Source organism: Lacerta agilis, chromosome 4 (assembly GCF_009819535.1).
Source record: "Lacerta agilis isolate rLacAgi1 chromosome 4, rLacAgi1.pri, whole genome shotgun sequence".
Lineage (NCBI taxonomy): Eukaryota > Metazoa > Chordata > Lepidosauria > Squamata > Lacertidae > Lacerta > Lacerta agilis.
Window position 1 is genome coordinate 27,226,824 of NC_046315.1, and position 70,479 is coordinate 27,297,302.

Here is a 70,479-nt window from a genome sequence, read left to right on the forward strand (position 1 = left end):
ACTACAGCTTCCAGAATCCTTTGGGGGAAGCCACAACTGTTTAAAGCACTATGGTGTGAATGTGGCCTCTAGTAACCTAAAATGTAATTCATCTGATACTGAAGACTTGGACTCATTTAAAATAGCTAGATATTTCCTTATCTACTGCCTCCAAGCAGCCTTCCTCTTTCCTACAAACCCCCAGATTGGCACTGCTGCTAAAATCATTTGAACTAAGATACTGTTCTTAACCAGGTTGGTCAAGGTCTCTCTTCTGTTGCTGAGGATATCCTGAAGATCATGTTGCCCAAAAGTCGAACTGTTTAAATGAGATTGGCTTACTCCATTAGAACACTGCTATTTGTCCTCTAAAGTCAGAGTGGGGAACTTGTGACCCATCTGACTCCCATCAGCTCCAGCCAACATGGCCAATGATCAACAACGGTGGGTATTGTAGTCCTGCAAAAATGTGTGAGGGGGGTGGCAACTGTTCTTCACTTTGCTCTAGATCATGGTGCAATTGGCTGGTGTTAGAGACCAGGGAAACTGTTGTTCTGACAGCCTCAGCATCCCCACCAGCAGTACGAAAGTCCAAATTTGGGTTTTTGCGTTCTTTCACATCTTTCTTATACCCTGTCATAATAAGTAAACATCAGGTTGGCGAAATTTGCTACTTCTGTTGACTTGTTATGAACTGAAAATACTTTTCTAACAACAACAAAAGATTAAGGATTATTTCAGATAAAAAAGATACTGGAAAGGCAACGGGCAGTGCCTGGAGATATGGATCAAACTATCTTGTCCTTGCTGTGAGAGAGAATCATGAGTAGCAGCTGCAATTAAAAGATTGAAAAATATGAGACAATGGGCGGAAAGCTACAATCATCTTTGTGTGCGATGGTGGCTTCGGGAAACACCATCATTCCATATACATGTTACATAGCACTAGGGAGAGGACAGTATCCAGTGGAACCCTGTAGCACAAATGCCAAGGGGCTGAGGAGCACTCATCCTGTGTTACTCTAAACATGGCCCTGCAGGTAAGAATGGAACCAGCCTAATACATTGCCTCCAGTACTCATCCCATGGAGCCAGTCTAGGATGATACCATGGTATCAAAAGCCACAGCAATCGAGCAGAAGTAGCAGGTTACACTTCTCCTGTGTCTCTCACAATAAAGGTCACCCATCAGGGTGAACAAGGCCGATTCAATTCCAAAACTGAATTCTAAATTCAGATTGTAGTTTATCCATGGCATCCAGGAATACCTTCCATTGTACATATTCTCAAAAGTGCCATTGATGGCAACATCACTGTGTCCTAAGAATTTGCGCCAGCTCAGAGTACACCCAAAATCATTGCACCATTCACAAAACCACTACATATGAATAAACAGTAATGTTTCCCTGCCACCGTTTCAGCTGTGTGGGCTGAGGCTGATACCCACCCAAGATAACTTCACAGAAGGGAGATACCAATGATGTGTAAGCTTTAGTGAGGTTTCAAGGATTCGGCTTTCTGTGTATATGCATGTGTCAGTAAACACTGCTGTTCATAGAACACTTACCTTCAATGGTGACTAGGGTCTTGGAAGCAGTAGGGTGGAAAGCACAAAAGTCAACAGCAGATGGAGATGGAGCCAGGGACAGGAAGAGCCAACCTATGCCCCCATTCTCCTTCCTGTTGAGTTCTACAAGGACAACATGGAGGGCTCATCCACATTTAACCTCTGCTTCACATTGCTAGGGACAGGTCAGGGCTTTCCAGGTCAGTGACTGAGTGGTGTTTTCTGCTGAATTGGAGCAAATGGCAATCAGGTTTTGTGCAGAGTACCATTTGCTCTGATTCACTGGTAAAATGCAGGTTTTCCTGGGGAAAGTCCTGGACAAGAAGGGGGGGGAGCTTGGGACAGGAAAAATAAGCCTGCTCAGACAGACCTGGAAAGTCCAGACTTGTGCCTGTAAAGCATAGAGCAAGGCTAAGTGTGGATAAGCCCTGAGACTAAAGAGTAGGAAGCCAACAGGCAGTGCCACCCCCACCCCCACCCCGGACTTCTTGTGTGTAAGTAAAAAGACAGGCTGGTAGGGGCTGGCTGAGAGCAGAATTAAGGTGCTGGCCCTATTTGTCCCAGTGGATCAGCTGCCACTGCTTACTTTCCGATGCAACGAAAGTGAAATCCTAAGCGTAGCCGCAGATAGACATGAGCACGTCTCACACAGACTTGATTTCATTGCTTGCAGCCTTTTCAACACTTCTCACTCAAGCACCAGATGGTTATATAACTAGGTCCCTAGACACATGCCCCTTCCTGTTGGTTCTGGGACACTTGGCAAAGGTGACCCTCTTTCTGGCAGGTGTTTGCGGTGGCCTGACTGTCACCTTCTGACTGCACACTGCTGCTTGCTGCTTTGTCATCATGCTCCACATGTGCTATTCTTGTGTTTAACAATTACGTTCTTGCTTGTTTCAAAATCCCGTGGTTGTGCATGAAAGCACCCAGAGCAAATGTATTCAGGGTAGGCCACATGGTGAATATTCTACCAGGACCTCCAGACTTTGAGTAGAAGGTAAACAGAATGCGAACATTTTCATTTCTGTTACAAACACCATGATTTCCCACATGCATCGCTTCTCATTGATATTCAGCAGAACTGAGATATAACTCAGCTGTACAAAGCCAAACGAGGCTGCGTCAAGAAACTAAATACCTCTGTTACTGAAATATGGCAGTGCTCCCTGCTGTGAAAAGCTGCTGAGAGGTTGGGGTTGCAGAACAGGCTGCAACACCCTACCGACAGGGACTTGGCCTTCCAGAAAGTGGCTTCCTTGGGGAAAGGAAGCATCAGAGGGCCCAACCCACTGTGCTGCCATTTCCAACCATCAAAGGAAATGAAAGCCGTGTGTGTGCGTGTGCGCAACTGTGATATTTCATTTTGGGGAGCCAGGAGCATTTTGGGGAGCATGAACAGGACGAAGCATAAGCACAGCAGGTCTGGCTTACCACATTGGGAAGTAGTTGAAATAATCCACAATCTGATTTTTTTTTTTAAAGTAAAATCCTTTGGTCCAGAGTCTAAAGTTACCTAAATGCAAACATACCTCTGTTTGTGAAAGGAAAATGAGGAGGTGCCCTGAGACTGAGTGCTACAGTCGAACTGATTCATAAAATTCAGTCCACGGTAATATCTGGCACATTAATACTTAAGCAATCTACAACCATGAGGCACCGCACCAGTTTCCCTGCCATCTGCTGAGAACAGAGCTAACAAAAAACATGTCAATGGTTTCTGTAAAAATATCTACTTCTGTAATCTGATGGTAAAGTTCTGCATAATTCCAATCTTGAGGCTAAACTCCTGGAAGAACTGCTAAGCAATCACTTCAGATGCAATTTTTGCTTAGTTGAAGCTAAAGCCCATGAATTTTAATAGAGAGCATACAAAAAAGGATAAATATAAAGATGTGGGGGGCAGGGCCCCCCTGGCATTGTCATTACCCTGTCCTAGAATGAAGTCATCTTGGTGTGAACAACTGCAAAGTGATCTGAAATAAGCTTTGTAGTTTTAAGTGAATGCTTAGAGGTGGTGTGGCATTATCTTGCATAAATAGTATAGTAATGACATATATGCTCCTTTTATTAAACCTGCTTTTTTATCCAGTAGTGACGTAGGGACCACAATGAGTGCACTGAGGTTTTATTATTTGTTTTTAGATCTAGGCTTTGCCCTATTCTAGCAGTGCGATCAGCTAATGTTTAGATCATGGAATGAATAGTCTTACAGGGAATATGCAATATGCATTACTTCACTTTCTCTGAAATGTGGCAAGTCAGTCCTGATGTATGCATGAGTGTTTTTAAAATGCCGCACATCCCTGACTCACTCAGGTCCATGCTGTAGCAGCGTTTGTACTGCAGACTTCAGAAAGCACAACCGTCTGTCTGTCTGTCTGTGGTGAGAGGAGGAATTGGGGATCAGAAAAGTGCTTGAGAAGGGGGAGCTGTGAAGGCGTAACATGACCTGACTGACAGCCGCCAGATCTGCATCTACAACAGCTCTGACCATGACCTCTCAGACACGGGAGATTTTCCTGCTCTGAGTTGCCTCTGTATCTTCAACTGCTCCTAGCTTTCCTTTCTCCGGCAGGGGAGTCAATTTCTAAGAAGAGTCTGCTGGATCAGGCCAATGGCCCATGTAGTCCAGCAACTTGTTCTCCCAGTGCCCAAGCAGATACCTGTGGGAAAACAGCAAGCAGGATTCAAGCACAAAAGTACTCTTCCCTCTTGTGGTTTCCAGAAATTCCTGAATGACAAAGTGGCCATGTGTCCAACTTTACAGCAGACAGTCCTCTCCTCTATTTGGAGCATTGTCAGAGGGCAGTCCTCTAGTCAAAGGGCTGTCTGGTCCAAGTTCAGCTTAAAGACTGAGAAACATAACAGTGGTCTTTAAACTGGCCATTAACAATGGCCCACCTGGACAGCAGACAGGTTCCCCACTGCAGGGAGATGAATTATAGTTCTGTTTACCATTATTATGTCTAGATTTGCATATAAAACAGCATATAAAACAACACGTGCAAATTTTATGGCATTTGTATGGCAAGTGTTATTCAGATCTCTGTCCTTTTTTAAGTGACACATTTCTTCTTTCTAAGTTGCTGCCCTACTAAAGGACAAGGTAGTTGCCTGCCAGCATTTGCTAGAAGCCAGAGGCCACGTTCACAGCCGGACGGCTCTTTAATGTCGATCTCTAAGATGGTATGGCTTGGGTGTGTCACAGAAAGGGAATGGCAAAGCCATAATAAAAACTGTAGTTTATTTTATCTGTTTATTAAAGTATTCCTTTACCGCCATATCCAGATGGGTGGTGTACAACAACACAAAGCAAAAGCCCATCATTAAAAGCAATATAAACATTCCTCAGTGACTTCAAGAGGCACCTGAAAAGTCAGAAGTGAGATTGCCTTTCTGTCCATGTTAAAGCTATTTTATTGGGATGTGCTGACCAGCATCCCAAAAGTAGAAAACTTTACTGCATTTATTCCCTCGCCCTTTCCAAATACACACACAATTTAACTTTTTATTCAAGTCATATATCTTTCACTCTTTCCCCCTTTGTCTTTAAAGCTGATGGGGTTTTCTGCTGAGTAATTTAACAGATGAGCCTGCGGAGCTATAAACCTTTTCAGCCCACCGCCCTCCATAATACTGAACTTCATTAAAAAAATTCCTTCCAGTAGCCAGTGCTGTCAAGTATCCCGTTTTCCCCGGGAATCTCCCTTATTTCAAGCAGTTTCCCGCTGCCATCCCTTATTTTTTATATCCCTTTAATTTCCCGTTTTTTCAAAGGAAGCAGCTCCTCTCCCTCCCCCTGCTGGCCAGGGACTGGGAAGACCTCGCCTCCTTGCAGCCTCAAAGCAAGCGGGAGCCATTTCCCACGCTTACAGAGGGGCGTATTTGGCCCCCTGCATCAGCCCCCATCAGCTGCCGCCGAGCCCCTCAGCTAGACAATAGGGTTAGCTGGGGCGGGCGGAGCCTGGCTGCCTTTGAAAACGGGCGGCTGGTGCTTTGAAACGTTACAATACGACGGAGCGGCGCGCGCTTTGTAACTTTTTATCTGGAGCTCGCTGAGCAGCCGAGGCGTCGTAGCCCACGGGCAGCGTTTCCAAAATACAGTAAGCCTACTGCACGCATTCCCACCAGTGCCGCCCACTTTTGCTTCTGGCTCCACCCACCACTGCCATGTGACTGTCCCTGGGATAGGTGAGGCTGCTGATCCCTTATTTTCAAACCCGAAACTTGACAGCTATGCTAGTAGCACCTTAGAGGTTGGTCTCTAAGGTGCTACTGAAAGGATTTTTGTTTGTTTGTTTGTTTCAACTATGGCAGACTAACACGGCTACCTACCTGTAACTGAACTTCATGCATCTCATTCAGAAGGCCTACTTCACAAAGATGAAATTGCACTGAAGCCTCTAGTCTTCTTCCCATTATGACTTTTGCTGTTCCATAGTCTCCAGAGGCCATTGATATGATAATGATGCTGGGGTGAGGGATCTCCTGCCTTAAAAAAAAAAAAAGTGGTAAAATTTATAATTTAACTCGAAAGGCAGCTGGACATGTTCCAAAACAGTGTCTGTGGGAAATGAACATTTGTAGCAGAAAAGTGGAAATTTGTGGAGTTTAGCTGATGAATTGCACAATGCGTTGATTTCAGCAATGTGCTCATTTCAGAATACAGTACAGTCTTGTCATGAACTACTGCCGGGATCTTCTTCCAGGAGAAAAGGTTCCTCCTTGCAGACGTGAAGTATTTATTTATTCCTACACACAAACACACAAACACATCTTTTATTCACTGATATTTTTCAATATCAGCATAAGTCTCAGGGCCTACATATTTATTTGTTTATCTGTTTTTTCCCCACCCAATGTGGGCCTTGGGCCCATCTGCTACCTCTTCATCAGTAGCTGATTCTGCTTTCAGCTGTGACATTTGCACAAAATCCCTGGTCAAATGATGGCAATGGAACAGAGCACACATTTGCTAATGAAGTGTTTTATTCAGAGATGGCGTCCTGGAAAAACGAAATCCTCTGAGGATGGGTATTTCATTGGCTCAGATGTATTTTCCTGCGCATGAAAGTGTGAGAGACCACGATCTGTGAGTGAGCTGAATTTGAAAGTGGATGGCTTTAATTTGCTATGGCTATTGTGCAAAATCTCTGCAGGAACATATTCAAAGCATGGAAGTTCCCCAAGGGGAAAAATGATCAGTGGTTATAATTGACCACCACACACCAGGAATCACTGCAATATTCATAAGAGCAGCGCCCTTCCATGATAGCTGCATTTTAGGATTTCTTGCATGTAATAACTTAGCATCACAAAACACCATTTGTGCAACTTTTTCTGATCAGATCCCAGCCTTGCAAAGCAGCATGGGGCTGGTTCGGGGAGGGCAGCATTAACGCCCCCCTCCAAATGTGCCTGGGGCAATCACCCCAGGAACACCCCCCGCCCCTACACCTCTGGAAATACCTCATTTTGATGTGTTTCCTCCTGAACCAGCTTTGATCCAAACTGAGAAAATTCTAGCAGTGTTTTAAGGCAGCAATGTCTACACTGCCTATTATCTTAAACACCCCCCCCCCATTTCTACCTATAGATCTTGAAACAGGAAAAGTTCCATTAATCCAAATGGGCTTTTGCTTAGGTACTGATAGGGCTGCAAGAATCACAGTATCTGCTTCTGTGCAATTATTCCATCCACTCTCCGCCACCACTGCTAAAAAAGAAAAAAAGAAAAGCATATTATCGCATTATTTTGTTGAAATACCAAATTTATATTTAGAGCCAGAATGAGCAGATGGAAGCAATTTTAACTAACAATTGTACATCTTTGATGTGTGCTACAACAAATACCACAAACGCTACAAATTAGTTTCTTCCTCCCTGCTTCCCTCCCACCCCACCCCAATCTAATTGTGTAGTTTATGATGTTCTAAAGGGCAGGTGTCCTGGTTGGGACTGAGCCATCCAATTCTCTAGCAATGCTGATCTGTAAATGTGGGAAGTAGAACAATTGGGGCAATGCAAAGTTCACAGCTGATCATCAGTTCAAGTCTCTAAAGGGCAACTTCTACACCAGACCCATCTATATAAGGAAACCGAGCTGCTCGTGTTAGATCTTGGGAGGCTTATATTTTTAAAGTTCGAACTATAAGAGCAGGATAGGATTGCTTTTTGACAGAAGCTCAGTGGTAAAGCCTACATTTCCCTTGTGGTATGACCCAAGTTCGGTCTTTGGCATCTCTAGTTCAATCAGGGATAGAGAACCTGCGGCTTTCCAGATATTGGACTCTCAACATCTGCAGGGCCACAGCTTCCCCATCCCTGAGTTAAGAGAAATAGGTGACTGGTGATGTGAAGGAACTTCTGCCTGAGATGCTAGAGAACTGCTGCCAATTGTTGAAGGTATTCTAGACAATTGTTGAAGGTATTCTACTGGTGCAATGCAAGTTGCTGTCAAGCTCAGAGAGTCCTCCCCTCACTTCAGTAACTTCACAGATAAGAATTAACGAGCAGTTGATAGATTTATAGTCCTTTTTATTACAGCTTCATGTTGCAAGCACAAATACACAGCTCTCTGCAAGTAGGGCAGTTGCCTACTCTAAACCCTCCTTCCGACTTCCTTCCGCAGCAAGACGGGCACCAATGGGAAGTTCCTCCCTCCCGGTGCCTCCTTTGTTCAGAGCTGTCAAGTATCCTGTATTGGCCGGGAATCTCCCGTTTCTAAATGCGTTTCCCGCTGCTCTCCCGGATGACCGAAAAACCCGTATATATCCCGGGTTTTCGGGTGGGGGGTTGAAATAAAGCAGCAGAGGAGGCTCTGTGGCCGGGCAGTGTGCAACATTGAGAGTCGGAGTGGGGGTTGGGTGGGGTTGGAGAATGAGTGAGTGAGTGAGTGAGAAAGGGGGAGGTGCAGTGCGGCTCGATGGCCGGAGGGTGGTGCTGCAGAGGCCTCCTAATGTATTTATTTATTTCCCCTTTGCTGCCTCTCCTCCCCCCCCCCACGCCCCACCACCAATCCCCACCTCGCACCGTTTCCTCCAAGCTAGCTCCCGCGGCGGGGTAGGGGGTAACGTGGGGTGCGCGGAGCTCAAGGGGGCGGCCAGGCGCCAGGAGGGGCGCTATGTTTGGGAGGGCGGGGGGAGGTCCGGCATGAGCAGGTCGGTGAGAGGCAAGGTGGCAAGTTGGGAGCAGGTCCGCCGACAGCGGCAGGGCGGGGGGCGGGCGGAGAGGGTGTGATCCCGGAGAGCCGACAGCTCCTGCTTCATGGTTTCAGTTTGTTCGCCTCCAGCTCGCACAGAGACCAGCCAAAAAGGAAAAAGAGGGGTGGGGGGAGTGTGGACACCGGGGATGGGTGGGGAGGAGGACGATCTATTTTAGTCCAGACCAGGGGCCGGGCGCACCTCTCGCACAGCGGGCTGGCCTGCTTCGCCCTCCTCTGCTCGCCGGAGGGACTGCTTGCTTGCCTGCCTGCCCGCCCTGCTTGGCAGGGTGGAGAGAAAGAGCATCAGCACCATGCGCTAACCAAGTGAGCTATCCTCTGGTTCCGGTTTGAGCCTGGAGGCGCGGGGCTGCTAGCTGCCTGCCCTGTCCCTCAGGGCCTTCCGGACTGGCTCCTGGGCTTGAGGGGCAATCAGTGAGTCGGCTGGCCGTTAGCGGCGGCCGCCACAAGCCCAACCCAGTGCAGGGTGCAACGGGGCGGGCGGGCGGCGCTTGGAGCATTCCGCTGAGCCAGCCGGGCAAGGGAGCGGCGAGCAGACGGGATGGGTGCAGCGCCGACGCTGCAGCGCCAGCCCGCCACACAAAAGCGATAGCCGAGGCGTGTTCTAGCTGCTCCGCCCACTTTTGCTTCTGGCTCCGCCCACCACTGCCACATGACTGTCAGGTGAGGCTGCTGATCCCTTATTTTCAGATCCGAAAGTTGACAGCTATGCCTTTGTTCTCTGATACGTTCAGACCTCCGAGTCCGTGGTGAGGAGGGACTGACGTCTCTCCTAGCTGTCTCCTCCCTTCTGGTTCCCTTGTCATTATCTCATAGCTGGGTAACTCCTTTCTAAGCTGTTCAGCTTCTGTGTCTGTGTCTGGCTCTCTCTGTGCTTCTGAAAATGCTGGAGGCGGCAGGGGGAATATTCCCCCTCCTGTTCTGAGAGAAGCTGATCTGCCTGCGACTGCATTCCCCAATCTTCAGATCCAGACCATTCCCTGACAGTTGCTACCGGTATTTTAAGAACATAAGAATAGCCACCAGGTGCACCAGGCCAATGGTCCAGCATCCTCTCCTCACAGTGGCCAGACAGATGCCCATGGGAAGCCTGTAAACATAACCTGAGCATAACAGCAGTGTTGCCACTGCGATTCCCAGAAACTGGGATTCAGATGCCAACTATGTCCAGCAGTGGAGGCAGAACATTATGTTATATTTCTATCTAATAAAACTACCTGTAATTATTGAGACAGGGTACTCTCTGTGGCAGTTTCCCACCTGTGGAATGCCCCCCATTATGCACTTTGCCTCTTGTCTCTCTCATTATTGCCTTTCAGGAGAAATTTAAGAACATTCCTGCTTACTCGGGTATTTGATGGCTGAAAGATAACTGGCAACATTGGAATTACCAACTGTGAGGTTATGTGATTGCTTTTTAAAGTTTTCAAATGTTCTAAATATTTTGAAATGCTTCTAGATGGGGTTTTTAAAATTGTTTTGAAATGTTTTAAATATGTTTTTAGCTCAGTGGGATGAGCATGAGACTCTTAAACTCAGGGTCATGGGTTCAAGCTCCAAGTTGGGCAAAAACATTCCTGCATTGCAGGGGGTTGGACTAGATGACCCTCGTAGCCCATTCCAACTCTACAATTCTATGATTTTGTTTTAACTTCATGGTGTGTTTGCTACCCTGAGCTCTGTTGGGATAGAAATTGTAAGTAATAATAACGTACTCAAGATGCTTCACATACTTTATTGCAGAAATCCTTACAACAGTGCTGTAAGATAAGCCATGTAAAGCAATCTTATACTGAGTTAGACCATAGGTCTGCATAGCTCATATTGGCCAACTGCTTTTGGAAGCAGCTTTGTAGGGTGTCAGGGATGTGTTTCTCCCGGTCATGCTGCACAATATTTTAATTATTGGTGATGTTCAACACTTAATAAACCTGGGATTTCTGTATGCAAAGCAGGTATTCAACCACTGTTGTAAATAAGCACAATGGCAGAATGATTTAGGCACACTCATATTTCTCTTTTCCAATAATTGTAACTGCATGATCCCGTTGTTGTGATTGAAGGAAACAAAAGAAATATGTATTCCTTCAAACTACTTCAAAGAAAAACTTCAGTGCATGACCTTGAGCCAGTTGAGTGTTATGTTAAGTTGCCATCTGACATTTTAAAGGCCATTATTTGAAGGCGCTTTCTTAATTTAATGAATCAGAAGGCTATCTAGTTCTTTACAGTTCTCAGCTGGAAAAGACTCCTTAAAGAGCTTTAATTACCTGGCACAAAAGCTAAGACACAATCTGGGATCACTTGCTGGCTTCTATTGTTAGTTTCTGGTTTGGAAGAATCCTCCCTTCAGCAGTAACAGTTTCTTGTTTGGAATAAAATTCTTTCATGAGACAGCTAAGTGGTGGTTTCATTAGAAAGATCAAGTATGATGTCACTAACATTCATGAAGGTCTTTCAAATACTAAAATTATTCTGATTGTTGTTTTCCATATGGATCTGAATAAAACATGGCACTACCAGGATAGATTATGATCACTGGGTGAAAATAAAAATCCAGAATGGCAAATGATACTGTTTTGATATGTAATCAGGTGGCATAGTTGTGTTTTACACATATTGCAGTGATTTTTTAAAGCAGGAAGAGCAAATACAATTCAGCTGTCTGGAGTAACAGCACAATGGGAGCACTTGGGAGCCAAATGCAGTAGCAGAAATTAGATTCCTTCTGCAAGATACTGAGGTTTTAGATTTGATATGCTTAGCAGTCATGAAATAAGAGGCGATGTCCTGGTTAACTGGTTAACCTCAGTAACTGGTTAAATATCAGAAAGCAGGAATAAATGGACTGTTCTCTCAATGGAGAGATGTGGAAGGTAGAATTCCCTGAGAATTGGCACAGGAAAGCTGCAGGAAAATATTGTTAAAATAGAATAACTATAGAATCATAGAAGTGTAGATTTGGAAGGGAGCCTAAAGGTCATCCAGGCTAACCCCCTGTAGTGCAAGAATCACAGCTAAAGAATCCCTGGCAGATGGGCATCCAACTTCTGCTTTAAAACCACCAATGAGGGTGTCCACCACCTTGTGAGGTAGTCCGTTCCACGGCTGAACAGCTGTCAGAAAGCATACAGAAGCAGATACAGTAGAACAATTCTTCCTGAAGTGGGGCCATCATGACTTCTGCAAGAGTACTGTAAGTCCTGTCTCACTAACCTATTAGAATTGTTTGAGAGTGTCAACAAGCATAGAAGTGATCTGATTGACACAGTGGATTTTCCAAAAAGCTTTTGACAACATACCTCTCCGAAGATTCCTGAGTAAGCAAAGCAGGCATGAAAGAAGAGGTGAGGTCCTTGTGTGGATCAGGAACTGGCTAAGTGACAGGAATCAGAGAGTAGGAATAAGCGGACTTTCTTCTGGATGGAGAGATGTAGAAAGTGGAACACCCCCCCCAAGGATCAGTATTGGGAACTGTGCTTTTTAACTAGTTCATAACCTGTCTAGACTTAATAACAATGATGAAAGATTAAAAAATATATATTGAAAGGTGTTCCAGTAGCACCTTAAAGACCAACTAAGTATAAGCTCTCTAGGTCTGAGCTTTCATGTGTATACACACTTCTTCAGATACTCTAGTGAGCAGTGAAGGGGTGGTGTTTGCTGATGATATGAAGTTGTTCAGCGTCTTTAAAACAAAAAAGGACCTCTCCAAACTGAGTGAATGGGCAATAAAATGCCAAATGCAATTCAACATAAGCAAGCATAAAGTGATTAACATTAGGACAAAAGATTGCAGTTTGATGGGTATCTGCCCAGAGTGGCTAGGGATGGGCGGCCAGATGGGCGGGGTACAAATAATAATAAAATAATAATAATTATTATTATTATCCCAGCTCATCTGTCAAAATGGTCCATAGGGGCGGGGGGGGGGGGATACAGCCCACTATTCAGATCGAATTTCCTACCCCACCATAATCAGCTTCATGTGATAACTTCACACAATAAAGCAAAAAGTTATATTTGACTCTGCATATATTTTGCTTGTAAGCTAAACAAAGGTTTGTATTAGATTTGTGGCTCTTATTTACCTCTAGAAGCAGTAGAATTAAAAGCCTTTCGAAATCCTTTGTGAAATGTAATTTTAACAGCCCAATGCTGTGCAAAGTTAGGCACCAATAAGTGAGTTTATTAGGTGTGCCTTGACTCTGCAATGGATTGTGGTGTAGAACTGTTCTAAATGCTACTCACATTGTATATGATCACATCTTCACATATCTTTCAAAGCAGCTTTTTAAAATCCCATATTGTCATCTCTGGTGGTTGTTTTTTTTTAGCATTTTATAATAGTACAACAGTTGTAAGGTAATTTGCATTTAGATAGTTTTTTTCTGTAAGGTTAGCATGCCATTAGACACACACATTTCTTAGTCTTGCTTTACAATGATGTTTTTAAAGCTACATCTGATAGAACACCCACCCACTCACCCCAAATTCCTTTGTGTATTTTTTAAAAATATATATATAATAAGATAAAAAGCACAACAGTCCATTTACAGATAAATTTTAAATAATAGCCTAAATTATGGCTAGGGAATTTGCCACTTATGAATCTGCTCTATACTCAGTCAGGCAAATTGGCTCCTCTTGCTGGGTATTGTCAGTCTACAATGACTTGCAGTTTCTCTCCCTGATCTCAAGTAGAGATCTTCAACGAGAGAAGCTAAGGGTGAACCTAAGTTATTCTATCCACAAAGCTCTACTATTGTGCTAAGACAGGCACCCCAAACTCTGCCCTCCAGATGTTTTGGGACTACAATTCCCACCATCCCTGACCACTTGTCCTGTTAGCTAGGGATGATGGGAGTTGTAGTCCCAAAAATATCTGGAGGGCCGAGTGCCTGTGCTAAGACCTCTCTCTCCTTGACTAGCTCATATGATAAAGTAAGTTTGTTTGTTTCTTAAAACTGTGGCCAGATTTCAGTAGAATAAATTTAGTACCAGGAAACTTTATCCCAGCTTTGGCAGTTACGTCAACTGCACTCCTATCTGGAGAGCACTGACCTTGCCACATTGGCCGATGCTCTCATCATGTGCAGACTACACCACTGCAACACAGTCGGGGTTGCCTTAAAAGAAGATCTAGAAACGTTAGTGGTTCACAACACGGCTGCTGGAATCCTGTTGGATTTATATATCAGCTGCACTACTTACCAGTGCCTTTCTAGGCCCTTTAAGATGCATAAAGAAGATTCCATGGACTGCAAGAAGATCAAACCTATCCATTCTCAAGGAAATCGACCCTGAGTGCTCACTAGAAGGACAGATCCTGAAGTTGAGGCTCCAGTACTTTGGCCACCTCATGAGAAGAGAAGACTCTCTGGAAAAGACCCTGATGTTGGGGAAGATGGAGGGCACAAGGAGAAGGGGACGACAGAGGATGAGATGGTTGGACAGTGTTCTCGAAGTGACTGGCATGAGTTTGGCCAAACTGCGGGAGGCAGTGAAGGATAGGCGTGCCTGGCATGCTCTGGTCCATGGGGTCACGAAGAGTCGGACACGACTGAATGACTGAACAACAAGATGCATAACCTGTAGGCTAAAGCAAATCACGAACTCTCTATATAAAATAATGCATCTAGTGTTTGCTGACTGAGATGTGATCCACTCAATTTTATATTCATTGTTTGATAAAGCTGTTATATAATAGAATTATGTAACTATATCTCTATACACTCTCACACACATATAGCATGCCTATTCTCTTCTGTGGTTTTGCAACAAAGCTGTTGGCTTCAAAGGGATGCAACAGGATACATATTCAGCCCAGAAGGGAACTCGCAGTTTAGGAAACATTATGACACCAACCTGCTGCTCTATATTGTTACAAAGATGAGCGCCGCACCCCATAGTTGCCTTTGACTGGACTAAACCATCCAGGGGTCCTTTACCCTTTACAAAGGTTGGACGCCACCCCCAATCTCTGCCGAGCTGTGTCAACATTTCAGGAGGTTTCAGAACTTCTTATACTTTTTACAGACGTTTTGTGCATTCTCCACTGCAGTCAGCTTGGACAGATCCCTCTAGTCCCATTTTCACTTTTGCTTCTCATGATGGGTAAACTTTGCATCTGTTTAAGAAACCGTATGTTCTGTGAGTCCTGGAAGACTGCTTTTGCCACCAGGCTTGGGAGGGCAAGTCCCTGACTCCAGCTACAAAAGCTAAAGCTGCTGAACAGGTTCTTGGGCTGGGACATTGTTTGGGTTGTGTATTCTTTTGTTTTTTTGTGCAGCTGTTGCTGTTGTTGCAATTAATGTTTAGTACCTTTATTCTGGATTTTACCATTTACGTGGAAATTTTTCAATTTGGTCATGTACTTTCATGTTTTGTTTATAACTTCTTTTGTTATATTTGCAGCTATGTCATTTTTTTATGTTGTAAGCCGCCTTGAGAATGGTTCGAACTATGGAAAGGCGGCATACAAATAAAAGGATTGATTGATTAGAACTGTTACATCGTAACCGGGAAGTAAAACACACTGAAGTTGGTGGAACTTACTTCCGAGTAAGCGATTTCCCCGATCCCGCTATTAGAAGCCCAGTCGCTTCCCACCCGCCCATCGAACAGGCTGCTAACGTAACGGCGCATGCGCACGACAAACCCTCCGCTACTCCAGTATCGTAAAGGGGACCGCTTACCCTGGTGGCCTTTTTTGAACATGCGCGACATGATCGGGCCTGCGACGCGCACGCGCGCGCGGGGAAGGGGGAGGTAAAGCCCCGCCGCCGCCGCCGCCGCCGGCGCCTCTGCGCTTGCGCGCTTAAGTGAGCTTCCGGCGAAGGTCGCGTGCGCGCCGCCTTCTCCGCGCGTGCGTGGCGCCCGTTTGCTGTTACTGTGGCAGCCGAGGGGCCCTGCGGGAGCCCCTGGCTGCGAGGCCTGCCGGAGGGACGGAGCCTTCCGGGAACACGAGCGGCAGCTCGGCCGCTTTCTCCTCGTCGTCCCCTTCCCCCTCCCCGCCGCAGTCGCTCACGCTGCTGGTGATGCAGCCCTGCGGCGGGGACGGGGAAGCGGTGGGCGCCTTGCTGCAGCCTCAGCAGCCGCCGTCGCGGGGGGCCTCGGAGGCGCCCTCGGGCCTCATGGTCTTCTACGAGCTGGGCCCCGCAGCGAGCGACGCGGACGGCGACGGGGGCGGAGGCGACAGCGCAGGCAGCCCCGGCGGAGGACTGGAGGATCTGGACGACGAGGACGAGGGCGGCGCCCAGTCGGGAGGAGGAGGAGGAGGAGGCGGAGGAGGAGGCGGCTGCAAGAGCTGCACCTACGAAGGCTGCAGCGAGACCACCACTCAAGTGGCCAAGCAGCGCAAGCCCTGGATGTGCAAGAGGCACCGCAACAAGATGTACAAGGACAAGTACAAGCGCAAGAAGAGCGACCAGGCCTTGGGGGGCGGGGGCGGTGGAAATGGAGGAGGAGGAGGAGGAGGAGGCGCCCCTTGCTCTGCCACAGCCGCTGCCACCGCCGCCGCGCAGGCTGGACCTGGGATCTCTCCCGGATGCAGCGGGAGAATTGAGGTGAGGAGAGGGGGGGGGGGCTGAAAAGAGCTTATTCCAGGAGTTGCTCTGGGTTGTGATGCTGGGATTCATAGAATCGTAGAGTTGGAAGGGGGCCCCCAAGGGTCCTCTAGTCCAACCCCCTTCAAGGCAGGACTCCCAGCTCAAGCATCCATGGCGGGTGGGCATCCGACCTCCGCGTAAAAGCCTCCAAGGAAGGAGGGTCCGCAGCATCCCGAGGGAGACTGTTCCGCTCTCGAACAGCTCTTCACTGTCAGAAAGATTCCCCTGGTGTTTAGTCAGAATCTCCTTCCCTGTAACTTGAAGCCATTGGTTTGAGTGCTCCAGAGCAAGGACAAAACAAGCTTGTTCGCTCTTCCTCGTCGCACCTACAGGCAGGCTGCTTTCTGTCTTGAGGTGTGTAAAGCAGGAAAACGAGTTCTTTCCCTTTTTGCACAGCAGTGTAGCTGTAGTACCATCACTGGCCCTTGAACATGGGCAACCACCTTAGGGATGGGAACCTGTGGCCTTCTAGATGTGGCAGGACCATGGCTAGCATGGTCATTCCTGACCCCAGCTGGCTGGCTGGCTGTGATGGCAAGGGGAGGCCATGAGCCCCTGGGGGACCACAGGTTCCTCACCCCTGTTCTAAGACTAGGTATATTTTGAAGTGCTGCAATAACTTCAGAATGCCCTTTTGTGGTTGCATTTTTATATATATATACCATCTCCGTGACAATATTTCTGCACTGGTGCAATGCCCACAGGTTAGCTTGCACATAGTTTTGTTTGTTTATTTGCTTAAACATTTATGTGTCACTTAATACCACGTATCAGAGTAGCTTAAAAACAAACAAACATACTACCGTATTTTCTGGCGTATAAGACAACTGGGCGTATAAGACGACCCCCAACTTTTCCAGTTAAAATATAGAGTTTGAGATATACTTGACCGCAGATTCTCCACCCAGCGAATAAGACGACCCCCGACTTTTGAGAAGATTTTCCTGGATTAAAAAGTAGTCTTATACGCCAGAATATACAGTACATATTTAAAACATAAATTAAAACATCAGAGTATATCACTCGGGGTGTTGTTGTTGTTATATATTTTGTGTTTTTATAATACAAACCACCCTGTGATCTTTGGATGTAGGACAGTATAGAAGTTTAATTAACAACAACAACAACAACATTAACGGTGCAAATACCTCCTGAACAACGATGACAACATTATTAATGGTGCAAAGTCCTCCTGAAATAAAACAGTTGCTAACTTGGACCCTGAAATTTAGAAGAAGAAGAAGAAGAAGAGTTTGGATTTGATATCCCGCTTTTCACTACCCGAAGGAGTCTCAAAGCGGCTAACATTCTCCTTTCCCTTCCTCCCCCACAACAAACACTCTGTGAGGTGAGTGGGGCTGAGAGACTTCAGAGAAGTGTGACTAGCCCAAGGTCACCCAGCAGCTGCATGTGGAGGAGTGCAGACACGAACCCGGTTCCCCAGATTACGAGTCTGCCGCTCTTAACCACTACACCAAACTGGCTCTCTGATTTCAGTGCCTGCCTGATTTCTAATGGGAATGAATTCCATTGTTTTGGGCCTATTATTACACTGAAAACATGACTCCTCATTGTCAAGTGTCCTGATTTTTTAGTTTTTCAGAGTCTGACCTACACATTACACATTACAGCCAGCTTGGAACTGGTGTGAAACCTACCTGTCATGCCTTCCATGAAACAAAGTGGGGATTTTTTTAATGCTGCTACGACATTTTTGTCACAGATCTCTGTTAGCGCTCTTTACCTTTGTCACAGAATTCATTATTTGGCAGCCATCATGATTAAAAACAAAATTTAGCTGATTTAAATGTATAATGCAGGGGTCAGCAAACTTTTCCATCAGGGGGCTGGTCCACTGTCCCTCAAACCTTGTGGAGGGCCAGACTATATTTTGAAAAAATATAAATACCCTGCAATCTGGTCCCACATCTGCCTCCGGACCTGGAGGAAGAACACACACTGCACGAGCTCAGGAGCGTGTCTCGGCGCCACCCGCTTACTGGGCGTTGACGAGCAGCAGGCACTCCATCGGCCCATCCCCGCGGAGCTCCTAGGCGGCGTGCACCGGGCAGGCGGCGCGCAGTTCGCCGCCCAGCTGCTCTAGTGTGGCCGGCGAGTGTGCCACCAGCAGCAGCACCAGGCGCGGGCCCAGCAGGCGTGCCAAGCTCTGGCTGAAGCCTTGCGACGTGCCCGTCATGATGCCCATGGCGTGGCCCAGACTCTCCGCCTGCCCGCTGGCCTCTCTGTCCATGGCCGCACCGGGTTTACCTCAGCGCATGGGCGGCGAGGCTTCAGATTGGCTTTAGGAACTTTGCAGCCAATCCAAAGCTATGCCAGTGTCGCCGCCCACCCAGAAGCCATGCCAGCGTCCCCGTGCGGCAAGGCATCCACAGTGCATGGGGACTGACCGAGCAGGCAGCAGGGGCCATGGGCTGGATTTACGAGCCTGGGGGGCCACAACTGGCCCCCGGACTGTAGTTTGCCGATCCCTGGTATAATGTAAATCTGCCTTTAGTTACTCTTGCCAATAAACATTATTAATCATCTGCTTTACAATAATTGTGATTCTGTTCTTCTTTTGCCATTTTATATTGCCTTGCTAGTCAGTGTCGTATTAATAGCTGAGGGTTGTATTCAATTGCCACCCAGTTGTTTCCATCAATAGGATAGAGAGGGAAGCAATTTTTAGCTATTCCCACTTCCCCAGTAGTCAACACTAAATTGCACTGTGTTCATAATTTTTCAGGAAAAGTCATTGAGAAGTCTTGTATTGAAAATTCCCATTAGTGCTTTCTAGTGAGAATAAGTACATTTCCCCCCTCTGTGTTTTTTGTGGTCAGGATTGCACTGAAAGTCCAGTTTCCATATCAAAGCAAAGAACAGGAAACATTGGTGATCGGCCAGCAAAACCTACACTTTTGGAACAAGTGTTGAACCAGAAAAGACTGGTAAGTGCTTCTGGCCTTTGAAATAGAAAGTGTCCAGAGGATTCCTGCATCATGATGATGATATTTAAGAAGTCAGTTCATATGTTGAACATAAGTGATCATGTTTTCTCTTGGCACATCCTCTGTACCACTTTTTTAGGCCCTACATGCAGAACTTAAATCCAGCTCATGAGAATGCTGAATGCATCAAATGAAGAGCAGAGGGCCTTATCTTTTGGTGCCTGGTTAGGTGTGTTGCATGCTCACCACATCTATTGTTGGGAGGTGGGAGGTGGATTTTGGCTCTAAGAAATCCCTGCATACCTTGTACTCGGTGTGTGGAAGGAGAAGATTGCAGACATTGTCTAATCTGGTGTCTTTTGTCTCTTTTTAGTCACTTCTGAGAAGTCCAGAAGTTGTACATTTTCTCCAGAAACGACAGCAGCTATTAAGTCAACAAGCATTGGAGCAAAGGCAGCAACAGTTTCCGGGAGCACCAGTGTGAGGATGGGAGTGTTGTTCAAATACCCTCAGCTCAGTTTCATGTTGGAATGGTGGATGAAGGAAAGAAGTTGACTAACAGAGGCCTACAAGCTGCTCTAGCTGTTTTATGCTGTGGTTTTACTTTGTTTATTGGACAAGTAAGAAAACCTATTTGGTTCCCCCCCCCCCAATTTATTTATTTGTAATTGTTTTTGTTAGCTTTGATAAATCTTCTCTCCGTCCACTGAAGCCTTCTGTTAATATTTTGGAAGCCAAGTTTTAGTGTTCTGGGAGAGAGAAATTAATAGATCAAATAAAAACCAATTTAATTATTTTAATGTTTTACTATGTGAAATTTTTTAATATCTTGCATAAAGTTATTCTTCGATGACAGTCATTGAAAAAGCAATACTTACTTTCTATGGAAGTTTTAAATTGTAAACTTTGAGCCAATCTAGTAGCCTCTGTTGCTCAGGGATGTAGGAGAGGGGAATGCTGGGCTTACAGCTTTGTGAGGGAAGTTCAGCAAGATTTGGCCCACCATTCTAACACTGGTGTGACATTTGACTCTGGCCAATCTAGTTGATCAGTTTCCATGTTTCATTATAAAATAATGTATACTCGGTTGGTATTAATTTCATGAGCATTTTTGTAAACATGATTTAAGTATTAGTGTGAGTATTGCAGTATATTACTGACATGATTCATAAAGAGGCATCCATTTGAGCTTATTTATATTAATTTTTGTATTTTTAATGACTTGTTTATTAAAGAACACAAATTGTTCATACAAGGATACATTAAGGTATCAGTTTTGTATCTTTGTAATTTTCTGGCTATTTTTGAACGTGTTCAAGGATTTTTTGAAACTTTTTGAAAAATGTCATTTAAGTTAACTTTTGTACATCAGATTTTTAAAGCATTTTAAAACTGTACATATTGTATATAATTGGTGTCCTGTTCTTTCATAGCAATTTCCTGACTAGTTATTGATAAGCTGAAGTAAATGTGTATGTTTTCTAGGCTGCTGTTTTTAGAGAAAGAACTCTAAGCTGTGTTGAGAGATGCAAATTTAAAAGATATGTTGCTTGTCTTTCATTTGCAAATTAAATGTTTTCACCTTGACTTGCAGTTTTCAATTCTGCATGAAGGAAATTAACTGTTGATTACAGTAACCTTCCTTGTCAGATTTATTATATCATAACTGAGTCTAGTGCAGTAAAATATGAATGAAATATTCCAGCATTTTGCAAAGAGTGCTTATCTTACCTCATCAAAAGTGACACTATCTACCTTGCAATTGTATCATACAAGATAAACTGCTCTTCTACTTCATATAACCAGGCACAGCCAAACTCGGCCTGCCAGATGTTTTGGGACTACAACTCCCATCATCCCTAGCTAACAGGACCAGTGGTCAGGGATGATGGGAATTGTAGTCCTGAAACATCTGGAGGGCCAAGTTTGCCTATGCCTGATATAACCCATTGTACTGAGTGAGGATTTCTGTCCACATGCCCCTTGCAATCTCCTAGTTAGTGCAAGGTGTCATAGTAGAAGCTACTTTGGAGCTAACAAAGCAAAGAAGCTTCAGGAAAGACAATATTAAGAGAATATCTGAGATCAGATGTGCACGTAAAAAGGGTGCTTGGTCTGGAAGCAGTCAAATAGATGGAAATATATACCTCAGAGTTCAGTTGAAAATTCTAATACAGATGTGAGAGGATCATTATGCAATTATCATATTTGAAGTGGTGCTTAGTATACAGAGTTGACAAGATTAAAATAAACATTTCTTTTGAACATAAATTTAATACTTCTTACCTATAGTGTACAGTGATGTGCCCTGCCCTAGAGAAGTACTGTGTATGTGCTCCAAACATGAAATAGTTCATTTGTACAGACGCACCTCTATTAACTGCAAAGATGGAAGCAGATGTCCTATACATAAGAAATTGATGGGCAAACCCTGGTGTGCATGGAAGCTATGGGTACATTCAGTGCCTGCTAAAAACATTCTTGTTTAGACAAGCCCACCCAGATGCTTAAGACAGTTGAGGTAATTATAATCTGTTTTAGTGTGTTAGCTTTTGTGTTTTGTAGAATTTTGTAGAAGGATTGTATTTCCCCCCCTTGATTTTCTTGTCCTTTTTTGTAAGCTGCTTTGAGGTTTCTTACAAATGGTGTTTAATTTTGGGGGGTGGGGATTGTAACCAGTGCTAAAAGTCATGCTGGAAGAGGCAATGGCTGTCAATGCAGCTAATCTATATGGATATAGAAGCAATGTAAATCTCACTACAAATTAGGTTTTTGTGGCTTCGTTTCCAATAATATGACTACTGCCAACCATCATTTTGGTAGTATGGAGACTGAACTGGCCAGCTTTCCCCCCCCCCCTGAATTGGTGCCATGTGCAGATATTTTTCATTCAAACTTTTTTTTAAAGCCTGTTTAATGAATTCAGGCATAATGCAGTTCAAGTAGTTTTTGTTACATTAATTCTTTTGAGAAGTCCGAGTTGTTCCAGCTTCATGTGTTGTATTTGCTTTTTGACATGTTCACCCTTAGTGACAGGTGCATATTTTTGGTTTGTATGTAGTAATGTTAATGGGAAATAAAAGAGCACATGACATTCAAGCTTGTAAAATGTTTAGTAGGTATGAAAATGAATATGCATTCTAAAGCTATTTAGTTCATTTATGCTGGACACACAAGAATTGGGCTGTTTTTTATGTTTGTTGTTGAGTGCCACCTTATTGCCACTACACTTGGAGCAGCTGACTGTTTATCAGAATTTAAACAGATCGTTTGAACTCTCAATAAACTATTTACTCTTGTCATGTAAATTTGAAAATTAATAGTTTGAATTTGTATGCAAGTTTTGATTAGGCTCTTGAAGTAATGTCATTATAAAGACTTCATGCACCTCAGAATGAAATTTTATAGTACTGCAAACAAGATAAGGATTAAACCGATCTTTCACTAGGGCCTTTGAGTGGAAAAGTGTACTTCGTGTGTGGTATAAGGAAGAACTTACCTGTTACTTTGCCTACATGAATGTCATAAATTGTGTCCTATACTGTCCTAGAGCACATTTACTTTACATGCAGATTAAGCAAATTTGCAGATAGTCGTGTAAGTGTGTCAGCTCTGAAAGAGGGAGAGGCCAGTTTGGCCTTAGCAACCCTCTGAACAACAGTGATAAGGTCATTAAGCAAATTGTCATTATAGTTCTTTGTATTTTCTCTTTAATGGCACCCTTCTGCTTCTGTAGGTACATTTTATTTTTGTTGTTCTGAGTTGCTCCTACTCTGATTCTGCTGTTGACCCATTTATTGGTATGTTACTGCTTTTCAAACGGAATAAACTTCTGTCTAAAAATTTGTCAACTCTAGACATGAAAATAAAGCTGCTGCACTTATTTATAGAGTAACTTTATTAACAGTAAAGACAAAATTTTATCACTGGTACAGCAGGGCAATTCTAGCTAACAAAATTGGCCAACAAAATTACCTGCAACAAAATTAAGTTGTTCATGACAGCATGTCAAATTTATTCACTGGCCAGCCTTTAAACAAGAAGCTATAGGAAACAAACATTGTTTTGTTACTCAACTGGTCTAACTGTAGAGCTTTTCAGTGCCTGTTTACAGATTTGAGAGAGGCTTTGAATTCTGGGGTTAAACAAGGTTTGACTAACACTGCAATTGCGGAACACTCAACAGTAAGCCCTACTGAATTCTATAGGGCTTATCTCTAGGTAAGTGTAAAGGACTGCCATATCAGTTTTCCTGCTGTTTTTCTGTGGGTAAGGCAGCAAGTAGGGATGTTTTTTCTTCCTCCTGTCCATTTTAGTCAAAGTGAGGGTATAGTGTCACTCCGTTTTTGTTTATTTGTTTGGGAAACAAAGGAGCTCTGGGCACATCTTTATGGCTGCCCCTAACATAACCTGTTTCCCTCTACTCTATTGGCAGAACATTTTGTGCTGGTGGAACTTTGCACTGGTATGTTAGGGGACTTCTTCCAGCATTTCATTTGCAGAGGTCTATTTCTCTGCTTCCCAAGGCCCCATAAGCCAGCTTTCAGAGAGTTAAAACAACTGAGGCAAAGTTACTAGGAACACTACTATAGTCAACATTGTAGAGCTGTCTGCAAGAACTAACGAACATTTCTTATAGCAGTTTTTGATCTGGCTGTTACGAGTGATGGAGGACGCTGCAGAAAGAAACCAATCAGAGAGAACAATTTATATTGCATTGTTTTCCAGCTGCTTGGCTATGACTATTGGGTGTCAAAAATGAAACCTTTCCAAAGCCATATGCATAGGTAGGTGAGTTTATGTCTGGGGTGTTAGTATACCTTAATTTATCCAAAAAGTGAATTGTGGTTTCTTCCTGCTTCTCTAGATTAAATATCAGATGTAGTAGTATGTACTCGGACTCATAATTATCATGTATACCTGAGTACATGTACTTATACCTTCCAACATAGTTACAAATGCATAGGTCATATCCTGAATGAAGATGATCTCTCTGGCAATAATCTATCAGTATATATTTGTTTAGGACGCGGGTGGAGCTGTGGTCTAAACCACAGAGCTTAGGGCTTGCTGATCAGAAGGTCGGCGGTTCAAATCCCCGCTACGGGGTGAACTCCCGTTGCTCGGTCCCAGCTCCTGCCCACCTAGCAGTTCAAAAGCATGTCAAAGTGCAAGTAGATAAGTAGGTACCACTCCGGCGGGAAGGTAAACGGCGTTTCTGTGTGCTGCTCTGGTTCGCCAGAAGCGGCTTAGTCATGCTGGCCACATGACCTGGAAGCTGTTTGCAGACAAACGCCAGCTCCCTCGGCCCATAGAGCGAGATGAGCACCGCAACCCCAGAGTCGTCCGCGACTGGACCCAACGGTGAGGCTACCTTTACCTACATATTTATTTGTTTACTAATCAAAGGATACTGAGGCCGGAATGAAATTCTGCTACAAGGAAGATGGATTTGTTACAGATAGCTGTCATATGTAACATAAATTTATTTACCCCTTATTTGTGATTGTTTTACTCTCAGTCGAGAGACAAAATCAGGGGAAACAAATGTTCTGCACGTTAAAAATATTCACAAATAACAGTCTAGATTCACGTTCTAGTAAGGGAAGCACCACCAAATCCACAAGACAGATTAATATCTAGCTTTTTGTTTTTAAACCAATACTCTACAGGATAATGTCTGAAGGAGGAATAATGGTCTCTTTATATTTGGGTAGCTATTAACATTACAAACCACAGCTGCTGTTGTGCTTCATTGGGCCCATTGAACACTGGTCGCTGTTGTTAGTGCTCTCACCTTATCCACTTGCTATATTTTAGGGTCGCTAATAGGCAGAGAATGCCTGACCGGGCAAAAGCTCACCTAGTCCCTATTTCCAGAAGAGCAATGCAAGAATGTCCTTTCCCATCCTTTAGTGCTATGGGCATAAGCTACAAAAGTGTCTCTGTTTTATTGTAAGCCTGATACCATGCTTAGCAAAGTTACATTTTTCCTTAGTATTTTGGACAACTAAGTCAAAGTCTTCAAGGATGAGAGAGATATTTGTTCTTTGGCTTGTGTTTGTACAGTGCCTCTTCAGGGGATTGAATCGACCAATTCAGTACATCCAGTATTCTGGGTCACCTACTGGAGGCACCAGCCTTTTCTGGTTCCTCACCCAAATGTATAGCATATGGAAAATGTGATCTGCAAAATCCTTTAAGAGGGAGGCCTTTCTCTGTTCAGATGCATGGCTATTTACACACTCAGCCAGCCTAAGGAATCTCCCAGAAAAGTCAGGCACACACAGCATTTAATAAATTACAAAACAATAATTATACAAATACACATTATGAGCAATGTTTCTCAATTTCCTACAATCTCGAAGCAATTTTGCTTGCCATGTTAGATGTATGGGTTTAGTACTGAATAATTCAATACAGTATAGGATTTTAATGTCCATCTAACCCAGACACTACTGTTACGCATATTTCAATGTTTCAAATGAAGTAGATGAAACCTCTCAAATTGCATAAAATTATATATTCTTGAAAATTAAGTGTTGCACAAGAAAAAAATAAAACCTCTTTTCAGTAAGTTAGGAACATTTATGTAGTAACATTTTCTACATGTCCACTTGGAAGCAAGTGTCGTGTAGTTAATTGGGATTGCCTTCCAGCTGTCTATAAAACTGCAGCCTTAATAAGCTTTTCTGATATTAATTACAATCTTGAATAAGTCAGGAAGCTTTATTAGACTGAGCTTACTATGCTTAGTAAGTTCCATTCTTAAGACTGCAGTTTTATTTGGATATATCTGAGTAAGCACCACTAAATTTAGTGGAATTTAGTTCTGAGTATCCAAATATGGGATCTGACTGTAAACTTCACATAAACCAGAGGAAATAATCTATATAGTGTGATGATTGCAGTCCAGTAAACATCTTTTAATGTCTACATTTGTGACTTTGGGAGGGAGACTTAAGAAGCATCTCTGAAATAGGTTTTCACTATGAGCTTGTTCCCACGATTGACTTGGACAATTGGCTTAGGCAAAATGAAGTACTATTTCCACAGATAGTTAACTTACAGCATTTGCTGCCACACCACTGTAGAAATGGCTTTTTAAAATGCTTTGGATAGGGCAGGCATAGGCAAACTCCGGCCCTCCTGATGTTTGGGACTACAATTCCCATCATCCCCGACCACTGGTCCTGTTAGCTAGGGATGATGGGAATTGTAGTCCCAAACATCTGGAGGGCCAGAGTTTGCCTATGCCTGGGATAGGGCGATCAACAACTATTAACCACGGGGCACTCAGCATAGGATTCTGAGCCAAAAGGCCAGAGCTCCACTCAGCAAAATTAGCAGAAAGTGCAATAAAAGGCTGGTTGACCACATTTTGAAGAGACCTGCTGGGAAGACCACTTTAAGTAAGTAACATGCATTGCTCCCCCCCCTTTTTCTTTTTAAAGCCCACTCAAGGAGACCATTCCCCAGAGTCCAAAACTGCCAACTGTACTGTTGAATGGAAGCAGTATGGTAAAAGGCAGTATGTCTCTGAATACCAACAAACAACAGAGGAAGACTGCCTTCATGTCCTTTGGGGACATCCTGGAAATATCTGCCGCATCACGGTTGGAAACAAGATACTGGATTAGATTAGACTTTTGGCTCGATGCAACAGAACTCCTTGCAGTTAGTTGAAGAACCTGTCTTCACTCATGGTACATTAAAGGTCTGCCCATGAAAACTGACATGTGTTCATTGTTCCATACGACGTTTCAGCTACAATCACCTCTTGGTTAAAAACTATGGTCTGGTAATCTGTGTCTAGGAATCCTTCATTTTAGGCAGTGGGATAAGATGCTTCTGATCACAACAGTTCATTATGTGGGAGTGTTCCCCAAAGGCTGTCACTCAGCCCTTCATTTCTACAGTGTACAGTCCCAGGTCTCAAACCTGAAGGGCGCATGTTCTGACCCAACGATCCTCTTGCTGTGAATTCCAGCTGTGTGTGGCCAGCTGTGGTTACTGGGTGGCTGCAGGTAAGCACTCTTTTGAAATGCAAAAAAGAAAAAAAAGCCCTCTGCTTTATTACTCAAAAAACCATGTTTATGCTTCACCACCACATGATCCAGCCAACATGATCCTGCGATATCATTAACATTTTACCTGCATCATTTATGCATGACAAGTTTAATTTTTAACTCCAGCAAAGCTAGTTCACTGAGCCATGCAGGCAACTTAAAACAAAACCTGAGAATAAAAGGCCTATTAAAAGGTCTAAACCACAGAGCCTAGGGCTTGCCGATCAGAAGGTTGGCGGTTCGAATCCCCAAGACGGGGTGAGCTCCCATTGCTCAGTCCCTGCTCCTGCCAACCTAGCAGTTTGAAAGCACGTCAAAGTGCAAGTAGATAAATAGGTACCGCTCCAGGCGGGAAGATAAACGGCGTTTCTGTGCGCTGCTCTGGTTCACCAGAAGCGGCTTAGTCATGCTGGCCACATGACCCAGAAGCTGCCTGCAGACAAACACCGGCTCCCTTAGCCTATAGAGCGAGATGAGCGCTGCAACCCCAGAGTCGTCCACGACTGGACCTAACGGTCAGGGGTCCCTTTACCTTTTACTAGGCCGCCTTATATTCACTAGGAATATTCAATGAACCCCAATAAAATACTAGCAGTCATCTCATCCACTACCTTCCTGTGAGAAATATTTTGCAGGTAATTTCTTAATAGGAAAACGGCAGGCCTGAACACTAGGATGCATTAAAAAATAATAATCGCAGAACACTCATAGCTCCACAATGATAAAAGATTTTCCACAAGAGGCTTCGATGTGCTTGGAATTGTTGACACACATAACTGCCTTAAAACATTTCTTTTCCTTAAACTGGCCATCAATAAATAGCTTTTCTAGTAAACGGCTTTTAAATCTTTCAGGCAGCGCATCGCAACAGATGGCATATTTATGAGAACACTGAAAGGCTATAAATTTTATACTGGTTGATAACTTGGTACAAAAAGTACTATTTAAAGGGGCCATTTCTATATAAAGAGCCGAAACTGAATTTTGAAGGAAATGGTCTGGTTCCCCCCTCCCCCTGCCCTCACTGTGGCACAGTGTGGCAGTAATTAGTTTATTTCTATGTGCTGGGTTCAGTTACTTCTGCTCTTAGTGGCTGAACAGAGCCTCTGACTTAGAAGCTAAGGATGATTTAATAGCCATTAACTGTCCATTATTAGAAACATTGAAAATTAAGGATGCTGGCAGTCCAGTGATATTTCAGAGTCTGTGCTCATAATTACTACTGCTGTCATGTGCCACACAGCTTCTGGAAGGTGCAAAAAGAAAACTCATTTGATTCTTAGCGCAGCAAGTGTAAAAAGATACCCAAAAAAATTAAAATTAAAATCCTGCACTAATTAAGACTGTGAAACAAGTAACCTAGATACTGTTTGGTGAGAGAAAGAATCCACCATGTTTGCATCAAATACAGGAAAATGTCCCTTGCTGATCCTGCCATTTTTGAAACATCTTTATATAGGCACACTTTTTTTGAGGTAGAGACTAGCAATCCTAGGTATAACTAATCCTGTCTGAAGATGCTACGTCAATGAGGTGCACTCATAAGATACCATTAAATGTTGTCCATATCTATTTTTCTACTTGTGTACATTTTGGTATCCTGTTTCTTTTCTCCTATACACTCAAAATCCCAATGCGCAGAAGAGATGCACATTTGTAGCAATAGCAATAATGTTTCCGATTCAGAAAGATGGAGCTAACCGGCAATGAAATGCAATTAAAAAAAAAAAAAAGGTTGTGACAACTGAGTATAGAGTAGGAGATAACCACACTTCAGGATTACCGGAGCTACTTTTTTTTATAAACCCCCAAGATCTACTAGTCAGAGCTTGGTGCAAAAGACACAAGAGTTCCTGTCTGAACACATTTTGAGCCCAGGAATTTGTTTTAGGTACTAGAAATGAACTGAGCTCACAGTTCATTTAGCTGTGATGCAGCAGCTAAAAAAGCCAATGCAATTCTGGGCTGCATCAATAGGAGTATAGCATCTAGATCAAGGGAAGCAATAGTACCACTGTATTCCGCTCTGGTCAGACCTCACCTGGAATACTGTGTCCAGTTCTGGGCACCACAGTTCAAGAAGGTTACTGACAAGCTGGAACGTGTCCAGAGGAGGGCAACCAAAATGGTCAAAGGCCTGGAAACGATGCCTTATGAGGAACAGCTTAGGGAGCTGGGTATGTTTAGCCTGGAGAAGAGAAGGTTAAGGGGTGATATGATAGCCATGTTCAAATATATCAAAGGATGTCATATAGAGGAGGGTGAAAGGTTGTTTTCTGCTGCTCCAGAGAAGCGGACACGGGGCAATGGATTCAAACTACAAGAAAGAAGATTCCACCTAAACATTAGGAAGAACTTCCTGACAGTGAGAGCTGTTCGGCAGTGGAATTTGCTACCAAGGAGTGTGGTGGAGTCTCCTTCTTTGGAGGTCTTTAAGCAGAGGCTTGACAGCCATCTGTCAGGAATGCTTTGATGGTGTTTCCTGCTTGGCAGGGGGTTGGACTGGATGGCCCTTGTGGTCTCTTCCAACTCTATGATTCTATGATTCCTTTCCCGTAAAAGTCTACTCCTTGTTAGCTTTCTCCGTGTCCCTTGCTGATCTACTGCCTATCGCCCCAAGATCTATTAGCAGATCCTAATCTACTGTTCTTTTGCATTTCACTATTATGTTAATTCTCCCTTTCACATACACAAAAATGCAGAATTGGACTTTTTACGTGAAAAAGTTAACTAGAGAATTCAAGGAAGGAGCTACATATTACAGTAAGCAAGAAGCAGTTGCCAGAAACATTTAGGGCATTAAAAAAAATGCATAAACTTGTTAATACCCAGTACTGAGAACTCATGTCCTGATAGTATGATGGTGCATGTCCCCCACTACACACATAAACGAAGAGGGAGTGGAGGAGGAGTTGCACAATTTCTTGACACCACAACACAGGAACTTTGTCCTAGACAACACTGCAGGAGGAAGAACTAAAAACACTGGCTGTGTTCAACAGCAGCTGCATGTGCCTTGGATGATGTTGGGTGGCATGGGAAAATGCCCCAGGCCAAGCATATTAGGACAATTGTTCTAGGGACATTACTGGTCACACTACTGTCTTCTTAGCTAAATGGACATAATACACCACATGAAAAAAAATCAAACATACCCCGGCGTGGGAGGTGAGAATTAAATATGTGAGCACCAGCCATCTGTTTAGTATAACACACAGTTTCCAGCACTGGCTATCCTTTTGAAAAGCAAATTTTAAAACTTAAGGCTTGAAATGACGTGGGCACAGCATGGTTGAAAACTCAGGAACAGTGCTACATTTTTGTGAAGAATCGGCACAACTTCTATGAGATCGGCGGGTGGGTTTTCCTTGCCAAGCATAGTTTTGCTCCCTTCCCATGACTGACAAAGATGCAATAAATTACCCCCAAATAATGACAAATAGGCCATTTAATGGAGGGCAGGCCTTCAAATGCTATTTATTTGTGATAAATAAATGGAACACTTTCTGTGTTGAGTACTGCCTGCCAGGGGGAAAACAGAGGGTATTTGAAGCTGTCCACTCCTGAGCTTCCAGAGGCAACTGGTTTGACTATTGCAGGAAGTCGACTAGATGGAGCTTCATCTATTCTAGCAAGGTTTTTACAAGCCAACTTTGCTTGATTTGCAAAATGCGTATGGGCCTGTAGAATTTAACTTTGCTTAGTGCATAATTTTATTAAATTATTATTTATTTATTTTTAAGGAATACAAGTAACACTGGTCTTATTCCATTAACCACAAACTGGTCTGCCTGCTAAACCCAAACATCAATACCTTTGCCAGCAGGCAGCAGCACAACGGATCATACAACCATCCTATGAACTGAAAAACACTGAACATAGCATGACAAAAATCCACCAGCAATATGTATACATAAACCTTCATATATTTACAGTTACATACAGAAGTTTAGGTTGGCTGCAACGTGAGAAAGTTCTGTATCCCATAGGTGGTTGGTAGAGGATGCTTAAGAAACGGAGGAGATTGGGTTATGAGGCGAACCCATTTGCGTCAGCACCTTATCTAGCCATTGCAATGGTCCATGCAGGTGGATCTCAATCCAGCACGGAGTACTCGTGACATCCTGCCGATGATACTCCGCTCCCCAGCCCTACAAAACAGACAGACAAGTGCCAAAGGATTTTTTTAAAAAACACCAAACACTCACATTGTATTCGCCACCTTATTCTTCTTTCCATCAAGGCAGATCAAGTTGTAGCAACAGAAGTTTGTGATGGCCAATGGCTGAACAATAAAGTATAAAATTAATCGCAGCAAGATAAATTTGTTCATTCAAGGAAACTGATCACAGACAAATCTGCAGTAAACCAAAAAGCTCCATTTCATTGTCTCAATTTTGAACAGATTTTACACTCCCTTAGGTCATTATCTAGGATGCTAAAGGTCTGTAGTTCAAATGCACTTGCTTTGAGGATAGTTATGCTGCATAATGCTCACGTCTGACTTTATATGAATGAAACGGTACCTGACACAGCATGGCGCCTATCAGATTCTTGGTTCATTAAGTGGTTCTTTAACCCCCTCTGCTGGTAGTTTAAAAACACTGACAAGTATATTAAAGGTGACTATGGCCAAGTCACAAAACACACTGGTTTTGCTTCACTGGGCCCCATGGGCTACCCTTCATATACAAACTTGGTATGCCACCAACTTATATGATTAAGATACTAGAAGCCTTTCAAAGGATTCTAGGTAAATATCAGGAGGATCCGATTCGTACAGGCTGTTCACACAAATAAGCAGATTGAATAACTAGGTGTCCTTGTGTATAATTAGAAGATTGCCACAGAAGAGTGTGCACCTGTGCAGATGTGGCTGTTATGTGGGTGAACAAAAGCCACTGCCTTCCAATAAATATGGCCAGGAATAGGAGGGGCCACCTTGACAAATTACAGAGACATGTGGCAATTTCCCCAGTCACTCTTACTTGAATCCTACGTGACGGTTGGGTAGAAAAGAACTAACGCAAGCAACACCTGCTCCCCCGTGTCTGTGAATTGCAGAACTTGGCTTTGCTGGCTGCTGTTTGAAAAAAGCTCCGCTAACAATTAATCGTGCCACTTTGGCAGCTCGCAACCGTAAGGTTGGGGGTAGAGAAGACAGAGAGGAGTCCTTACTTTGACGAAGCTCATTCGGATGGTGCACATCTTGGTCAGCTCATACACCACCTCGAAGCCGTGGTTCACAGACTGAGCCAGCAACTGGGCAAAGAGCTGGTTGTTGAAAATCTTCAGGCTGCAGCCGCTGGGGATCTTGCAGACAGTGGCAGGGTGGAAGCCGTGCTGGTAGTTGCAGTTGCGGCTCTGTACAAAGATGCTGCTGTCGCTCACGCACTCTGCGTACACCTCTCCCCCCACGTAATACAAGTGGACACCTGAAAAGGGGGGTGGGGGAGAGGGGAGAAAACAGATAAGGTTTCAACATAGATAAAGGCAAATTTATTCATTCATTTACTGCATTTATGTACTGCCTTTCTGCCAAGGCACCTAAGGCATTTCACAATTTTGCAAGTACTAAGACAAAAGATGGAACACTATTATTATTATTATTATTATTATTATTATTATTATTATTATTTACCCCACCCATTTAACTGGGTACATGTAAATTGTTGGTGGGGGCATAGTCTGCCTGCAGCAGATTCTGATGTAGTCTGTGCCCGCCTCCTTCACCAATTAAATTTGCCAATTCAAAATATTTGATAGGATGTGATTTAATTAATATTTGAAATTGGAATCAGAAGAGGCTACAGTAGAGGCTACAGTAGAGGCTACAGTAATCAGAAGTTAAGTTAAGAGAAGATATAAGAAGTTGGAGTTTTGTAATGTTTATTGTATTAAGAATAAGATTTTAGGTGTATGATAATTGAGTGGTGAGATTAAGATTAATTGTGAGAAGGAAGATTTTACAATGTTATAAAGTTACTAAAGAAGATTAGAAATGAACGCGGAAGAGAGGACGCAAGGAAGTCCCAAAATAATGATTAGAAAGAGGATAAGGATAAATGAGTGTGTGTAAGTTTTCTTTTCTTTTTTGGTATTTTTGTATTGTTTTATAGTTTTTTTGGAGTGTTTGTATTTTGTATGTTTTTATTGTTAAAATCCAATAAATTCTTATTAAAAAACAAAAACAAAATAGTATACTATTTGCTTAACAGTGCATTCTGTGATATACAAAAAGACACTTTTTTTTTTTAAAAGAGAGATATTATAGTCTTAAAATATAGTCCATTCTAAAAATCTGTGCTCAGAGAAGGAGTTTGGTGGACATTCCTCACCTAAGTTTTGAAGGAGCCTACTTGCTGCAGACTTCTCACTCTTTGGAAAGCAAACAAAGTGCTCCTGAGTGGCCTGCTCTTCCTACCTCCTCGTGTAGGACCCGTATCCAAGTGCACAACCCAACCTTTGGGTGCCTTGGAACGCAACCCCAGCGTAAATGGGGAGCTGCCTGCAGTCCTAAACATTATTTTCTACCACTGCAATAAAGGGCATGCTCTCACCCTTTCCTATGTGCCTCCTGGTGTTTTCTATAGTGGAATTCCTGTTCACGTTAGACAGCAGCCCAAGGCAGAACCTGTTCTTGTTGTTCGACGGATCTGTAAAGCCATCTATCAGTATGCTTCGCGAAGAGGCCTGAAAAGTCTCTCCGACTCGGTTGTTGAGTTCATAGTACGCTACCGAACACCAGTGCTGCGGCTCCTCATAGCAAACGGGCCGGAAGTCTGGAAGGGAAGTCAAGAATGAAAAAAAAAAGAGGCAGGGCCATCTCTTCCCTCACAACAATATGTCTAGTCACATATGCTGTCAGGAGTTGCCTCCATGGCAAGTTCCTTTTCTTCCTAATCTTCCAGCTACATCATTCCAAAACACTGTTAAGTATATATTCAGACAGCTGGGAGGTACTGGTTCTGGCTGCAGTAAATGGCAAAAGGGATATGGATCAAGGGGGTGGAGCAACTGACCTATGAGGAAAGTGTTTGGGCACCATGAGGTGAGCTTTTATGCCCCCACCATGTCATCTGATTCTACCGATTAACTTGGCATGATGTGTATTCAGCAAATTTGTCCTGAAGTGGATCTGATCCTTCTGTGCACATAAAATGCAATATATTGCTTTTATTTTCTGATTGGTGACAGCCCCAAGCAATAAATACGGTGCACTTCTGACACTGCTAAAGAGTGCCTGACAAGTCATCAAATCCACCAGCCATCAAGTTGAAGGCTGCCAAGTCACTACCACTCCTACCATATGGCAAGGAGAAGGAGTAACTCATGTCCCGAAGCAGGTGGAACAATTCTGTTCTGATTTGAATTATAGCAACTCAGGAAAGGGGTCTAAGGGATCACAGAGCACCCTGAAAATATTCACTTGCTGAGCTGCGGAATGGAAAGGGCAAACACGACTTGAGCAGCCTTTGGAAAAGGAACAGAGGCTAGAACAGAAAGCATTAGAGTGGCTTCGTACATTACGAGGTATGATTTATGGCAAGACCTAAGCAGGCACCAGCGCATTTGCTTTCCGCTACACATTGTAAGTGTGATGTTCCAAGGAGAACTGGACCATTAGCACGTCCTCTTTTCAGATGTGATAATATGGTGATAAATGAAAAAGCGAAGTGTACTTTGGCACTCCCCCCCTGTCTCCTATGTGCTGAGGAAGGATGACTGCAACCTGACTCACCACTGCAACTAGAGACAGTGACAGGTGCCTTCGAACTTCAATATATCAAATATTGTAAGCAGTTCCGATTGTCTTATCTCAAAAACAATGTTAGAGATGGTAAGTTCAGAAAAGGACAAACGCATTAATTAACCTTCACTTTATCAAAAAATAAAAAAATGGACTTAGCTTACAAAACCGCAGCTGTAATCAGGAGCATGGAAAGCAAAGTGTTTTAGCTGACAGGGCAGGAGGTGGGGACACACATTGATTTGGAAAGCAGCGGGCAGTGGAGTTATTCTTTGCTCTCTCAAAATGTAAGCTCTCACAGCTTTTGCAATAAAACTGATAGGCAGTAGGTTGAAGTCAAAGAAAAGTTATTTGGGCGATATCCTGGAAAGTTCACTGCCAAAGGATGCTGCACGGCTTCACTTCCTTACCTGCTGAAGTGGGATTTCAGATTATGTTTGCCTCATGCTGCTGCATGGCAAACAGATTTGGAAAATATGGGGTGTCCCAACAGCACCATGCCTATAGCGGCTCTTTGGATAGGCCAACAGGCCTATCAGATACTATCCAATGGAATAGTAGTCTAATCTGCCTTAGTCTGTGGAGATTTTTTTTTTTATTAAAAAAAAATGCTTTAGAGTGTAAAGGATTGCCTGAAGCAGCCCTGGAGCTGGTGGGATCATTGGTTGTCACATACATAGAAAACACAACCTGAACATGGACTAGAATGTTTCTGCTTCCTTGGGCTTTTATTTATCAGCCTAATGGCTGTTTTCTAAGCTCAGAGGTAGCCTTCAAACAACTAGCTAGTTTACCAATATTCCAGCCACATCAATTAGAACCATTCCAATAATACTGTATTCTAGTGGTTCAGCACTGGAAACAATTTTGTTAAGCATCACTTTTAATCCAGGTTAAGGATTTGATTTTTTTTCCCTTTCCTGTCAGAGGCCTATAAATCAGGCATAGCTCAAGTCATTTCCCCCTAGAAAACAATACAAGTATTTACATACTTTCAGGTTCTCCATCGGCAGATTTACCTCCATTGGGCAATGACAGGACTAACTGATTCTCTGCGGTTGCATGTATAGAGCGTCCATGGTGGTTTCCTGGCGTTTCTCTCACGTTGTAAGGCGGAGGTGGCGTTTCGACTGGGGGGGGGGGGAGAAAAGGAGAAAGCTACTGGGTCTGCCATTTCATTAACTGACTAGTTTACGTTCACTGGAGAAGGCCCAAAACCTTGGTTCTGACTTAAAACTGAATCTGTGTCTCATCCAAATTAAGATGGATTTTCAAGGGTTTTTGTTTCAGATGAAGGATCAGACGCAGGGCCCAAGCATCCTTTGTAAACATTTTGACAGTGCACATCACATGAAATGATGAAAGCAATACAACTGCCATCGCCAAAATTGTACGGACTGTACGCTTTTGTATGAACCAAATACCCCACAAAAGTTGATAATCCATGTCCCCAAAAAGGTAAAAGGTAAAGGAGCCCTAGACAGTTAAGTCCAGTCAAAGGGGCCTATGGGGTTGCGGTGCTCATCTTACTTTTAGGTTGAGGGAACAGGCGTTTATCCACCGACTGCTTTCTGGGTCATGTGGCCAGCATGACTAAACTGCTTCTGGCACAACGTAAACCAGAGTGCACAGAAATGCCATTTACTTTCTCACTGCAGCAGTACCCATTTATCTACTTGCACTGGTGTGTTTTCGAACTGCTAGGCAGGAGCTGGGACAGAACAATGGGAGCTCACTCCATTGCGGGGATTCGAACCACCGACCTTCAGATCAGCAAGCCCAAGAGGCTCAGTGGTTTAGACCATAGCGCCACCCGCATCCCTCTTGTCCCCAAAAGAGAAGTCACTGTAGACCCATTCATCAGCACTGGAAACGTGTTCAGGGAGACTGCCGCTTATTTGTTTTTTACCTGTAAGTTGATAAGGACTTCCTGGTGTAGAGGAACTTCCGGGGGAGTCAGGGTAGCTCATGCTGCTAGGGGACTGAGAGAACATGTTGGGGGACGCCGGGAGAGGGGGGCATGGAGGATGCTGAAAAGAATCAGGGTAGGTCGCGTTATGAGGCATCAGCGGCTCACTGTGAAGAGATGCGTTCCGGAATTTGGCAAGGAGGCTGAGGTGAGGGTTGAACTCACTATGTCTTGGAACCAGAACCGGAGGCAACACTAGAACAAGAGGGAAAAACATGCGCAGTGTTAAAAGCAGTTAGGGGCACAGTTTGAACTGGTGTCAGGCAGTTTCCCCATTTGCTTCTCTTGCCCAATTAGTCTGGAAGCAGCTCTCCAGAATCTCCTAATCCTTTCACTTAAGAGATGCCAGAGATTGAATCTGAGATCTCCTGCAGCAAAGCACGCACCATGCCACTGAACTGTCACCTCTCCCTAGTTACATGCTATGCCTCTCCCGAGATCTGGCATGTCAGTCACATTGCCAAACTTTCATGCAAGAATGTATGCAATTTCTGGAATGGAGGGGGGCATGCAAATTCAAATTAAATAACCTGTGAGTGCATATTAGGAATTTCCACAAGTGGAGACCTGTGAAAACTCCTTGTCCTTAAGGGTGCAAAGGTCTGAAAATTGGTGGGTGAAAGACAGTGAAATCTCAGAAACCACAGGTGGGGGGGAAGGGAGGGAGGCAGGGAGGGAGGGAGGAAGGAAGGAAGGGAGGAAGGAAGGAAGGAAGGAAGGAAGGAAGGAAGGAAAAGCACTACGCAGAATTTTCAGTGGTGCAAGTAGCAATGCTTCAATGCAGAATCTGAATTACCTTGGCATACATAGTTTAAAGACAATAATTTATAGACAAAATCTCAAATAACAAAACATATTTATTCTAAGCATCCAATTAATATAATTATTCAGAAAATGTAAATTACTGTTTCCCAAGTTCTACAAACTGACAAAAGTAAAATCATGAATGCGGTGCGATTAATATTCTAAACTTCAGGTCATCAACAAATACAGAAAATGTGCAAAAACAGCTACGTATGAAATGGGAAATGAGGCCGGCTGGGAAAGAACAGGCTTTCACACTAGCAAAAAAAACAACAACCACAAGAGAAAATTTTACTGGATCTATCCCATCAGAAACGAAGACCACTGTATGGCAATAATAATATAAGGGTGGTGAGTAGGGAAATCACACATATATTTGGAGAATTTTACCATTATACGTGAATGAGCCACCTTCCCACCACCGCAAATGGAGGGGGTCTTTAAAATAAAAATCTACCCATTCCACATTTACCCAAAGTTGACAGAAATTTGAAAGGTCAAGTATTACAGAAGTCAGAGAAACTATTATATCTTTATAGGGCAATAAATCTCAAGGGCCAGATGGAATTACCCCCAGAATATGATAATGCTTTCTTTCCGACATATTTTTAACTCCATTAACAGATGTAATAAAAAATACATGAGAACAGAAGATTTGTTGACTCACGGGTCTAGAGAAATGCTGGCAGGAGATCTATGAGTGATCTTTCCCAACATTTCCCCCCCCCCCCAACTAAACACACCCATGGGGAAGAGGAAGTGCTAATTTGACTAAGAAAGGGATATGGGACTTGGAAGAAGTGTTTTCAAGTCTCCCTCCCCGAATTATTTTCCCCAATCTAATTCACAATAGGAAGGAGAACAATACTAGGCAAGCCAGGAAAGGACCCAAGGAATGAATCATCATATCGACCAATATCATTATTAAATTTATGATTGCCAGGTGATGGCAACAGTATTAGCAAGGAGATTTAAAATTAATTATAGGACACAATATTCATTCCCCCCCTGCTCTTCAGCAACACCCAAGTTGCTAAACAAAACAGCAACACCCAAGTGTAACTTACATATATCAGTGGTAAGGCAGTCCCTGCCCTCAGGATTACAATCTAAAATACACAACATGAAAGAGAATGGGGTTGGGAGGAAAGAGGAACATTGTAGTGTCATTCTGTGGGGGAATGCGGCAGTCACATGGCTCCTTGGCATGATGCTATGCTATGATGAAATATCATTTTGGGGCACTTAGTGGGGATGGTTGGGGGGGAATGGACACCTAGAAGAGCTCTGTTGCTGCTGCCAACCCCCCACTTGAATCTTACTGAATAACCTTAAGCTCAAGATACATAGGTGTAAGAAAAAAAGGGGTTTTCCGTGGCTATATTTGCACTACACTGCAAGTGAGCCAATGGAAGAGATTGGCTGAAGGACAAAAACACATCTTTTTGCCATAAGATCAGGTGCAATTGTTGTTATTTTGGAGGAAAGTCCATTAGAGCAATGCCGCAGTCAAACAGAAGTGAACAATAATTTACTCAAGAGTGGTTACCGTATATACTCGAGTATAAGTCGACCCAAATATAAGCCGAGGCACCTAATCTCCCTACAAAAACCTGGGAAAGCTTATTGACTCAAGTATAAGCCGGTTCACCTTTGCTGCTGTGGTAGAGGAGGAGGAACGAGCAGACCAAAAGCAGCCCTTTAGGCTGCTCCTTCCTCTTCCTCCTTTGCTGCTGTGGAGCTCACCCCGTCGCAGGGTTTCGAACCGCCATTCTTCTGATCAGCAAGCCCTAGGGCTCTGTGGTTTAATCCACAGCGCGATGTTCCCTTGTGTTATACAGAGAAGGCTGGGATCCTGTCCTGTTTAAGCAGGAGCCAGGGAAAGTGAGCACCTGTGGGGTTTTAATACTTCCTTAACTGATAGGCTTTCTGCCTTCTGGGGTCTAAAGTTTGCATTTATGTGAGCAGTTCAGGAATGGAACAAGCTGCCTGGGGAGAGTAAAGAATTGCCATTCTTGTGCACTTCTTAAGGAATGGTTGACTGGGGTGAGTGGGTGGTGGCGGGGGCACAAGCGGAGAGAAAGGGCTTCTTTCTCGCCGCCCCCACTGCCCGCCTCACTTGAGTATAAGCCGAGGGCAGCTTTTTCAGCACAAAAAACATGCTGAAAAACTAGGCTTATACTCAAGTATATACGGTAATTTTATTGCTGAGTTAAACAGATATCAAACAGATAAACAACTATTCAACTTTCCAAGCACAACTGAAGGCAGGCCTGTACTGGGATACCTTTAACGTTTGATATTAAAACATTAACATCCCAGGTGAGTCAGAATTACCGGTATGCAGTGATACAAATGCCTCCATTTCCCTCCCCACTATCCTGTGCAACCTATAGGACATATGAGATTACACAAAATTAGGGTTTTTTAATCATCTTTTTAAAAAGATATTAGTTGAAGGAAATGTCTGTGGAGATATCAATTTTAAAAAAATACTTCCAGGCAGGAACTGAGGTTAAATTCCAAAAAGCTGATACATGAGGTGCATAAATAACTTTGGAAGAGACTAATCAAGAACTGCAAGCAATCAGGAAAGCATGTTGATCATTTTAGAGACCAGTTCCCAAGACTGTAGCTGAAGATCCATTTACAAAATACACATCATTCATTGACTTATAACACTCAAATACACATCATTTCCAGATTTGGGCATAGTCTCCGCCCATAATCTCAGAGACCAGGTACAATCCATGCTTTCTCTCTTATGCTCCCCCAGTGCTCTCTCAGAAGAAAGGGCAAGAACTAGCAAAACAAGGAAGACCAAAAGCATAGGCTTGGCATACTGCTTGGCAGAGGAGCCTAATTCCAGAAGCGTTCAGATGGCCGCTCCCTGAACCAGTCTGGTGTACTGGCTTCAGAAGGTGAGGCAGGCCAACACTGTAAAGCCCAATTATCCTAGCAATGTGGGGGAAGGTGAGCTCACTTGGGGCCTAGTGACATCGACAGGATTTTCCAATCCTTTCAGAGTGCAGGTGTGACAATATTGGAGGACCAAAAACAACAACCACCTTAGGCTCTGTTGATGAAATGTCTCTTGTTTGTTTTCCTGTGCTTCCTCCTACAACATCCTGTCGTGAATTTCCATGAGCGTCCACAGTACCAGTGAGGCAAAATGCAGCTGGAAGGACATAGATTGGGTAAATGGTGTCAGGGTACCCCAGTAAAGGGTTAACCAGTCCATGCCCTAGGGGTGCTTTTCAATGGATATCTACGTATTGGGTGACTGATGAATTATTCCTTGCATAGTATCTAGTGTGGCTTTAAGAAAGCAGCTTAAAAAAAAAACAACCTTCTGAAGTTTCAGCACCCTGGACAAGTACAAATATGAGCAAGAACCACAACGAGAGAGAAACCAGAGAAACCTTTGGAGAAGAAAATGCAATTAACGGCACCTACATTCCAGGAATCCACTACCACAACGGCTTTTTTCGCACCTGGTTTGTGACTTTAGGGCAGCGCTTGAAGGAGGAGACAAGAGTTTGCAAAACCAAAGCAGCAAAGTGAGTTGTGCCAAACTGCACTTGGGGTAAAGCAATCATTTGTCTGCAGAACAGAAGCACAATCCAAATTTGCCATGGCACATCTGACCAATTTAGGGTAGCTCTGTAACTACACAGAACATTATGAGCTGAGTTGCAAATTATTTCATTACAAGACCACAGCACTGTTCTAAAACAGCGCAAGTATAACCTGGTGTGTGATTTACACTGAGAGAGCGGAGGAGAATGGTTGAATCTTACCTCCCCAGTGTAGTGGTCCAAATCCAATCCCCAATTCTTGACTTTTAAAAAAATGCAATGTATGGCAGCTATGATCACGGATCTCCAGCATGTTGTCTAGTCTCCCCTTTATTTTGGAAAAATTTCTCTTCTCCCATTATTACATTTTTACAGGATTTTTTTAGAATTGGTATGAATTTGTTCAATTTCAATTGTTTTATGATTCTGTCTATTTACTTGGTTGCAAAGGACTGTTGTTAGCTGCCCTGGGCTCCAATCAGGAGGAAGGGCAGGGTATTTAAAACACAAAGAAACAAATCAATAAATAAAAATAAAATTTTGCCTTCTCATCAGTGACTCTGAACTTGGCTCACACACTTAAAAAGAATAAATCCCATAAATAAAAACAAACACTGTATCACAACAAATCACAGCAGCCAAAACATTCATACTGACACAGTATGACACCTGATTGCTTTTTAAAAACCATTATGTTTGATTGCTACCACTGTCACAAAGTAGCCTTTAAAATTACTACCAACTCATGTTAAGCCACATTTGTCACAAGATTTAACAAGGCTGTTTCTATCCTGAAGCAGCAGAACTTGGTTCCTGGTTAAAAACAGCATTGTAGATTTCCCATGTAGAAAACTGATTCAGTTTTATTTCTTCATCAAGGAGTCTATATTTTCCTCTTATTCTTATGGTTTCATAATGAGATTTGTTACAAAATATGAAACCCAATGCAGCGGTAGCCTTTGCATCAAAAATTATTTTTAGATTGGAGAGGGTGCAACGCTTTGGGATCTACGATCCAAAATGCTTTCTCTGAAATTTCTATGATTATCAATCAGAATTTGATCTTGGATCCCAAATTAGCGCTTTTGTCACCTGAGAACAACTTGAACCCTCCAGTTCCATTACCAACCCTAATCTCTCTTGTCTTAGCTGATGCCAGGATGGCGATAGCTGCCAAATGGGAAACAGGGGAAAATGTTACTTTGCCTTCATAGTATGCACAGGTATGGGAAAAAACAATCTCGGAACACTTGACCCAGCGCAGGAGAGTTGTTAATGGACAGGCGAAGAAAGACAATTTTTTTGGCAAGCGGTCTTTGTTCAGTGGTCACATCCATAAGTCAGCCCAGTTGTTACAACACATGTATCTCTCTGGAGATTAATCAATGAACTTTATCATGTATGTACCTGTTACTTTTTGTAACCGGCAATCCAATAATAAATAGGCACTCCACGTGTTGTTTTTGTTTATGTTTATGGCATTACTGTTGAAATGTAAGTAGTTTTTTAAATTTATTGGGATGATTTGCTTACCTGGGGTTTCCACGCGTCGATAATGGTAAGGATTAATGCACACTTCTTTCTGCTTTGAGCCAAACGGGAACTCGCAACATTCCAGCGCTTTAAGTTCGTGGTGAGACTGCAGGTCAGGCCAGCGCCACACTCTGCAGTAGATGACGTGGGGCAGCCCTTTGCGATGAGACACTTGCAACCGCCCATCCAATGACCGCGGGATTGTCACACACTTGCTGGGCTGCCCGGGGCAGCTGAGCGCCCTCTCCAGTTCCTCCATGGCTCCCTTCTTCTTCTTTAGCTTCTTCACCAAGGAGTCAACAGCCTTTTCGGCCCACTTCTCCTCTTCATCTCCTTGCTTCCAGCCCAGCAGTCTCTTCACAGCCGGGCTGGTGAAGGAGAACAAAGAACTGATCGAGGTGCTGGAGTGCATATGAATCAGAGATAATACGTATGATTGCAAAGCGAGACCCCAGATATGTAGCTCTTTCTTTAAAAAAAAAAAATGAGGCCCAAATTTTGGCACTGGGAGGACAGCTGCTTTCAAAATCAGGCTTGTCCACACATATCCTAGGTGTTGTTAGAGATATTTCATCGCAAGTGTCTTCCAATATCGAACAATTCTGCAATAAAAGAACAGTGTTCTGTCAGATATAATACATATCCTTTTTCACCTCTCTTTTTAAAAACTCACCTTGAAACAAAACCAATTTTGTTTGTTTGTTTTTTCTGCTTTTTGTTCACTTGAGTAAAATAAATAAAGACAGCCTCTTTCTATATATCACAACCAGACTCTTCAGCACTAGCAAAATTCAACAGGCACAGGATTGCAGCCACTTTAAAATAAACTTTACTCACTATGTAAATTACTATAAACTGGGTATAGTTAATGTCTTTTCTCATAAAAACAAAAGCAGGGAGAGCCAAGAAAGGATTTGGAACACTATAGTTCTGCCTGTGAAGTTGCTAACCTAGTAGTATCACATCTTTAGATATCTATAGAAACCCACTGGATTGAATCCAACAAATCCATCTCATTTGCACAAGGACTTCCATTTCTGCAATGGAACTTCTCTCTCTCCTCCCCAGATCTACTACTAGTATAAACGTGCAAAGAAATGGTACTGTTTTTATTATGGTGGAATGATAATTCCAAGGTTATATTAGTGTTAATCTGGGTCCTGCCATAGCTGTCAATTTTTTCCTTTTTTAAAGGGAAATTCCCTTATTCCGAATAGGATTCCTTGCAAGAAAAGGGAAAAGTTGACAGCTATGTGCTAGACCTACACGTGCATCACACCAAGCAGTTATGATATTGTTATGGGTTGGCAAGGATCCCCCAAAATTCCCGGGTGCCATTTCCCCCATAATTTCTGAATTTAGGAAATGTGTTGGTTTGACCAATGTAATTAGCGAGGCCTAACAAATAAGTCAGGGGACCCAGGTGGCGCTGTGGGTTAAACCACAGAGTCTAGGGCTTGCTGATCAGAAGGTCAGCAGTTCGAATCCCCGCGACAGGGTGAGCTCCCGTTGCTCGGTCCCAGCTCCTGCCCACCTAGCAGTTTGAAAGCACGTCAAAGTGCAAGTAGATAAGTAGGTACCACTCCAGCAGGAAGGTAAACGGCGTTTCCATGCACTGCTCTGGTTCGCCAGAAGCAGCTTTGTCATGCTGGCCACATGACCCGGAAGCTGTCTGCGGACAAGCGCTGGCTTCCTCGGCCTATAGAGTGAGATGAGCACCGCAACCCCAGAGTCGGACACGACTGGACCTGATGGTCAGGGGTCCCTTTACCTTTACCTTTTTAAACAAACAAGTCAAGCCAGCTTCCTCAGGAGATTGGCTGAGAGGGGCCATCAAGAAACAAAAACACATGATTGTAGTCATTGCCCTGACAAAAGGTGGGGCATTTGGTCTCAGACAAGAAGGGGAGTGGAGTCCCTCCCCAACTGTGTGTTAACTAGCACAGATTTCTGATGACTTGTTGACACAACAGTTAAAAATGAGCTAGAGGGATTCTATTTCTTTTAGGAACTGGTAAAGCTGAAGGAGCATTTCATTGTTAAAATTTCACTTTGTGTTCTTGGAGCTGTTCTGATTTCAATGCGAGCCATTCTTAGTAGCTGGTCTTTGGAGGAAGATCCTATGGAGGCACTAGTACTTTTATCAGCCTTGCCAATTTACAACGGGCAAGAAGATGCCTGCGGGCAGGGAGAAAAAAAGACTCTGATGATGACATGACCACTTGATCGGGGAGAAGAAGAATAAAATTCCTGTACTGCTTTGTATGAATAGTAGATGTACACTGGGGACGTGCCCTTGACATGGAGCATGCAGGCAGACTTAGATAATTTTAGACTCTGGACTAAATGGCATTATTGTGGCCTCCCTCTTTAGATGGTAATTACTTCAAAATGTGGTAGGGCAGCCTTGATGCATTTAGGGGGCCTTCTGCTCATTCTTGCTGAGCAGGCCCCAGACTGCAGATCCAAAGTCCTGCCCCGATGGCACCAGCCATCAATACACCAATTTAAATAAGTGGGCCAAAGCCATTTCCGAAGACCTAAAGCCCAAAAGCTTTACAAAGGTCAGCTGGCAGTGACTTCAAAGCCACATGGCCACTACGGAGAAAGCTTCTTCCTCATGTCCACCAGTTTCACTGATCTCACAGGTGGACAAATGAGAAGGTATTCCACTGTTGATTTTAATGTATAGGCAAGAGGGGTACAGGCGCAGTAGGTTCTTTGAACAACTTGGACCCAACTTGAGCCACCACTTCAAATTGATAGAGCATGAGAATCTTAATCTCGGGGTTGTGAGTCTGAGCCCCATGTTGGGCAAAAGATTCCTGCACTGCAGGGGGCTGGGCTGGATGACCCTTGTGGTGCCTTTCAACTCATGATTCCATGAAATTGGGAATGGAAGCAGAGTGGGAACCAATGTGGCTGGTACACAACAATGGTGTCACAAGATACAACCACCTAACTGCCCCATCAGGACTTGGGGAGCTGCATTTCAAACCACCTGAAGCTCTTGAACAGGCTTTAAGATGCATAGAATGCATTGCAGCCATCAAAGCTTGGTGTGACAGGTACACAATTTTTTTGTGCCATCTCTGAAATTCCTGGAGCTGCGATCTGTCTGTTTGCCTGTATAAATCTACTCCTCTCACTGTAGGAACACAAACATGTCTTCATTCCACTGAAATATTCCTGCACACACAATTATTTATTTATCTGTTCTAGAAAACGCATATCCTTCCATTCTGCAGTTTAAAAAGATTTAAGAAAAAAATTACAGCGCTCAGGGAAGATTACATCGTTTGAAAGCAAAACAATGTTTCATAAAAAACAAATTAAGCAGCAGCAAAAGGCCAACTGGAACCAATTAAAAACCAAGTTGAGCTTCAGGCTATTAAAAACCTAACCAAGCAAATTAAAAGCTTGTCTTGATTCGTTTCTTTCAAAACAGTTCTGAGAGCCAGTGTGGTGTAGTGGTTAAGAGCGGTAGACTCGTAATCTGGGGAACCGGGTTCGCGTCTCCACTCCTCCACATGCAGCTGCTGGGTGACCTTGGGCTAGTCACACTTCTCTGAAGTCTCTCAGCCCCACTCACCTCACAGAGTGTTTGTTGTGGGGGAGGAAGGGAAAGGAGAATGTTAGCCACTTTGAGACTCCTTCGGGTAATGAAAAGCGGGATATCAAATCCAAACTCTTCTTCTTCTTCTTCTTCTTCTTCTTCAGAAGGCAGAACATAGGCTATGCCAGCTAGGGCAACAGCTGGAGGGCCAAAGGTTCTCCACACCTGCCTTCAGGAGTGGGAAGGATGGTTTGGGAGGAGGCAGTTCTTTAAACAGTGGATATTTAAGTCAAGCATCTTAACAGTTCAGACAGGACAATTTGGTGATAGGAAGTCCACCCGTCAGCCTCACTTCTTTATCTCACTCATACTCAAAAAACGTTGTGTTGGAAGAAGGAGGTGCTGTGCTATTAACTGGGAGGAGCTAAAGAGCAAACCAATGGTGCAAAAAGGAGAGTAACAAATGTGTCTGTCTATCTGTATGAACTTGAGGGACTGGGGAGACTTAGGCTGCAATACTAGACACAGGTAGCTGGGGAGTGTTCCACTCACCTCAATGAAGCCCAAGTCCAACCAAAACACATGCCTGCCATTTTACTGTTAGGCTTCTTATCTGTTTCCTGATAAGTTAATGTAACATTATAGCCAGGCAATCACCAGATCTTAAAACTAACATTTCAGAGTGCTGTCTTGTGGTTCCCCCACCTCTGCTTCCCATTTAAAACAAGGCTTTAAATAAACATTGTTATCTCTTTCGGTCAGATTAAATAAGTTTACCTGTGACATCAGCATGACTCCGCAATGCTGTTACTGCCGGTGGGAGATAAGACCAGGACATAGGCATTTATACAAAAATAATTGTATTTTTTAAATAGGCAGGCTTGCTGTTTGATGCAAATGAAAGGGAGTGATTTTTACTAATTATCTAAAACAAAAAAAACCCGGCAGTATGAACAGAATTAAGAGTCTCTCAGAAAAGAAAGTAGTGATATCAATAGACATTTTTCAAAGCCATGCCACTGGCAGTGAGAGAGTCAGTGTAGTTTATTGTTGTTTTGATGAGAATCCCATGTATAAATCTCTTCTTGGCTATGACATTCCCTAGAAAGGTTCAGGAAGTCTCTCAGGGACTATCTTTACCTCACAGTTGTTACTGCAAGGATAAAATGAGATTCCTCATATAAGATCACCGTTGGGATCATACTTTGATGATAAATAAGTGGAAACACTTTGTGGTACAGCCACGGTCTCGGGAAGATTCTAGCATCATGTTTTCTAAAGCGCATAATACAAAACGTTGCTCAGCAACCTAGCCTAAGCTTTCATCTGGATTTTCTGCTCCGTTTTAAAAGGCCTAGCCCTCCTTTCTGCTTGGGTGATGCAAAGACATAGCCTATACTCATCAAGCATAATGCATAATTTCAGGGCTGGAATTACACTGAAGGCCACCAAGGGCAGTCACCAACACTGATCCTCAACACTTTGGGGAGGGAGGGACTTAGCCAAGTGGCCCTTTATCATATTCTAGGATACGGTGTGTCACAGTGAGTCAGCACGAATGAGCAAGATACACCATCTGCATAATAGCACCAGTGGGAAATAAATGACAGCAACAAGATATCAGATAGTTCGAGCAATACTCGGTACTGACGTGCTTTCAGAGATTATTTTCTCACGCAGATGATGTAAGTCCCTGGAAGAACAAACAGTTTTGCCTTACTGTTCCTTTGAACTTAACGGAGGTGACACGACCCTGCAATTTGCAGGAACAGAGTTCAAGCCTTGGCGCATACGAGTTGTACAATGCATAGAGGTCCATAGTTTTGAAGTAGTATCCTTGAAGGCAGCAGTTCTCAAAAAACGTTTTTCCTCTGGACTGCCTTGGTGCATTGGGACAACCTTGCACAACTTTCAGGAGGCACGCCATACAGACTGAGAAAGCTATGTTGGATTCCAGTGCAGTGCATCTGTCCAATGACATACCGGTAAATACTGCACCAAAAAAGCATTGATAGAATAGTATTGAAACAGGTCCCAGGAGCTTATCCAGGGTTCAGTTTCCTTGGAATGAGAGACAGTGGAGACTGTGGCATCTATATGGTTTATTTACACATATGTACAACCTGAGCCTACGATAGAGGGGCTCAACGCATTTACACCCCAAAAGTTCTTTTTTTATAATAATTTTTATTTGCAAAATTTAAATTTTCCACAAACAGAATTCCAGAATTTCAGAGACATCAAACAAGGCAACTATGAACAAAGAACCTTTCAGTGCCAATAAAATTATTTACAATAATATTATATTTGTCTATGTCTTACTTTTACACTATAACCAATTACTGTATCCCATACCAATCACTGTAAAGAAAAACAACAACAAAAACAAAAGAAATAAAAAGGAAAAAAAGAAAAAAGAAAACAAAAGAAGAAGAAAAAGAAAGAGAGAAAAAAAACAAAAAACAAAGACAAAAACAAAACACCCCAAAAGTTCTTGCTTCTCCCATATTCACAGCCTTGGGATAAAGGAGAAATCAAACATGGGTCTGTCCCTCTGGTTGCTGCCTGCTTCTTGCCCAACTCACACACACTCTGGCTTTTGTTTTTCTCACTACCAGTCAGGTGAAGGAGTGGCCCACCTATTTGCTATTTGCCCTCTGGCACAGTGCTACTTATTTTGTTATACTAAGATGGTCCTTAGGACTATTAACTCACACACAGAAGCATGGAATCCTCCATTCAATTTTTAATCATCCAATTAGAAGGGACTCAGGCAACACACTGACTACCCCTCACTAAACTCACAGCAGTACAGAATAATAGGCTGGGGCTAGTATCTTTGTATTTTTTGAGCTGAGCAAAATTGCAGTCCTTTAGATTCTAGCAGTAGAACTGAAACAGTGGGCTTTTTTCTTATTATCTACCCATATATATCTGTCTAGACAGCCCGCTCTCGAGTCTGTGGATTGATTTGGCACTTTCGGTGACATTGAGACCAGTGACATCACCCAGCAGCCTTTTTCTATCTTGGTATTAAAAGTCTCACTTGTTGTACAGCCATACAGATAGAGTGGAAAAAAATAAAACCTTACTAGCCCTGTAAAATACCCATTAGCTCACTCGTAAAGAAGAGAACACCCTGTGCCTTTAAAAAAAATAAAAATCAAAGTTTCAAAACCTACACACACACACACTCTCTCTCTCTCTCTCTCTCACTCCAACAAGTACACCACTTATACACTTGTGTATTTATTTAAAGCATTTTCACTCCACTCTTCAGCCAAAAAACAACAACTAAACAGCTCCTGGAGGAGCTTACAGATATCAGTAATAAGTCACCTCCTGTTCTCAGGCTTACAACCTGAAAGACATGACACAAAAGGGAACAGGATGGGAAGGGAGAACAAGGGGGGAACCGAGCATTGGCAATGAATTCATCATCCTTCTACACTTTGCTACCCAGCACAATATCTAATGACTCCCTATCCACCCTGCATGGTTCCATCATTTTCTTTGTTGTAAATGCTGACATTGTGCACCCACATTTCTCAGGGGCACAACAAAGCTCCACTGGTAAAGCATTGGTTTCACAACACAAAGAGTTTGCAATTACAAACTGGCCAGCAGTGCCTATCCCCAAAGAGTTTCTAAACCCAAACAGAAAGCACCCCTTCAGCCCTGCAAGACTGCTTCTATGAGACAGCACCAAAAACGTACACCTACTTTTTCTCCCTCTTGCCAAATTCTGACTACTGGTAATCTTTTAGATCTCGTGGCACAAACATTCTCAGGCAGAGAACAAGCCCCACACCTTCATCTAAAAACATTGGTGTGCCCTCAGTTCCTCATTCCTGGGGTAGCTGATAATCATCTTAGTGATCCATCAATAGTAACTTCAAAAGATCAAGCCATACCAAGGCTAATGAGTGTTTACTCACACAAAACAATATTCCTATAATATTTTGGTTTTACATTTGCAGGGGTATTTTCAGAATATAGCATCATGGTGCCCACTAATGTTTTTGTTGGTAGTTATTGAAGCATGTTTAAGTTGGCATCCTTCTCACAGTCTGTGTTTGTCACGCTGTTTTTCTCCCAACAACAATTCCTGTCTGCTGAACTGCTAGAAAACAAGTGACTTGACACAGTCCAGAGCATGCTGAGATTCTCCTTTGGGCCAAGCAAAGCTGGCAGTCTTTCTGGCAACTTCTTGTCTCTTGAAACAGCTCTCCTTACATACATCTATTTATAAATTTGTAAAATAATAGGAGAAATGGTTGTTTCAGGTTGCACAGTGCGAGAAAGATGCAATTTAAGCCAGGAATGGGGAGCCTGCGACTCTCATTTACTGTTGGGGCTCCATGTCCCATCATCCCTGACCACTGGTCGCACTGGCTGGGGCTGAAGGGAGTTGGAGTCTACCTGCACTGTAAGCTCTAAAGAAAGCGAAGGGACAGGAAGATAAGAGTGCTGAGTAGGAAGGTGCCAGAGGGTCAAAGGGAAGAGGATGAATTGGACAGACTACACCTGAAGTCACCTAGACAGAAGTTCTGAAGACAGTTCCTGGAGCAAGGTTTCTAAACTGCAAAGGCTACTCCATTGCAGCACATGAAGCACTGGTCCAAAAAACTCATCCTTCCCTCAGCTAACCCCCGGCCCGCTTCCTTTCTGACTTAGAGCCAGTCCAGGAACTAACCCTGTCTATCTGCTCCCTCCTCATTAACCTCAGTGCGGCTCTTGTAGGACTCAGCAGGAAGGGTGACAAAACTAGAATTACAGTACTTGGCTTTGCCTGCAGTTGGCTCTGGCGCCACCTTCTGTTGGCCTCCATGCCTTCCGCACAACCACTCCTGATGGGTGGCAGCAGCAGCCACTGAATCTATTAACAGAGGAGCAGAAAGAATCCTAAGTGACGTCCAAATCTCAAAAATCCAGTTAAGTCTATGGAGTTGGCTAAGGCCTTGCCTTAGGTGCAATCTTCCAGTCTTATATGTAGAAACGTAAGTGACTTCAACAGAAGCTAGAAGCAGCTGCAGGTAAGACTAGAACAAGCAAGTTTTGTGGGGGGTTTAAGTTGAAAAGGATTGTGCTGCATACCATTAAGTAAATATGGTGTATATATGCAATGCCACAGTAAGATGGAACTATTCTGTGCCTTTCTGGACCTTGGCAGCTATTGGGTCTTCCTCACCACAGAGAGAAATTTTCCAGTGCAAATGGAACTATTGAAAAACACTGCTTTCTGCCCACAAAATATGTCACTGAGAAATAGGAATTATTCATTTCTAGCCAGTACTGCATTGCCTCAGACCAGCCGTAATGTGGCATCTTAATGTCACACAAGATGAGGATGATCACGGTGAGAGACATTACTCCACATGTTTTTGTAAGCAATATCTGCCTACCGCGCAGCAACAGGGTCAGTGTGCCATTGAAATGGCAGCATTTTTGAGGAAGAGGCCATGTATGTTTCAGGTAGCTCTCATGTTCACTGACAAGGCCCACCTGTGCAGCTTAAAATGATGCATGGCATGTCATTTCCAGTTAAGGACGATGAGGCTTTCAGTTGGGAGACGACATACACTATGAAATCCAGCAAGAAAATAATGTCCTGTGCATAATTTATAGCTAAAGAAAAGCGTTGTAGATCTTCCCTTCTGAAAAGAAGCTGTACGCAACAGTTATTTGCTTCCCTTTTCCCAAGATAAGGTTTTGCCTGCTCAGGTGTTTAGTTCTGGGCTACTAATGTACTTTGCAGTAAGTGCAAGTGGTCAAAATTGCAAATGGACAAATTTCAAAAGCAGCTACAGAGCGGATTCAGAAAAAGTTCCTGTAAAAAGAGGCATTAAAAAATGAATATTAGTGATGTCTTGACAACTGAATATTTAAAAGAAGAGGGGGAATATAGGACAGGCAATAAAATTACCTTATGAAATTTCATGAGAAAAATTGCTAAGGTTTCTCTGTCAAGACTAGCAGCACAAATGTATTTGGAACAATCCACAGTTACCGGTAAGTTTTTTTTTAAGTGCTATGGTGTGATTTTGTGCAAGTCCTGAGCATTTCAACATGCCATTTTCAATGTAATGATACGCTATAATTCCAAACAAACTCAAGCTTACCTACCAGAACTGAGCAGTGTGCTAGTGCAGGCACATTTTTACTCCTTCACAGTAAACCACAGTTTGAAACTATGGCTTACTGTGACGTGTGAACCAATGAGAGATGGGGCTCAAAGTCTCCTGCATCCGTTTATAAATACAGTGTAGTCGTCTGTGGGTCTCCTCCATCAAAGTACTATAGAATACATACTCAGAATGAGCTGGAGGGAAAGCTAAAAATAACAGGAATGCAAAGAACCACCTTGATAGCCTCAATGCAAAATACCATACGGAACCTAGCATTTGCCTACATTAATATTAACAATTGTTTTCATATCAAAATGAGAGGACAATGAGTTTTTGGCATAAGAGAACAAACCCATAACCCTTCAATAAAATTTCCCCCAACCAAATGACCGCCAATGTTTTGGACTAGAACACCTATTAGCACTTTCCTGCCTCCTTTTCTTGATATGTTCTAAGTCAGCCTTTCTCAAACTTGGGTCCCCAGCTGTTTACTGGACTACAACTCCCATCATCCCTGACCACTGGTCCTGGTAGCTAGGGATGATGGGAGTTGTAATCCAACAACATTTGGAAACCCGAGTTTGAGGAAGGCTGTCCTAACTAGTTATGCGACTCCCGAGCAGTCGGCGTCTGTTTAATATATTATTGCATTTCATATTCTGTTGGAAGCCACCCTGAGTAGCTGGGGAAACCCAGCCAGATGGGCGGGGTACTATTATTATTATTATTATTATTATTATTATTATTATTATTATTATTATTATATTAAGACACTTGTCTACTCTCTTTCCTTTTTATTGCAGTCCTCACTCTATAGTTGTTGTTGTTGTTGTTGTTGTTGTTGTTGTTGTTGTTGTTGTTGTTGTTGTTGTTTTACTTAACTCTAACCCTAATCCATGCACAAACCAAGTGAAAGGTCTGAAACACAAATACTATTTCTGTTGCTCAATATAACTATTAATTCCAACACATTACAGTCATACCTCTTGTTACAAATGCTTCAGGATGTGTACAACACACGTTACGAACGCACCGAACCCGGAAATAACGGAACGTGTTACTTCTGGGTTCGGTGGTTCGCGCATGCGCAGACGCATCAAATGGCGTCGCACGCATGCGCAGAAGCTCTGAATCGCATCGCGCACATGCGCAGACGCGGCGCTTCATGTTACGCACGTCACGGGTTACGAACGGGGCTCCGGAACGGATCCCGTTTGCAACCAGAGGTACCACTGTATTGCTTATTTGTATGTAGTTGGATGGTATCTAAACAGGAGAAAAAGAAAGAAGCTCCCAACTTGCACTAAAACAATTAATTCTATTTCATCTTCATATCTTCCTATCTCTAATGTAATTAATATAAGCAACATCTTCTTGCAGGGCATAGGTTCAGTTTAACCCTCTATGGGCACAAGGAGAAGGGGACGACAGAGGATGAGATGGTTGGACAGTGTTCTCGAAGCTACTAACATGAGTTTGGCCAAACTGCGAGAGGCAGTGAAGGATAGGCGTGCCTGGCGTGCTCTGGTCCATGGGGTCACGAAGAGTCGGACACGACTGAACGACTGAACAACAACAACAAAATTACATATTTAACTGGGATTCAAAAACCCTGGAACCATGTACTAATATAAGTACACAGTTGCAAATATGAATAGCGTGCAATGTTACTCCTATCTCAGTATTAGGGCTTCCTGTTTCCTGAATGGAGAACCGGGTTATCCTTATGTAAGGGCCATCAGAATAAATGACAAAGAGTGACATGGAAAGGTGTTTCCAAATCAGGTTTGGTGTACACAACAAACTTCCCCTCCCTGCTGGACAGGTGCCTGTGCTGTTGCATCCACCTGCGTTGGCAATCAGCTTGGGCATGGAGGCTGAAATAAAGCACTCCCCAAAGCTTGTGAACTACAACTCCCGTAATCCCTGACTATTATTGCCCATGCTGGCTATGTCTGATATGAATTGTAGTCCGCAACATCTGAAGGGCACCAGGTTGACAACCCCTGCCCTAAGCCATAGTCATTTTGAGACATTGTACAGTGGTACCTTGGTTTAAGAACAGCTTAGTTTATGAACAACGCTGCAAACCCAGAAGTAGGTGTTTTGGTTTGTGAACTTTGTCTTGGAAGCAGAACATGTTTCGCTTCCTGTTGAATGTGTTCCATTTGTAAATTGAGTCCCCTGCTGCTATGGGAAAGCACGCCTTGGTTTAAGAACGCTTTGGTTTAACAATGGAATTCCGGAACGGATTAAGTTTGTAAACCAAGGTACCACTTTATGTATAAGTGACAAATAAATGCAATACAGTAAATAATAGCAATACCAAAATTAAGCATAGCTTCAGGTTTACAGGCAGCAATAAGCAGTCATTGACTGAAATGGAAGCAAAGCTTCTGATCACTGCAACTACTCCAGAAGCTGGAAGGAGTGGCCAGAAGCCCAGGGTGCATGCATGCAATATTGAACCATACTTTAGAGTTGTGCCTGAATCAGACTACAGTATATTCAGATGCCACATTCCTCTTCCTCCAAAGCATGATTTGATCAGGCCGGAGCAACAAACCTAAGCACACCCTCCTCCTTTCATCTCTTCTATCACACATCTACTTCTCATGGAGCTCACCAGTGACTGGATACTAACCCCAGATAGCAATCAAGGTGCAAATGAAGGACTGATAGCAGTGTCTAGCTCCCTTCCAGCCAAGGGCCAAGATGTATAGTATTTGAGGAGGAGATAGTCTGCCTGAACTGATTTAGCAAAGGGGTCTTTCCAAGAGATAGCAAGGAATCATTAATTTTAGGAACAAAAGGAGAGAGGTTGGGCTACCTTCGAGATACAGATAAGGAAAGAAACATCCCAGCCCCCTCTCGACTAGCAAACAAGAAGGAAACTGTACTTTATTTTGTTATTAAATTGTCCTTCCTGAGCCTTAGCAAACTTGTTTCAGTCATGCATTATTTTTGGACATAAAAGCAGTGTGTAGTTAATAGTTAAGGCACTGGAGTAAAAGCATCAAATTGGGAGACACTGAACCTCTGGGGACAATGACATTTTTTTTTATCACTCCTAGGGTTCAGGCTTCCAAAATGAAAGTGAAGACTTTTGCAAGCAGCACTGCCAAGTCCTGGCAGCCAGTGGGGCATAAGTCATGACTATGTGTTGGACTAGAGTTGTGGAGCCCCAAGTTCAAGTCCTTATACAGCCATGAAGCTGTACAGACCTAACCATGGACCTAACTTACCAGGACAAAATGATGATAGATACATGCTGCTTTGAGCACCTAAAATGGCATGGTTTCCCCCCCCCCCATATAATAAATAAGTTTGGTATAAACTGAGAATTATTTCAGACACAACTAAAGGGGGCAGCGGAAGAGTGGGAGTCTGAACAACTGCACTTCACCTTCGCTGCATTTCTTTATCTCATATCTCTTTCCTAGTAAAGTAAGGACATATTCCTAATGCACAACTGAATTAGGTAAGGAAGCGTGTGAAACAGGAAGTGCAAGTCTACCTTCCCTCTCCTCTGCTTATCATCATGTTTACTCCCAACTCAGATTTGGCTTAACACCTAACTCCCAGGGAGTTCCTTCACCCAAGGAACACACCTCCACTTTCGGGGAGGTGTGAGAAAGACCAGGACCAGAGAAGCTGCATGTAATAAGAAATTGTCCGGCCAGAGATGCAGAGCTTGGAAACACTCCATTCAGTTGAGTCATCAGCAGAGTAAGTGCATCCTTCTCCTGCCTTCCCTGAAGCTGAAACATCACATACAGTAATAAGAGAACTAACCACAGTGTGGTCCTCACCACACAACTTAGTCATGAACCGCAAGTCAGCATTACGTTGTCCCAGCTCAAGGCAAAAGTCTGTAAATATTGCATCTTTCAAGCTCACACCCCCATTTTGGCTTTAAAAAAGGGAAAAAATGCCAGTGTTACCAAGGAACAATCTATGGCCCACACTGCAGAACTGTCAGTATGACCAACGTAGTCTGTGTCCCAAAATAAAATAGGATTAGATTCCCTGTTAATTGTTCAGTAATTCAAGAGGCGGGGATAATTTGCAGGCTGCTTTGAACCCCATGTAGCAATACAAGGAAGTCTATTAGAGGAGTGACCAGTGTGGTGACCTCCAGATTTTGCTGGACTCAAAGGCTGGTTGAGACTGATGGGAGACGTAGTCCAACGACATCTGAAGGATATCAAATTGGGAACAATCCGCTGGGAATCTACAATGAACTGTTTTCTACATGGGCTCCATTAAAATTAATGTGAGCTGTTCAAGAGCACAGGTTAGTACCCAACAATGACAAAAAGTATATCTGAAACTTATCTCTAGTATTTGAAATTAAGTGTATTTTCCGCAGCCAATTAACCAAATGTTCTCTCGTATAACTTATGGAACAGAACAATGCTACATCCGCGTTCTCAGAATTAGTCGCATTGTTTTCAGCGGGGCTCATTCTCAGGAAACAGTGTGCAGGATTGCAGTGTAAGAAGACACAACATACTAAGACACTCAGTTGAAGGCATGTTCATTTTAAAGGTCAAACACAAATCAGCCCAACAGCAGCAGCTTTGGCAGCAGCTGAGGCAATTATCAAATCAGAAAGAGGAGCTCTGTGTGGGTGGACTATAAAGATAATCTGAATGGTGACCATTGTTCTACCCATTGCTCTGGGATATACTGCTCTTAAAATAATCTTACTGCAGTACCTTTAGATTGCATTGCAGAAGACAATAGCTGCTCATCCCTAGAGACTGCCTTTTAAAAGCACGTATTTACAGGCTTCACTGTTACATCTCTCTTATCTGCAGCGTCCTTCCTGGACAGTCACAAACCTGACTACATTCCAAGAAACCTGCATATCATTTCCAAGCTATGAGAAAATCCATTCCCTGAGGGCATGCTACCCCACCTTAGAATATGATCTTGCCCTTTAGAATATGAGCATTTGATTATGCATGTATTACTTCTCTATTCGTAGAAAGGGGAAAGTTATTAACTATTAAATGGGATGTTTAGCGCTGGGGACAAGCCTGAAAACAATTAGTAACTACAAATTTGTCACTTCCACGCCTATCAGTAACAGGAATAAAGTTGGATATTTTTAAAAAGCACCGCAGCACCTGCAATTTACCTTCTCTCCCACTGGTACTTTACTTCAGGACAATACCAATTTTGGGTTTCATCCATCGATGGCTGCCAGTGGCTTATTCTTTGTAAGGCTTTGGCTTGGACATGGCCATTTAATTTTAATAACCCGAAATTCCCTTTAGTTGGCGACAAATTCTAGGTGGGTAACCTTATCAGGGACCCAGGTGGCGCTGTGGGTTAAACCACAGTGTCTAGGGCTTGCTGATCAGAAGGTCGGCGGTTCGAATCCCTGCCACGGGGTGAGCTCCCGTTGCTCGGTCCCAGCTCCTGCCCACCTAGCAGTTCGAAAGCACATCAAAGTGCAAGTAGATAAATAGGGACTGCTCCAGCGGGAAGGTAAACGGCGTTTCCGTGCGCTGCTCTGGTTCACCAGAAGCGGCTTTGTCATGCTGGCCACATGACCCGGAAGCTGTCTGCGGACAAACGCCGGCTCCCTCGGCCTATAGAGCGAGATGAGCACCGCAACCCCAGAGTCGGACACGACTGGACCTGATGGTCAGGGGCCCCTTTACCTTTACCTAACCTTGTCAGGCTGTGATGTAAGAACATTAAGAAGAGCCTGCTGGATCAGGCCAGTGGCCCATCTAGTCCAGCATCCTGTTCCTCACAGTGGCCAACCAGATGCCTGTCCACAGACATCATTTGAGCACAAGACCACTCTCTCCTCCCATGGTTTTCAGCAACTGGTACCGGTAATTCAGAAGCATTACTGCCTCCCAGCTGCGAAGGCAGAGCACAGCCATCAGGGCTAGAAGTCTTCCATAGTGCTCTCTTTGTCCAATTCTCTTTTAAAGCCATCTAGGTTGGTGGCTGTCAGTCCCTTTGGAAGCGAGTTCCATAGTTTTAACTATGCACTGTTGGACACACCTACCGGGGAGTAAGTCCCAGTGAAGGTTACTTCTGAGTAGACATGCTGCATAAGATCATACTGCAAATCTTAACCTCAACCACCTGGGGCCAAGCAGGTTGGAAGGTGGGGGGGATATTACCCTTCTGGCACAATAAATCTATTCCATTTTTAAAGATCCACTTTTATTTTGATGATGATGATGATGATGTGGGTAGTCTTTAAAGTGCTCCTTTATTTCTGATGATGAGACTGTGTGGATACATTTTCTTAAACAAAATGTATCCATAACATACGAAATTTAAAGATTAATATTTTTTATTAAAAAAACACGTAAGAAATAATTAAAAAATGAACCGGATTCACTTTTGATTCGCGGAGGAGAGAATGGAATCAAAATAAAAGAGACTGAGGAAGGCTTGACAGCGTTTAAGCAGCCGTGAAAACGTTTCGCCTGGCGACCCTCCTTCCCATCACAATGCCGGCGTCAGTTTGTCTCCTGTCTCTAGTCTCTCCCCCCAAACCGCCTTTTCGTTGCCTTCTGCAAGGACCTCACGTTGTAAACTTAAAGGAGCAGCGAAGTGGAGAGGGAGCGAGCGAATTATTCCGGCGCAGAGAGAGAGAGAGAGAGATTCGTCCTTAGCACATTCCCTTTACTGGCACAAATAGTGTGAGCTTCTACAACGATGCCAACAAGGAGCAGTGGCAGCAGGTTAATAATAGACGAGGGCGATGTCACCTCGCGGTCAGTTTACACTATACTGTTTTGTTGGTGATTCCGGTTCCAGAGCGACGCGATCGCGACGGCTTCGCGCGCCCTTCTGTTGATAACTGGGGAGGGTTATCCCGGGGAACGCGGCCCGGCAGTCCGGCTCCCGCTGCGCTCACTGCGATTTACTCTCGAGTAGGTGTGCGCAGGGTTGCATCCCGCCACAGGAGAGAGCAGGCTGACCATGCGTGCGATGCTAGGCATGTCTACTCGGAAGTAAGGGCCACCGAGGCCAGCGGGCATTACTCCCAATAAAGCGGGCACAGGATGGCAGCCTAAGCATCTCTCCATGTACTTTATATACATACATTATAGGCACAAGATAGACGGGTCTCGGCTAGCATGATCGGCTGTGTGTGTGTTCTCGCGCGCGCGCGCGTATACACATACACGCATCATCGCAAGTCCCCTCGAGGGGCTGGTTCAGGGCTTAGCACCTTCTGCTGAGCCGAGGCTAGGCAGGATGCAGCTCCCGCCTCCAACGAAATGAAATGAAGTGCAATGCAATGCAAAAAAGAAATACGAAAAGCTTGCAAGCAGCAGCTCATCTGACTGAGGGAGGTTGCAGACGGCAAAAAGTCGGGAGAGCAGAGCTCAGACGAAGAGCCAAAAAAAGAAAGGAAAGGAAATCAAAAGAGAAAACCCCGGGCGGGGGTGGGGAGAAAGTCTGCGGATGGAGATGCCAACTCCAGCCTGTTTTGTGTTTCTGGCAGGGCAGGGGAAGGGAAGCCTAAGTTTCTTACCTGCCCGTGGGGCGAACACCTCTCCTTTTCTCCCTAGCCCGCCGTCTCCCTGCTGGCGGCTGCTGGTGCCCCAATTTTCTCTGGAGCGAGTTGCTCTCGTTTAAAAGAAAAAAAACCAAACAAACCTCAAGAGTACTCACCATGCAAAGAGACGCGGCTGCAGTAACCCGGCGGCAGCAAGGGCCAGCGCGAAAGCAGCAGCAGCAGCGAGCGAGCGAGCGAGCGAGCAGGCAGCCTCCGCCGGCGTCAGTCAGGCGGGAGCCTCGCAGCTTGTATTAGTGCGCCGACCTGGAACCCGGCCAGGAATCCCTTCTCTCGCTCTCGCTGGCTGGCTGCTGGCGGAGTCTGGCTGGCCCGCGAAGGCGGGAGAAGGGACGGGGGGGAGGGGAAGGGAGGGGTGGCAGCGCCAGGAGGGAGGAGGCAGGTCCTCCTGGCTGCTTGGCTGACCCTGAGGAGCAAAGCGAGTGCTTTCGTTTTTGTTTGGGTGGCCCCTGCCTCTCCCCAGGCGGACCCTTCTCGCAACCGCCTGTGCCATGCAGTCACTACTGTAACCCTAAAGTCCTTCCCGACTCTACCATTAGGCAAAGAGTGGGGCTGCCGCCTCAGGCAACTGGGTTTGGGCAAGTGAAGGGACTGGAAGTTATGAAATATTTATTATAGAGTTAGAAGGTACCCCATGAGGCGTCTAGTCCAACCTCCTGCAGGAATCTCATCCACACAGGTAGCCATCCAAGCTGTGCTTAGAAACCTCCAAGGAGGAAGAGTCCGCAACCTCCCTCTGTTGAACAGCTCTTACTGTCAGAACGTTTTTCCTGGTGTTTAGTCGGAATCTCCTTTCTTGCAACTTGAAGCAATCATTTGGGTCCTACTTTCCAGGGCAGGCGAAAACAAGCTCACTCCATCTTTCATATGACAGCCTTTGAGATATTTGAAGATGGCTATTATATCTGCTCTCAGTCTCCTCTTTTCTAGGCTAAACATATGCAGGTCCTCCTCATAAGGCTTGGTTTCCAGACCCTTGATCATCTTGGTTGCCCTCCTCTGCCCACATTCTGGCTTGTCAACACATCCTTCTTAAATTGTGGTGCCCAGAACTGGACACAGTATTCCAAGTGTGGTCTGGCTAAGGCAGAATAGAGTGGTAATATTACTTCCCTTGATCTGGACACCATAGTATCTGGACATCTATCTACCTATCTATTTATCTATGCACACACACAAGTGTTTATAAGTATTTAAAAATATTTTAATGTGTTTAATATTTAATATTTTACTGCCAGAAATTGGAAGAGACACTTTTGGGATTGCCTGCCTCAGACGCCCAAATAACTTGAATGGCCTTAGGGTACAAGGCACCTTGACTTAATGAGAGGGGCATGATTTGGTACTATCATGCCACCACCTCCACCGTTGTCAGAAATCATGTCTACTCCTGCCCCTCCAGAGGAGCCTCTTACCTTGCCTGTCCCATCTTCCTCTGAGAGGGCAGTAATGCCTCCTTCATCACTCAGGTCACAGAGGTGCCAGTGCAGGCATGAACAGACAGGACTGGTTCAGCCTTCCTGAAGAATTGTTAGGTTGCTTGCCCAGTCTAAGGATCAGAACTGGAGACCTTCTCAGACCACTGGAACCCTTCCCGGGTTCATCTGTGTCGGCAACTCTTCCTTCCTTGCACAGCCAACCCCAGCCCTCAGGACCCATCATGACAGAGAAATTAAAAGGGGTAGCAGTAGCCACACTCACTTCTGGTTCCCGCCCTGCTCGCTTACCACTCTGTACCCGCCCATTGCTAGTATGTGGCCCCTGGTGAATTAACTTGTGGGAATGTGGCCTACACAACCACTCTTAGTTTAATCCAGGAGTAAGCAAACTTTTTCAGCAGGGGGGCCAGTCCACTGTCCCTCAGACCTTGTGGGGAGCTGGACTATATTTTGAAAAATAATAATGAACAAAACCCTAGGCTTCACAAATAACCCAGACATGCATTTTAAATAAAAGCACACATTCTACTCATGTAAAAACATGCTGATCCCCGGACCTTCCACGGGCTGGATTTAGAAGGCGATTGGGCCGGATCTGGCCCCTGGGCAGGGCCGTCTCGTCATAGGGGCTGGGTGGTGCGGTGCACCAGGGTGCCAGGCCCCCCAGGGGCGCCCCCACGAGCCCTCCGGCATACCAGGCCCCCCCTCCCCAACCCGCGCCTGCCCCCATGGGCGGGTGGGCGCTCGCGCGTCGGTGGGCGAGCTGCAAGCCGGCTGCCCTCCGGAGCCCCAGCTGGAGAGCTGGGAAGGGCGCGCAAAGCCCCGCACCGCTCCAGCGCCACGCCCCTCATCCCCCGCTCGCCCACCTCCCTCCCGTGCTGGCCACCCCTCGGGGGATGAGGGGCGTGGTGCTGGAGCGGTGCGGGGCTTTGCGTGCCCTTCCCAGCGCTCCAGCTCGGGCTCCGGAGGGCGGCCGGCTTGCAGTGCCACGCCCCTCATCTCCCGCTCGCCCACCCCCCCTCCTGAGGGGCGGCCAGAGCGGGAGGGAGGTGGGCAGAGAGGCGGCCCACCGGGGGCGCCGAGGGATCATCGCGCCAGGGTGGCCGATCTCTTTAAGACGGCCCTGCCCCTGGGCCTTAGTTTGCCTACCCATAGTTTAATCAAAATACTGGTAAGTGGCCAACTTGCTGCCTGTTGCACATTCCCGACATTTGCCATATTATAGTTAGTTTCATGTGCTCTCTGGTCAACAATGTATGCAGGTCATTTTCTCAGCATTATTGTTAGAGGAAAGTAGATGTGGATAGGTGGACAGCTTGATAGAATCTTCTCTTTTTTCTAGAAGTATTATTCAGATCACTACATGGGTTCTGGGCATATTGTGGAAGAACAAGATACAATAGAGTCTAACTAGGTCACCAAGTCTAGGTCCTGTCAAATACCAGATTGTAGCCTAGAGTATATTGTTCAATGCAGGGAATATCAATGTGGCATCTATGGGCATGCATGCACCTGCAGATGCCTTCCCTGATGTCTGCAGTGTGTTCTCCCTGTTCCGCCTTTCCACTTCTGAAAGTAGGCATGAAATAAGCATACTGTTGCAGCCAATATAATATTTTGTGGAGTGTGCTTGATTTGCACTACGCTTGTGGTGACCACAACAGTTTCTCCGGTTTGCAAATATGTTCGGTCACCAATGCCAAAAGATTGGCAACCTCTGGTTTAATGAATAATCTCTGCTTTTCTAATGTTGCAAGACACGTCATTTGCCCTGGGAGGCTAATCCACATCATAACACATCTCACAGGAAACCCTTCGCAGCAATGAGGTGTCAGTTTATTAAAAGCAATATTATGCAAGAGTACTGGTACATTTGCTCATTTCTGTCAAGAGTCATAAGAGACCAACTTTGACTCCTCCCCGACTTCTAAATCTTCCATCATACACCCAACACCTTGTGACTCAGAAGTCCACCTTGTTGTTCAGTCATTCAGTCATGTCCGACTCTTCGTGACCCCATGGACCAGAGCACGCCAGGCACGCCTATCCTTCACTGCCTCCCGCAGTTTGGCCAAACTCATGTTAGTAGCTTCGAGAACACTGTCCAACCATCTCATCCTCTGTCGTCCCCTTCTCCTTGTGCCCTCCATCTTTCCCAACATCAGGGTCTTTTCCAGGGAGTCTTCTCTTCTCATGAGGTGGCCAAAGTACTGGAGCCTCAACTTCAGGATCTGTCCTTCTAGTGAGCACTCAGGGCCGATTTCCTTGAGAATGGATAGGTTTGATCTTCTTGCAGTCCATGGGACTCTCAAGAGTCTCCTCCAGCACCATAATTCAAAAGCATCAATTCTTCGGCGATCAGCCTTCTTGATGGTCCAGCTCTCACTTCCATACATTACTACTGGGGAAACCGTAGCTTTAACTATATGGACCTTTGTCGGCAAGGTGATGTCTTTGCTTTTTAAGATGCTGTCTAGGTTTGTCATTGCTTTTCTCCCAAGAAGCAGGCGTCTTCTAATTTCGTGACTGCTGTCACCATCTGCAGTGATCATGGAACCCAAGAAAGTGTAATCTCTCACTGCCTCCACCCTACTTTGGGAAAATAAAACCATTTGGGCAGAATTTACTGGGCACTCTTCCTCCTTGAGCACCATGAAAATAAATGAAATGAAAGCTGTACAAGACTATATTTGTAAGTCTTGTATTTAAAGTGCCTGAGCTAGACTGAGTCCAATGAAACTGGGTAACATTAAAGCACTGGGTTTCATTCAGAGTATGCAGCTGTTCTCTCAAATGTACACTCCTCAGCTTAACTGTAGCTTACATTTTCAAACTAGATGGAAGGTGGTTTGAGGGGTAATGCACCAAACAGCAGTATTGGTCAAGAAACTACAAAATTGGTATCTATTGTGAAGCCAGAGTACATGGCAAGAGGTACACAGTTTTAGCCCAGCTGGTGATTGAAAATGTCTAGGCTCCAACTCTCCCTTCTGTGGTTCTTCAATTTAAAACCATACTTGTACCAGACAGCTCTTCAAAAGAGGACTAACATCTGAGAGTCCTTCAAATAGGGAGCTGCCCTCTATAAATTAGGAAACGTCCCCAATATAACAATTCAAACATTTTTATAATAAAATCATAAAAGAATTGGGGCTTCAGTCTTTAACTGGTGTTGGTGTGCTTATGTTGGCCCAACTTAGACAGGCAATGGATTTTACAGTTTTAACTGGCTGAAGCTTCCAGACCCATTTATTGTCTCGCTGGAGGTTCCATTTTTTAAAGCAAAAATAAAATAAATCAAATGTTTTCCATCCTCTTCCTCGCCACAAGACTCAAAGCACCATATGCTAGCTGAGAGAAGCCCCATGTAAGTATGCACTAATGTAATAACTGAAAATTTGATTAAAATAACTCCTGTAATGACATCTTATCAGAATGCAGAATGAAGACAAACTTGGTTATTCCACAGACAGATTTATAGCACTGGAAATGCAGATAGAGCTGATGGACTTTTCACCCTTCAACTCCAGTGAAGCTCTCTTGAGTGGAGGGAGGGATCCATAGATCCCCACCGCTGTTGAAACAAGGAGTTTGAAACACAAAAGTCTGGGATCAGACAGACAAGTATTGTTGGTTTGGCCTCTGAAAATACTGGCAGGAAAATGTCTGGAAATGATTTTTATTCTTAAATATTTAGAATACATAAACATTAAATAAACACCTTGGTTAGCAAGTGTCTGCATGAGATGACATGTTGTATGAAAGAAATTAAAAGAAGCAAAGGAATAATAAACCAGGGAAGTGACAGCTATGTGAACTGTATATACAAAAACCCACAACAGTGGAGGGAGAACAAACCCAATGCCAGATTTTCTCAACAATAGGCAAGAAATTAACAGGACTCAACTGTTTATATTTTCCATAAACATTAAACAAATTAGCCTTCCTAGCCTTTCTGAAAATGGTATTCGGTAAGACCAGGATGCAGAATGCCAGCTGATGCCAACTCTTCCCAATTGAATCATTTCTACTGGGGATTATAAGGGTAGCCTTATAATTTTATTTAAAATTTCCCTTTTACCTTGGGGCAGTGAGTTCCTAAGCAGACAAAGGGTGGGCAGCCACATCACCTTCCCTCAGGTGGTACAGGAGCCAGGGTGGCTGGGAGGTTGTTGCCAGAGGCTGTCCCTCCCATTCTGTAGGACTCCATCAGTCTCCTCCAAGCTTTTGGCCTTCAAATGTTTTGGACTACAACTTTCTTCAGCTGCTATCAATATGGCCAATGGTCAGGTATGTTGGTGTTGTAGTTGAAGACACATTGAGGACACATTTATGGTCTTTGATTTAAGCTTCATGAGCCTCCAACCTACACTTGGAACTGTGCACAAAAGATAGGGTTACCACACAGTCGCTTTCAACTTTTGTCCAGTAACTTTCTGTTAAACTACTGCACAAGGCAATCTTCCTTCTTCCCTTCCTCTTCGTTTGTTCATTTGTTCATTCATTCTTAACTATATTTCTATAAAGCCACCAAATCACATTGTTCTCTGGGTGCTCACAAACATAAATGATGAGAAATTACAATTAAAACAACAAAGCAATATGCAGTCCATGTTTCCAGAAGAGAGAAGAATAAAACCAAAATCGCAACACGTGATAAGTGGTTTAAAATATGGATGAGAAACATGTGGTTCTCCAGATGTTGTTGGACTCCAACTCCCATCAACCTCACCCAGCACGGCCAGTGCTCAGAGAGTTGTAGTCCAGCAATATCTGGGAAGCTGCAGCTTAGTCCTCCACTTTACAACACACACATAAACATTCACGTGGCCTGAAATGGTCATAAACAAGGCGGTAGGCAACTTCTCTGAGAAAGGCCAAGTGTCATCACTGAGGCCAGCTGTAGGAGGGATACCAACCTGTATTCTGCTCTGAGATCTTTGGAGGAATGGTGAGTTAAAAATGCCTTAAACAAATGAGTAGCTGAAGCAGTTGGAAGTACAGTACAGTCAACCAAGTGCAAAGCCTTTGAGGCAACACTGGGCACCTTAGGAGTGTGGAAAGCTGCAGAGCAGTCAATTCCGAATAAACCTCACTTTTGACAAACTGTGAGAATCTCTTGGCCACAGCATTCACAGAAGCCAGGAAAATGTCTAACTGACATGACGACTTTTGGAATTGTTTTTTTTTTTAATTTAAGTGTTAAGCTGGACTTGTTCCTGCCATTTCCAGGAGAGACTCAAATAAATGGAGATTTAAAAAAAAAAGAGCGGTCCTTCTTTTTGGCTTGCAGAAATGGCAAATTGAGAGAATGCCAGGGTTTGGCACTTAGTGGTTAAGCTGACATGCTTAACTGTGCTTGAGATGTCTCCATGCTTGCCAAGGCCCAGTGGAAATGACTCAGCAAACATTTCCTTGATTAACCTCCCTTGACAAAGGTGTTCACATTTGTAACCCTCTCCCACAGGATTTAAATAATCTTGGATGAATATTGAAATATTATTATTATCATTTGTTCTTGCTTTATATCTTTTTTCTTATTATTTTATGTATGACTGTAACATAGTATGCGTTGACAACGAGATATAATAGAAAAGCAAATAAAAACAATTATTTTAAAAAAACCCTCTCCCACAGAGAGAGGGAGAGCATTTTCACATGACGTGGTAAGTCAAAGTATGGCTTCCTGGAACTGAGCAAACATGCAGGCTCCCAGAGAGGAGCCCTCAGCCGCTTTGTTCTCCTCAATCCCTTTCGTTTCTGTGCCAAGTTTTGGCTTAGCATGCCATCCAAACTGGGGCTTGAGATTAAGATCTGCTCGCTCAACATGAACTATAGCCAAGGTTCGTGCCTGGATGACATGTTAGGACAACTCCTGACTTAGCTCAACATGGCCAGGAGCAAAAAGGGCCAGGGACGGAAAGACCCCTGCCAGTTTGGCTTATTGTGTTGTGAGAACCAAACTCACTCTTCTGTGCCATATATTCAGTGGTGTAGCATGAGTTGCCAGAACCCCGGGGCAAGGCAAGTATCCTTGGCACCGCCTGCCAATAAGCTGGAATGAAGGGGCAATAGCTCAATGAGCTACCTGAGTGGCAGCTGTGGTGCCCCATGAGCATCCAGCATGGTGGAGAGTGAGATGGGGGATTGGTTGGGAATGGGTATCTATCTAAAGCCCATGCAGAGGGCGCCGTAGCAGCTGTCCGTCAACCCAAACTGCCCATGGAAACACTGGGAGATTTTCTGTGTGAGGGGGAGGGTGTGCTCTTATTTATTATTACTACTTTTTTTTTCCTTTTGAAATTTCCCACCCCTAAGAATTTTGCACATAGGACAACTGCCCCTGTGGCCCTATCCATGCTATGTCATTGCCTACATTACATGAATCTGTGCCAGCATTTGGAGCAGAAATTGAATTTATATGGCAGCCTGCCTAGGTTCTACCGCTTAAGTTAGGAATGGATTTGGGGGTACAGCTATGAGTTACCTTTGTGTGTTCCTTAGTAGAAGTAAAAGTTGAATGGTCTCCCTGCAACCCTGCCAATAATAAAAAATATATAATAATAAATCAAACTAGAGAAACTGTTTGAGTAACCTCCTTTCGTTGCATGTTGCAAATTGCTGTCTGAGCCTCACCGTGCCCCATAATAGTAGGCAGAAACCATGTTTCAGATGTAATACTTTTAAGCCTATATATAGGCAGAGAGCTGGAGGACAAGTTTCTGGTTTGTTTGTTGTACTGGGATGGGGGCAGTAATGCTGATAAGTGAACAGTTTCTGATTAGCAGTACTTTATATTTCAATAGGGTCTTTCATCCCAGAATTATGAAGCATTTACGTCAAACAAGCTAGATTCTACGGCTAGGAAAATTTAAACAGGCGAACTTTGAGGAACAAGCATTATATCTGCCTTGGAATTTCTCTCTCTAAAATTCCCTTGCATTGTTCACATCAATTAAGTTGTTAGCAATGCTAACAACCTCAATGCCTCTGACAATTCTAGATCAAAGTACTGGTGGATATGCTAGTCCTACAGAGATAGCAATGCAAAAATCAACACTAAATGATCTATTTTATTGGGCCAGTCAGTAATCTAATGGTGATGCACAAGCTTCTCTGTGTCAAAATAACTATTAAAACAACTAAAATGCATTCATTTCAGTTTCTCTGTGTGTTTAAGCTGCATATTACCGGTAGGTATGGACAGAAGGCAGACATGACAGAAGGCAAGCATTTCTTCAGCACCAGTGGTGGGAGCAAGCCTGAGTACTTAATATGTTGAATGGTCCTTAGCTCAAAAGTAAAAAAATAAAAACAGCTTGAAAAATATTGGCTCAGTAGGTCCCAATTTGTTTCTGTCAGCAACAATATGAGATATGCTTTGACATGGCTGAGAAATGACACGGGGCAGGGAATTTGCACCCTAAACACACATTTTAATGGGTATTCCATTTTGTTGTGTATTGTGTTTTGAATTGTTGTGACCAGCCTCCAAGTTCATGTATGATGATGGGGCTGTGATATAAACCTTGTTTATTTATAAGTTCAGCTTTGGTTGCTGAGTTTGCTTAATGTTGCAGTATAAAATGTTGATAGGTTTCCACATTAATAAGCTTTTGACCAGGGTGGGGGGGGCATGCTGTTGTGTATTCTTGGGTGGAAAATGGGTGGAAAGGTCATAGTTTCATAGAGAGCCAGTATGGTATAGTGGTTAGAGTGTTGGACTAGGACCTGAGAGACCAGGGTTCAAATCCCCACTTGGGCACGAGGTGAAGGCACATCAGGTCCCCAAACAGCACACTAGGTCTCAACCTTCAGCACTGGAATAATTGGTTCTGCTGAGCTAACATTTCACCCTCTTTTGTTGCAACAGCAAGCATGTAGCACCTCTGCTTGGGGAGAGATAAAAACTGGAGAAAGGAATGCTCCCCGCCCTCTGCTTTACAGGTACTCATAAAAGTGCTTCATCTGGTCTTGATGATTTGTACAAACTGCACTGGGTTTTCATGCAGAGATATTTGTAATGTTTATTACTGAGACTTCAGCTGGGTAAGTGCCGAACGACCCTGCTCAGCCAATCAAGAAATGAATATTGCTTTACCACCATGGCTCCACAGCCACTAGAGCGGCTTTTAAGATGATAGTGGTCTGCTTGATTGAAAGCCACAAACGTATTTCTAGAAAAGAAAAAGGGCCCATTTGTTTCTGTTTCAAAGATACAGAGAGACTTACCGGTACATGCATTCCAAAAACCTAAATCGTTCACTCCTAGTTTTTTGTCTGTTTGATATGCATTAATATACTATGAAAGTAGCTGCTAAGTATATACTGATGCAGTCCAAAATATTATTCAGAAGCGTAACCATGAAAACAGTATCAAGACATATTCAAAGTTAAGGCTTTACCAGGACAATGGATGGATAACAGCTATTGAGAAATGCTGTTGTTTCGATGCATTATCCCTTCACCAGCTTCCATCCAATTAAAAATATTAAGCTGTGGTTCCATGGAGATGCAAACATTTGAGACATCCCTTGCATGTGTGTGGACACCCACAGGTGACACCTTCATTGTTTGGGGGGCGGGGTTTGCAGACATAGGACAACAAATCAGGTGATGAGCATTGAGTGAAGTACTTCCTCACCTTCTCTCTGGTATGTACAACAAGTGCATATGTGACTTGCTCAAATACAGTGCAGGGAAAATGACCTTGCTGCATCTCAAGCTGCTATTATGTGGCACAGCCTCAGTCTCCAAGTG

The 70,479-nt window shown here is 43.9% G+C and overlaps 2 protein-coding genes across 5 annotated transcripts; one reads left to right on the forward strand and one right to left on the reverse strand.

Moving 5' to 3' along the window:
- The first annotated feature begins 15,621 nt into the window (after positions 1–15,621).
- Positions 15,622–20,190, forward strand: RFXAP (regulatory factor X associated protein). 2 transcript variants are annotated; one of them, XR_004426428.1, is made up of 4 exons: positions 15,622–16,339; positions 19,222–19,329; positions 19,469–19,558; positions 19,703–19,738. XR_004426428.1 is itself a non-coding variant. In XM_033146518.1 (3 exons), the coding sequence occupies exons 1-3, from the start codon at positions 15,812–15,814 to the stop codon at positions 19,811–19,813; spliced, it is 747 nt and encodes a 248-aa protein (XP_033002409.1). In that variant the 5' UTR covers positions 15,628–15,811; the 3' UTR covers positions 19,814–20,190. The 2 variants fall into 2 exon arrangements, 1 of the variants encoding a protein (XP_033002409.1); XM_033146518.1 differs by lacking the exon at positions 19,469–19,558 and having other exon boundaries at positions 15,628–16,339; positions 19,703–20,190.
- A 10,660-nt stretch (positions 20,191–30,850) lies between these two features.
- SMAD9 (SMAD family member 9) lies at positions 30,851–60,567 on the reverse strand. 3 transcript variants are annotated; one of them, XM_033146520.1, is made up of 7 exons: positions 60,379–60,567; positions 43,033–43,634; positions 37,058–37,312; positions 36,141–36,278; positions 33,959–34,180; positions 32,577–32,833; positions 30,851–31,549 (listed from the first exon to the last, which is right to left on the reverse strand). In XM_033146520.1, exons 2-7 carry the CDS (start codon positions 43,442–43,444, stop codon positions 31,406–31,408), a joined length of 1,428 nt encoding a protein of 475 aa, XP_033002411.1. In that variant the 5' UTR covers positions 43,445–43,634; positions 60,379–60,567; the 3' UTR covers positions 30,851–31,405. The 3 variants fall into 3 exon arrangements, with proteins under 3 accessions (XP_033002411.1, XP_033002412.1, XP_033002410.1); XM_033146521.1 differs by lacking the exon at positions 60,379–60,567 and adding an exon at positions 60,239–60,328 and having other exon boundaries at positions 36,168–36,278; XM_033146519.1 differs by lacking the exon at positions 60,379–60,567 and adding an exon at positions 60,239–60,328.
- Between the last annotated feature and the right edge of the window lie 9,912 nt (positions 60,568–70,479).

Coding starts and splice junctions, on each gene's coding strand:
- RFXAP (XM_033146518.1), top strand. CDS start 15,812: ATGCAGCCCTGCGGCGGGGACGGGGAAGCGGTGGGCGCCTTGCTGCAG. Junction 16,340..19,221: donor GATGCAGCGGGAGAATTGAG/GTGAGGAGAGGG, acceptor TTTTGTGGTCAG/GATTGCACTGAAAGTCCAGT. Junction 19,330..19,702: donor TGTTGAACCAGAAAAGACTG/GTAAGTGCTTCT, acceptor GTCTCTTTTTAG/TCACTTCTGAGAAGTCCAGA.
- SMAD9 (XM_033146520.1), bottom strand. CDS start 43,444: ATGCACTCCAGCACCTCGATCAGTTCTTTGTTCTCCTTCACCAGCCCG. Junction 37,313..43,032: donor TCGACGCGTGGAAACCCCAG/GTAAGCAAATCA, acceptor CTCTTGTTCTAG/TGTTGCCTCCGGTTCTGGTT. Junction 31,550..32,576: donor TCCGAATGAGCTTCGTCAAA/GTAAGGACTCCT, acceptor TCTGTTTTGTAG/GGCTGGGGAGCGGAGTATCA.